This window comes from Leucopleurus acutus (genome assembly GCF_964270905.1).
Source record: "Leucopleurus acutus genome assembly, chromosome: 5".
In the NCBI taxonomy this organism is placed as follows: domain Eukaryota; kingdom Metazoa; phylum Chordata; class Mammalia; order Artiodactyla; family Delphinidae; genus Leucopleurus; species Leucopleurus acutus.
The window spans coordinates 57,619,688-57,691,776 of record NC_139147.1 but is presented as its reverse complement, the minus strand read 5'-3'; positions in this window follow the sequence as shown (position 1 = coordinate 57,691,776).

Genomic DNA, 72,089 nt, shown 5'->3' with positions numbered 1-72,089 from the left:
AATGTATCCCCATTTCCGAGGCTTAAGGAAACCTCGGGAGGAGCCATTGGGCCTCACCACCTGACACCCCTGGAAGTCCAGTGCCAGGCTCCATCACAGGATAAGGCTTCAGTTCTTGCCTGTTTGAAACTCATTCCCCAGGCACTTAAATACCAACAATGGAGGCCTTTAGGTCTCACTTCCATCCTTCCTCCATCAGTGTTTCTGAAGAACCCAGGACCCAGCACGAGAATGCATCAGTGACTAATTGGAACGTCTCTCACTTGTAATCCTTCCATTCTGCTATTTATCTTGTTCTTTTTCCTTATTTCTTATTTCAACATTCAATATTTTTTAAGTGTCTCTGTCGGCTAGGCTCTGGCTGTACAGTGATGATCCCAACCAACATGGCCTGTTTTCTTAAGGAGATTGCAATTACTACCTGTAAGTAATTCATTTTCAGTGTATGCTCCAGCTCTAGTTATCAAAGCTGACTTTGCTGTTAATTTTTTTTTGCCAGAATTATCCTTTATAAAAATATGTGACAAGTAAGGGGTCCCATACTTTTCTTCTTCCTATAATACAAATATGATTTTCCCTTGACATATTCACAAAGAAATGGTTCTGTTGTTAGGAAGAATCTTCCTTGCAGGTAACAACCTGTGCGCCAGCAAAGCAAATAATGGTTATTAAAAAAAATAGTTTTGAAAACTTACCAACAGAATAATTAGACATAGTAAAAAGTTAAACATTGTTTAGTTTAATGAACTTAAGTCCACATGGTTAATGGCTAATGCATCTCAAGGGAAGTGCTGTTAGAACTCTTGGTATGTCTTTATTCTTCATTCACCAGGGCTGTCTTGCATCACAGGGTGCTTAGTAATCCTGGCTCTGCCCAATAAAAACATGTAGTGCTTTCTAGTCATTGTGAAAACAAAAACTTCCTCTCATGATTCCAAATATCCTAAGGAATAAAGAACCATGCTTGATTGAGAATCACTCAATTAATCTATTAAATATTATAAATAAAAAATTTTAATTAGAGATGCTGGCCATCCAGTAGAAGAAGTTTGGCAAAGAGGTGAATACAGCTCTGTTACATTGAGCTAGATATTATAATAATATTTTTTAAGCAATTTTGTTGTAACTATGATGTGAATCATGGCCACTAGACATGTATGTAGTTCAATGTGCACAGTCTTTTTAAAGTTAAATTTAATTAATTTATTTATTTGGTTGTACCAGGTCTTAGTTGCAGCACGTGTGCTCCTTAGTTGCGGCTGGTGGTCTCATTAGTTGCAGCTCACAGACTCCTTAGTTGAAGCTTGCTGGCTCCTTAGTTGTGGCATGTGAACTCTTAAGTGCAGCATGAATGTGAGATCTAGTTCTCTGACCAGGGATCGAACCCATGCCCCCTGAATTGGGAGCTCGGAGTCTTAACCACTGCACCACCAGGGAAATCCCTGATAGTATTATTCAAAAGAGAGGTTACACACCATGTTCATAGCAGCATTATTCACAACAGCCAAGAAATAGAAGCAAGTCAAATATCCATTGATGGATGAAAGATTAGAAAAAATGTGGTAAGTACATACAATAGAATACTACTCAGTCTAAAATGGAAAGAAATTCTGATATGTGCTACAACATGAATAACATGGTGAATCTTTAGTACATTATACTAAGTAAGCCAGTCACAAAAAGACAAATACTGTTTAATTCACATATATGAGGTGTCTAAAATGCTCCAATTCATAGAAACAAAAAGTAGAATGATGATTACCAAGAGTTGGGGGTGGGGTGGAACAGGGAGTTGTTTAATGGGTATGGAATTTCAGATTTGCAAGATGAAAAAGTTCTAGTGATATATTTCACAGCATTGTGGATATACTTAACATTATTGAACTGTACACTTAAAAATGGTTGATATTATTTAGAAAAACAAAAACAAAACTGAAACAAAGCAAAAAAAAAAAGGCAAGAAAGGAGATTATTAGGCAAAGCTGTATACAGTCTCATGATCTTTCTCTAAATAAATCTGAGTGTGTGTGTCTGTTATGTATGGCCAATACATGTAAATACTGTTTTTATATTTCATTTTATTCTGATTATAATACATGTATTGCTATTGTATAATATACCAAGGCAGGTTGCATTTTAAAGTAGAATCTTGCTTCCTTGTGTGTATTTCCTTTTTCCTCTTCTCTCCCACTTGTACCTTAAGGCCATATTCTCTGCTCCAACCATCATGAAAGTAGAAGCAAAGATTCAAAGGAACTATAGACTCAAGTGCTTATAAATATGCCTGCAGGGATTTTTACAGATTTTATATAAGGTCAGTTGTAGATATTATACGAGGCCTGGGCCTAGAGTAGTAGGGTATGGTTAATACTGATTGGCATGGGAAGCAAGAACTGTTTGACCAAGTAGGGTTTTATCTCAAAAATACAAGTTGGAGTCAACATTTGAAAATCACTGTAATCCACCTAATTATCTAAATAAAAAAGAAAAACTATATGATCTTTCAATAGATGCAGAAAAACCCTTTAAAAAAATTCACCACCCACTCATGATGAAGAGAATCTCAACAACCTAGGTATAAAAAAGAAATTTCTCAACCTGATAAAGGGTATCCTGAAAAACTTACAGCTAACATTATATTTAATGATGAAAGACTGAATGCTTTTCCCCTAGATTAGAAATAAGAATAGTTTTTGGCCTTTTGCATTAAAGCCAAACCTTGCAGCTGTCCCCTTGGCCTGGGGTCCCCAGCAGTGGCTGCCCCCCGCCTGTCGGCCCTGGACTTGTCAGGAGTGTGATGGGCTCCACTTTGGGGCTACACGGGGCTGTCTTCGATGCACTTTGAGGGGTGTTGGGGAGGGGCCGCCCCTGCACACACTTAACCTGACTGTTTGAGGGCCTGGGTGGACATTTGTACCATGTTTGCCAAGCTCAGGTGTCTCACGTCTGGGCTGAACCAGGCGAGGAGTAAAATGAAAGGTTTGGGATTTTTCCAAAAAAAAAAAAAAAAAAAAAAAGGAATAAGAATAGTTTGTCCACTCTTATTTCCTCTATTTACATTTTACTATATGTCATAGCCATTTCAATCAGTCAGGAAGAAGAATTAAAAAATACAGAGATTGTAAAGAAAGAAGAAAAGCCATCTTTATCCACAGAACATATTATCATCTATGTAGAAAATCCTAAGAAACCTACAAGTAAAGTACTTTAATAGATAATTTTAGCAATGTTGCAGGATATATTATCTATATACATTAGCAAAGAAAAATCAGAAAATGCAATTACATTAACATAAAATATGGAATTCTAAGTTATAAATTTGATAAAGCAGCTTTCCATGACCTATACACTGAAAGCTACAAAATATTGCTGAGAGAAATAAATTAAGATCTAATAAATGGACAGAACACTGTGCTCAGAGATTGGAAGATTCAACATTAAGATGACAGTTCTCCCCAGTTGACAGTCTTCATCTGTCCATCAAAATTCTAACAGGCTTTTTTTTTTTTTTGTAAGAACTGACAAGCTATTTTTCAAATTTATATGGAAATGTGAAAGATACAGTATAGACAAAACAATTTTAAAGAAGAACAATGTTGGAGGACTTACACCATGTGATTTCAAGATTTATTATTGGTCTTCAGCAAACACAATGTGGTATTAACAGAAAGATAGATGTATAAATCAACAGACTAGAATAGAGTCCAGAAATACATATAAGTGCACTGATTTTTGACAAAGGGCTTGAAGCAACTCAGTGGGAAAGAATCATCTTTCAACGTATAGTGCTGAAATAACTGGATATCCACATGCAAAAAAGTGGACTTAACTCTTACACCATAAACAAAAATTAGCTCCAGAGGGATAAAAGATGCAAATCTAAGAGTTAAAACTTTAAAACTTTTAGAAAAAAATGATAAAAAGAAAATCTTAGTGCCCTTAGACAAAGTTTCTTATATAGTACTCCAAAAGACATGATGTATAAAAGAGAAAAGAAGATGAATTAGACTTCATCAAAACTAAAAACGTTTGTTCTTTATTGTGAATCACTGTATTGTACACCTATACAATCCAAAAATGGGCAGAAGACCTAAACAGCCATTTCTCCAAGGAAGCTATACAGATTGCCAACAAACACATGAAAGGATGCTCAACATCACTAATCATTAAAGAAATGCAAATCAAAACTACAATGAGGGATCACCTCACACCAGTCAGAATGGCCATCATCAAAAAATCTACAAACAATAAATGCTGGAGAAGGTGTGGAGAAAAGGGAATCCTCTTGCACTGTTGATGGGAGTGTAAATTGATATAGCCACTATGGAGAACAGTATGGAGGTTCCTTTAAAAACTAAAAATAGAACTACCATATGACCCAGCAATCCCACTACTGGGCATATACTCTGAGAAAACCATAATTCAAAAAGAATCATGTACCACAATGTTCATTGCAGTACTATTTACGATAGCCAGGACATGGAAGCAACCTAAGTGTCCGTTGACTGATGAATGGATAAAGAAGATGTGGCACATATATACAATGGAATATTACTCAGCCATAAAAAGAAACGAAATTGAGTTATTTGTAGTGAGGTGGATGGACCTAGAGTCTGTCATACAGAGTGAAGTAAGTCAGAAAGAGAAAAACAAATACCGTATGCTAACACATATATAGAGAATGTAAAAAAAAAAAAAGATTCTGATGAACCTAGGGGCAGGTCAGGAATAAAGACACAGACGTAGAGAATGGACTTGTGGACACGGGGAGGGGAAGGGTAAGCTGTGACAAAATAAGAGAGTAACATTGACATATATACACTACCAAATGTAAAATAGATAGCTAGTGGGAAGCAGCTGCATGGCACAGGGAAGTCAGCTCGGTGCTTTGCAACCACTTAGAGGGGTGGGATAAGGAGGGCACGAGGGATACACAAGAGGGAGGGGATATGGGGATATACGTATGCATGTAGCTGATTCACTTTGTTATACAGCAGAAACTAACACAATACTGTAAAGCAATTATACTCCAATAAAGACGTTTAAAAAAAAGTTAACTATACAAACAGCATAGAGTCCAGTCATTATATTCTTATGTAGGTTCCCAAGAGAATGAAGCACATTTACAAAGTCTTGTACGTAGGTGTTCATGCCAACGTTATTCATAATAGCCAAAAAGTGGAAACTACCCCAATGTCCATAAACTGATGAATAGATAAATAAGATGTGGTATAATCATAGAATGAAATATTCTTCGTCAATAAACCGGAATGAAGTACTAATACATGCTACAGCATGAAAGAAACTTGAAAATTTTATGCTAAGTGAAGGAAGCCAGTTACAAAAAACCCCACATCTTGTGTAATTCCATTTGTATAAAATGTCCAGAAAAGGCAAATCTATAGAGATGAAAAAGTACATTAGTGGTTTTCTAGGGCTGGGGATGATGAGATGGGGGAATGGAGAATGAGAAGTGATTTAATGGGCATGTTTTTAAAAAGCGTGATGAAAATGTTAAAAAAAATTACACTAGGGTCATTGACTTGTGAGTAAACTAAAAACTTTGAGTATACTAAAAAAATTGAATAGTACATTTAAAATAGGTGAATTGTATATAAATTATATATCAATAAAGCTCTTTTAAAAAGTTAAATATACATTGATCCCCATGACCCATTCTATCCTATATATTTACCCAAGAGAATGAAAACGTATTTCGAAACACAGACTTGTATATGAATGATCATAGCAGCATTATTCATGGTAGCCCAAACCTGGAAATAACCCAAATGTCCAACAAAAGGTGAATGGATAAACAAGGCATGGTATATTCATACAATATACTACTTCTCAGAAACAGTAAGAAGCTGTTACTAACAACAATAATAGCTGTTATTACAACAGCTGTTACCTACAACAATACAGGTGAAAATCAAAATAACAACAATAGCAACTGTTACCTACAACAATACAGATGAAAATCAAAATAATTTTTATGAGCATAAAAAGCTAGTCAAATAGAAGATATACTGAATGATTCCATTTATATAAAATTATAGAAAATGCAATCTAGCCAATAGTGACAGAAAACATAGCAGTTATTACTGGGTACATATGTGAGAGGGAGGATGGATTACAAAAGGACATGAGGAAACTTTTGGAGGTGATGGAAACCTTCATTATCTAGATTATCGTGATAGTTTTACAGTGTGTACATATGTCAAAACTCATCAAATGTCTATTTTAAGTATGTGTATGCTAAGTATAAATTCTACTTCATAAAGGTAAATGTATATATGTGTATATATATATACATTTAAATATAAAGGTAAAAAACAATATCCTGTTGATTTGTTGATTAGTTCAATAAATAATTAGAAGTTATTTGACAAAATCTGATATCCATTCCTGATTTTTAAAAAATAAGAATAAATAGAAAAATTCCCCATTATAATAATTATTGCAGCAGGCACTGTTTATGTTTATCAGATTGTTTTGTTTTCATCTTAGGCCCAAAGGAGGACTACATCTCCCATCCTTTTGCTGGGTGGAGCTATATGATTAGTCTTAACCAGTGGAATGTGCACAGAAGTGATGTGTGCTATTTTTAGGCCTGGAACCAACTGTTTGCCCATGAGTTCCTATCTTCCCTCAACTCTTGGACAAATGCCGAAGATTCATTTGATGAATCCAAGGCAGAGCCACAAGATGTATGGAACCTAGGTCTCTGAATCCCTTTATGGAAAGCTGATCTCCATCCTGGAATGTACTGTAATATGAAAAAAAAATAAGCTTTCATCCTGATAACTCACTGAGAATTTGGAATTTCTTGTTACAGAAGTTAGCCTTCCCTGATTGATACAGATATCAGAAAGTCAAAATGTATAGTAATAAGCTTAGCATAAAATATATATTAGTAGTAGTATATTATTATTTAGCATTAATTTTAGAACAGTTTACAATGTTATGAGGAATGTAAGGGAAGTCTAAAGTAAATGAAAATGTACACAATATTCTTTGATAGCACAACCCAAATTACAAGGTGTAAATTTTCATAAATTAATCTATAAATTTTTATTAAAAGCTAAGTTCATTTGGAAAAGTAAGTCTGTCCCAATATCCATGAAATTTTTAAAAAGAAAAGTGGGTAGAGGTTGACAGGACTCAGTTCTATCAAATATTGAAACTTCTATGAAGCTATGTGGAAAATATGATATAAGAGAAGAAATATATATCCAGAAAATTAGTGAACATAAATTCAAAAAATTCATATTGAAACTTAACAAGTTACAATAATAGAAATAATCTAATACTAGGAAGAAAATTATATCCAGACAAATCAATAGATATAAAGTCCATGAAAAGGATTTGCTTTTAATGATACATGATGGTTGGTGAAGTCAGTGATGGGAAAAGGGGATCAATAGAGTTAAAAAGCTTCATAATTATTTGAAAAAATATATGGAATTTCTATTTTACTCTTTGCAACAAAATAGTTTAAATTAGCAACAATTTAAAAATTAAACTGTGAGGTTTTACGAGAGGTGAAAAAAGTGTATGTTTGAGAAGGACTTGCAAAGAAGACTGCAAAACCCTAAAACTATAAATGGAAAATATTAAAAAATTTGAAAATATTGCATAAATATTTAAAACTTCTGTATGTCATAAATAACTCAGAGTTAAAAGACAAAACTGTGAAAAATGTTGCAAAAATATGACATAAATGTTTTACACACAATTAACTCATACATATTAAAAAAGAAAATGGTCAAATATATGAGTGGTTAATTGAGAGAAAATAAAAATAAATGGCTGATAAAACACAAAATATGTGAAGTCTTGCTCATAATCAAATAAGTGAAAACCAAAACAAAAGATACTTTTTCTCTCAGATTGGTAAAGGTTAATTTTCTTATGCTGAGGAGAGTGTAGTAAAACTTAGGCTTTCCTACACTACCGGGAGTAGTGTTAATTTTGCAAAGTTTTAGAGGGGAATTTGCAAATCTTTATTTTAGAATATTCATACCCTATAGTCCAGAAAACCTATTCTAGGAAGTTGGTCGAAAAAGAAAATATCACAAAATTATTCTGTGTTGTAAGCATAAGAATGCTTATTGCAACACTATTTTTAATAGCAAAATGCTACCTACAACCTGAATGTTATTTAATATAGTCTTCATTAATCAATTCATTACATTTATCCAATGGAATATTGTACACCTACTATAAAAGGATTAGTTTAAATATAATATTATGAAAAATTAAGAAAGAAAACATGGACTTCCACTTTGAGCCATAATGAAGTGATAGGGAACATATGGTCCTTCCATTCCTTCAACAGTTGGAAAACTGGACAAAGTATATGAAACAATGGTTTTCAGACCACAGTTGGACCGTAGATCATACATAATTTTGATTCCTGAGAGAAGAGAAATAAATGAGGTAGATGAACCCTGAGTTCTTGTTTTCTGTTGGAGGTAATTTTCAGCTTGCAACACTTGGAGATTTTGAGTTCAGGAGGCAGATAAGGTCAAGGTGGTTAGAATTTATTGTCAGGGTCCCCATTAAGTTTGGTTGAGTACAAACCTGTACATGAACAGGAAGAAGATTACCCAAGGCTGGGGAAAGAACATCTGGAAGGCAATAGGCTTAACAATTCTTGGAGTTCACATGGGGCTGAGTAGAGTTTGTGATTTCAGCAGCAAAGTGGAAAGATCTCTTAACATGCAGGGGATTTGGTAGATCCTCAGGAGGCATTGCTTTATACTTGGGCTGAAATATCCTAGACTATGAGCTACTCTGGACCTGACCTAACCTTAGAAACAAGCCTCAAAGTGGGTACAAATGACTCTAAATAAGTTAACAATATGCAACAATAAAATCAAACACTATAGAAATACAACAACATCCAGGAAAATGTAACATTAACTTTCAAAATGTATATTGTCCAATGAAAAATTACCAGACATGCAAAGAAGCAGGAAAATATGACTTATAATGAGAAAAATCAAGCAACAGATACAGATTCAGAAATAACACAGAAGATGGAATTAGGAGACAAGGGCATCAAAACAGGGATTATAAGTACCCTCCACATGTTCAAGAATGTAGAAGAAAGTTGTAACATGATGAGGGGAGAAATGGAAAATTTTAAAAAAGACCACAATAGAACTTCTACAGATAATAAATACAATATTTGAAATGAAAAAAATAGTTTAGATGGTGTACTAGTTTGTTAGGGCTGCCATAACAAAGTGGCTTAAACGAGAAATTTATTTAGAAGAGGTAAGAAGTCCAAGATCAGGTATTGGTAAGGTTGGTTTCATTTTGAGGCCTCTCTCTCTTTGCCTTACAGATAGCAAACTTCTTCTGGTATCTTCACGTAGTCTTTCCTCTGTGTCCTAATTTATCTTAAAAGGAACACCAGTCGTATTGGTTTAGGGCCTACCTCAATGACCACATTTAACTTTTATTTCCTCTTTAAAGACCCTTTCTCCTAATACAGTTGCATTCTGAGGTACTAGGGGTTAGGACTTCAATATATAATTTTCATGGAGCACAAGTCAGTCCATTACAGATGGGATTAACAAGATATCAGACACTGTGGAAGAAAAGATCAATGAATTTGAAGACATACCAATAGAAACTATTTAAAATGAAACACAAAGAGGAACATGATCGAACAAAATGAACACAGAATAGGTGAGCAGTAGGATGAGATAAAGCAGTTTAACTTATGTGCAGTTGGGTGGGGACATAGAAAAATATCTGAAGAAATAATGGTTAAAAATGTTTGAAATTTGGTGAAAACCAAAAACCCACAGATTAAAAATACTCAATGAATCCGAGTAGGAGAAAAACCACACCAAACATTATAATCAAATTGCTGAAAACAAATAACATAGAGAAAATTTTGAAAGCGACAGAGGAAAGGATTCAATACATTCAGATGAACAAACTACAAATGATTTCTTGTCAGAAATTTGTAAGACAGAAGACAAGGTAGTGATATAATTAAAATTCTGAGTGAAAAAAAATCTGTTAACACGGAATTCTGTACCTGACAAAAATATCTTTCAAAAATGAAGGAGGAGGAAATACTTTTTTAGACAAATAAAAGCTGAGAGAATTAATTATCAGCAAACTTGCACCACCATTAACTTCAGGTTAAATAAAATTATACCAGATGGAAACTTGGGTTGATGTATTAGAATGAAGAATACTGAATATATATGGGCACATATAAAAGACATTTTTCTCATTTCTTTAACAGATAGTTAATTATTTAAAATGAAAATAATAAAACTCTATAACATAAGAAGAAATGTATGACAAGAGTAAAAAGGACAGGATGAGAGAAATATACTTGATGTGGCCTAATAATATTTGGTGTAGACTATGAAAAATTAAAGCTATATACTAGAACCACTAGAAACATAAAACAAAGAAGTATATTAATAAGCCAAATGGTAGAGACAAAAAAACTAAAGTGTATATTTCTTTTGAAGAAATACTATTTTGAGAGTTTCTGAAGATATTAACTGTGATTATATTTTGAGCAATAAACTCTGGGTGGAGAAAGAAATATTTTTTGCACTTCATTATATACTTTTTTTGGTAGTATTTGAATATTCTTCAATAGTGAATGTATTAGTTTTAAATTTATTTATTTATTTATTTATTTATTTATGGTAGTCATTAGCTAGACTTATGAGCCATTTTGTTTTCTTTATGCTTTTCTGACTTAAAAACTAATAATTGTCATTGTTAAAGAAATACACATTAAAATAATTATCCGCATCCTACATTTTGACTTAATAGTATAATGAAGGCATAATTATAATCCTACTTCAAATGTTAAAATTCTATTCAATTATGAATAAATTTACTTGAATAAATCTTCACTCTATATGCATATGTTGATCTTCTACACATTTCTTTTTTTTAATTAAATATCCAAAGGAAAATAAGGTAAAAGATCACATGTGTAATTTAACTGGATAACAAAATATTATTTGTTGATAAAACACAATAAAATTAAGTTTGAATTAAACAAAGTCTACTGAATTACATATGAAATATTCACTTATAATTTTGAAGCCACTGCTTCCCGGGAAAGCACATGTTTTGAGATGACCACCATGAAGTTTTCCAAGAAATGTGTAATAAATAAGAACCTCTTTTATTCCAGCTTTCATTAGGTAAGGGAAATGCCACAGTGGGGATTCTAGAATCTAAGTGCCACTCTAATGGAAAGAATATTGTTTTGGACATATTTCCTGCCTTGATATCGCATCTAATTTTGATAAATGCTTATTGTACAAGACCTAAATATATAATACAAAGAGACAGTACCTGATTTGATATAATACCTTACAATAACCAAGTTTTTATAATGATCTTATCAGATCATATGGTTGCAAATGGACATAAGTATGTGAAATGCTATTTTAATAGACCAAAGAAAGTATAGGAACTTCCCTGGTGGCGCAGTGGTTGAGAGTCTGCCTGCCAGTGCGGGGGACACGAGTTTGAGCCCTGGTCCGGGAAGATCCTACATGCTGCGGAGTAACTAAGCCCGTGTGCCACAACTACTGAGCCTGCACTCTAGAGCCAGCGAGCCACAACTACTGAGTCCCTGTGCCACAACTACTGAAGCCCACGTACCCTAGAGCCCGTGCTCTAGGGCTCTAGAGCACAAAGAGAAGCCACAACAATGAGAAGCCCGTGCACTGCAACGAAGAGTAGCCCCCTCTCACCACAACTAGAGAGAAAGCCCATGCGCAGCAATGAAGACCCAACGCAGCCAAAAATAAATAAATAAATTTATATAAAAAAATAGACCAAAGTATAAATGCTACATCATTATAAGTAGAATTATAAAGAACATAGCGACCTTAATTTTTACCTTTGCACAGAAAATAAAGAAACATTTTTGTCATTCTTTAGTTTACCCCTTCTTCATGAGAGTGCTTGGAGACGTATGAATGTTACAATGGACAATTGATGTGTAGGTCTGTTTCTGGATCTCCTTCCCCAATAAAGTCCTGAGGGGAGAAAGTTGAAAAGAACAGAGTGTAGAGTAAGTACTGAGCTGACTGATTTTCCTGAGTACAGAACCTCTTCTAACAGGAATTTCTTATTGTGATCTTAAATGCTTCCTCCTGAAACATAAGAGAAGCTTGTAAGTTGAGGGGGTGGGGAGAATAGGGCTGAAGGGACCAGAACAAATCTTTTTATGTCTTCTGCAAATATATCTTCCAAGTGTAATATGTTCTATTTGCCCATTCATTTATTAATTTAATTATAAGACATTAATGAAATATTTAAAGTAATGAAGGACTTCGTACATTAGGAAGTCTGAACTTCATTTCACAGGCAATAGGTAGCCACCAGTGTGTTTTAAGAAGAAGAGCTACATGGTCAAATTTGTTTTCTGGAAAGATTCCTCTGATAGCAGAGTGGAGGTTTGATTGTGAAAAGGTCACTTTAACGAAGAGAAATGTAATAGGAGAATGTTGCAGTGTTCTAGTGAAAAATATTTAGCCCTAGGCAGTACCAGTAGAGGTGGAAATAAGTGAATTCAGGGATACTTTGGAGGTTAAAGCAACAGGAAATTTGGAAGGTGGGTAGAGTAGGGAGGGTGGATGTAAAACAGGGAGGGCCAATGGTCAATTTTAGTCTGGGGAAATGGGAGAGTGGATGGATGATGAACCTTTCCTGAGATAGTAAAGATGACTAAGAGAGAAGATTTGGGGACAGAGAGGATTAATTTACTTTTATACATGTATACATATACATATTTGAGAAATCTATAGGATATATGGAAAATCTAATTTACGGTTATGAGCCAAGATCATTCATTTTAAATAGCATTGGCTATTTTTCTCTGACTTTAAAAGCAGTATATGTTCTTTGTAGGTAGTTTGGGGAAAGATAAGGAGAAAGGAGAAAATAACATTCATCCATAAATTGTCCATCCTGACATGATACCTCCGGTGGCTAATGTTATAAAGTATTTTTCTTCTGTTGATTTTCTTTCTTCACACAATTGGGAAATACTTTTGTTTCTTGATTTTTAATGACAACTTCCCATGTAATTAAACATTCTTCCAAACACGTTATTTTAAAATATTTTATTAATTACATACAGTAGAAGTCATTCATTCTGATATATAGTTCTGTGCATAGTTCTATGCACTTTGATAAGTGCATAGAGTTGTACAACCACCACCATAATCAAGCTACAGAGCAGTTCCCTCACAACCCCCAGCAAATTCCCTTATACCTCCCCTTTGTGGTTAATCCTTCCAACAGCCCCCAAACTGGCAATCACTAATTTATCACTAACCAGTAATTATCATTTTGTCCTTTTCCATAATATCATACAATGGCATCACCTAAGAGTTACCCATGTTGTTGCCTCTTTATCACTGATTAGCATTTTATTAAACGAATGCACCAGAGATGGCTCATCCATATATGGGCTGAAGGACATCTGAGTTGCTTCCGGTTTTCAGCAATTACGAACAAAGATGCTAAAACATTCATACAGGTTTTTGTGTGAACATAATTTTCATTTACCTTGGATAAATACCTAAGTGTGGGATGGCTGGATCATTAATATTTAGATATATAACAAACTGGCAAGCTGTTTTCCAAAGTGGACATACTCTTTTTCATTCTCACAAGCAAGGTATGAGTGTTCAGGTTGCTGTCCATCCTCATCAGCACTTGACGATAACAGTATTTTAAAACCATTTTAATAGATGTGTAATGTATCATTGTGGTTTTAATATGTATATCCTTGATGAGTAATGATGTTGAGCATTTTGTCATGTGCTTATTTGGATCCATATTCTTTGGTGAAGTGTCTATTCAAGACTCTATCCCATTTTTTAAATGGGGTTGTCTGTTTTCTTATTATCAAGTTTTCAGAATTCTTTAGATATTCTGGGTCAAGTCCTTCGTCAAATATGTGATTGGCAAATATTTTCTCCCAGTATGTGGCTTGTTTTTCATTCTCTTAACAGGGTAAAGTTTATATTTTGATAAGGTCAATTTATAACTTTTTTCTTTTATGGGTTGTGCTTTTGGTGTATCTAAAATTCCTTTGTCTAACCCACAGGGCAAAGTGTTTCTCTTGCACTTTCTTCTATGTTTTATAGTTTTAGCTTTCATATATAGGTCTATGTGTTTGAGTTAATTTTTATATAAGATGTGAGGAATGTATTGGGTTCATTATTTTGCATATGTGTATTTAATTGTTCTACCACCATATGTACAATAGGCTATCATTTCTCCATCAAATCAGCTTTGCACTTCTGTCAAAGTCAATTGCCCGTAGGCATATGGGCCTATTTCTGCACTCTCTGTTCATTCCATTGACCTATGTGTGTATACGTTCACCAATACTACACTGTCTTTATTACTGTGGCTTTTATAGTAAGTCTTGAAATCAAACCATATGCAACTTTCATGTTTTTCTTTTCAAAAAGTTTGTTCTTCTAGTTCCTTTGCTTATTCATATAAATTTTATAATCAGCTTGTCAGTTATCTGCAAAATAATCCTGCTGGGAATTTGACTGAGTTTGTATTGATCAGTTTGGAGAGAATTGACATCCTAATGGTATTTTCTCCAATTCATGAACAACATGATATATCTCTCCATTATGCAATCTTTGATTCTTTCTTTAGTGTCTTTAGTTTTGAGGATGATGATCCTAGGCATTTTTGACCTCGTATTTTGTGACTGTTATACTTGTTAGTGATAAGTGCTTTTTGGTCAGTTTCTTGATATTTTTTATGTAGGAAATGATATCTGAAAATGAAGTTTTATTTCTTCCATTCCAATCGGTACTCCCTTTAATTCTTTGTATTGCTTTATTGCACTGCCCAGGACTTCCAGTATGACCTTAAATAGCAGTGGTGAGAGTGGACATCCTTGCCTTGTTCCTGATCTTAGGGGGAAGACATTCACCCTTCACCACTGAGTATTATGTCAGCTATGGTTTTATGTATGTATGTATGAATGTATGTATGTATTTTGGTAGATGACTGTATTAGTCAAGGTTCTCCAAGGAAACAGAATCAATAAGATATATATATACATACACATATTTATTTATTTGTTTATTTAGAGGAATTGGCTCACACAATTATGAGGGAAGGAGGCTGAGAAGTCCCATGATCTTCTGTTTGCAAGTTGGAGACCCAGGAAAGCTAGTGGTGTAATTTCAGTCCCAGTCTGAAGGCCTAAGAACCAAGGGAGCCAGTAGTGTAAATTCCAGTCTGAGGGCCGGAGGAGACTGATGTCCCAGCTCAAGAAAACAGGCAGGAAACAAAAAGGGTAAATTCTTCCTTCCTCCACCTTTTTGTCCTATTCAGGCCCTCAATGGATTGAGTGCCCACTACATTGGGAGGGGAGCAATCTATTTCACTGAGTCCACTGATTCAAATGCTAATATTATCTGGAAACACACTCATGTACACACCCAGAAATGATGTTTAATCTGGACATTCCTCGGCCCAGTCACTGTGAAACACAAAATTAACCATCACAATGTCCTTTATCAAATTAAGGAATTTCTTTTGTATTCCTTACTGAGATCATGAATGCATGTTGAAATTTTTCAAAGACTTTTCTACATTTATGGAGATGATCATATGTTTCTTAATCTTTAGAATGTTGGTATGGTAAATTACACTGATAGATTTTCAGATGTTTGCCCAGCCTTGCATTTCAAGACAAACACCACTTGGTTATGATGTATTATCTTCTTCATATATTGCTGGATTCCATTTGATATTATTTTGTTTAGAATTTCTGTATCTATGTTTGTGAGGGATTTTGGTCTGTAATTTTCTTTTAGTGTTGTTGCCTGGTTTTGGCATAAGGGTAATTCTGGCCTCATAAGATGATTTGGGAAGAGTTTCCTTTTCTTCTATTTTCTGGAAGAGATTGTATAGGATTGGCTTTACTTCTCTTAAATATGAAGAAATTCCTTTAGTATATCATTTGGAGCAGATCTGTTGTCAACAAATGCTTTTAGTTTTCTTTCATCTGGTAATATCTTTATTTCACCTTCATGTCTAATGGATATTTTCATTGACAATAAAATTTGGGGTTGACAGTTATTTTCTTTCAATATCTAAAATATTTGTTTTACTATTTTCTGGTGAGAAAACTGCAGTCCTTTGAATTGTTGTTCCCTAAATATAATTTATCATTTTCCTCTCACTACTTTGAAGATTTTTCCTTTATCTTTGGTATTTGTGTTTGGTCATGATATGTCTGGACATAATTTCCTTTGAGTTTATCTTGTTTAGAGTTTACTAATCTTCTCGAATCTCTCAATCTATGTCTTTCACTAATGTGGGGATAATTTAGCTAGTATTTCTTCAAGTATTGTTTTCTACACTATTGTTTTTCTCTCTCTCCTTATAGGACTTGAGGGACAAAGTGTTAGAACTTTTGATATTGTTCCACAGGTATCTAAAGCTTTATTATGCTTTTCTTTTTAATATAGTCTCCTCCATTCCTTAGATGCGATAATTTCAGTTGGTATATCTCTGTAAGTTCCCAGATTCTATTCTGTTTCCATCCTATTGAACTCATAAGTGAATTTAAAAAAATTTACATATTGTATTTTTTAGTTGTAAAGTTTTCATTTTTATTAGTTTTTAATTCTCTACTGAAAACTTCTATTTTTCCATTCATTTCTAGTGTGTTTACTTTTAACTAATAGAGGAATAATCATTCTGTGCAATTCCAATTTTTGAGTTGCTTTGTGCTTGGCAACCGTTGATTGTTTTTTCTTTTCCTAATTCATCATATTTTCTGGAATTTTTGTATATCGAGTACTTTTGGATATTTACTGCACCCTTTGAACATTATGTTTTGAGAGTCTGGGTTCTGTTAAAATTCAGTTGACAATGTTCTTAATTTTGTTGTTGTTTGAGCAGGCATTTAACTTGTTTAGGGTCAGATCATAATTTTTTTTCTCACCTTATTTAGTAGTGGTTTCAATATCAGCTTAGCTTCCAAACCTTTGCCACGTTGCTTTGGGTCTGTGCCACTTATGTGCCACGCAGGGATAAGTCAGGAACTCGGATGGTGCTTTTTTTTTTTTTTTTTAACATCTTTATTGGAGTATAATTGCTTTACAATGGTATGTTAGTTTCAGCTTCACAACAAAATGAATCAGTTATATATATACATATATTCCCATATCTCTTCCCGCTTGCGTCTCCCTCCCTCCCACCCTCCCCATCCCACCCCTCCAGGCGGTCACAAAGCACCGAGCTGATCTCCCTGTGCTATGCGGCTGCTTCCCACTAGCTAACTACCTTACTTTTGGTAGTGTATATATGTCCATGCCTCTTTATCGCTTTGTCACCGTTTACCCTTCCTCCTCCCCATAGCCTCAAGTCCATTCTCTAGTAAGTCTGTGTCTTTATTCCTGTTTCACCCCTAGGTTTTTCATGACATTTTTTTTTTAAAATTCCATATATATGTGTTAGCATACGGTATTTGTCTCTCTCTCTCTGACTTACTTCACTCTGTATGACAGACTCTAGGTCTATCCACCTCATTACAAAGAGCTCAATTTCATTTCTTTTTATGGCTGAGTAATATTCCATTGTATATATGTGCCACATCTTCTTTATCCATTCATCCGATGATGGACACTTAGGTTGTTTCCATCTCTGGGCTATTGTAAATAGAGCTGCAATGAACATTTTGGTACATGACTCTTTTTGAATTATGGTTTTCTCAGGGTATATGCCCAGTAGTGGGATTGCTGGGTCATATGGTAGTTCTATTTGTAGCTTTTTAAGGAACCTCTATACTGTTCTCCACAGTGGCTGTATCAATTTACATTCCCACCAACAGTGTAAGAGGGTTCCCTTTTCTCCACACCCTCTCCAGCATTTATTGTTTCTAGATTTTTTGATGATGGCCATTCTGACTGGTGTGAGATGATATCTCATTGTAGTTTTGATTTGCATTTCTCTCATGATTAGTGATGTTGAGCATTCTTTCATGTGTTTGTTGGCACTCTGTATATCTTCTTTGGAGAAATGTCTATTTAGGTCTTCTGCCCATTTTTGGATTGGGTTGTTTGTTTTTTTGTTATTAAGCTGCATGAGCTGCTTATAAATTTTGGAGATTAATCCTTTGTCCGTTGCTTCCTTTGCAAATATTTTCTCCCATTCTGAGGGTTGTCTTTTGGTCTTCTTTATGGTTTCCTTTGCTGCGCAAAAGCTTTTAAGTTTCATTAGGTCCCATTTGTTTACTTTTGTTTTTATTTCCATTTCTCTAGGAGGTGGGTCAAAAAGGACCTTGCTGTGATTTATGTCATAGAGTGTTCTGCCTATGTTTTCCTCTAAGAGTTTGATAGTTTCTGGCCTTACATTTAGGTCTTTAATCCATTTTGAGCTTATTTTTGTGTATGGTGTTAGGGAGTGATCTAATCTCATACTTCTACATGTAGCTGTCCAGTTTTCCCAGCACCACTTATTGAATAGGCTGTCCTTTCTCCACTGTACATTTCTGCCTCCTTTGTCAAAGATAAGGTGACCATATGTGCGTGGGTTTATCTCTGGGCTTTCTATCCTGTTCCATTGATCTGTCTTTCTGTTTTTGTGCCAGTACCATACCGTCTTGATAACTGTAGCTTTGTAGTATAGTCTGAAGTCTGGGAGCCTGATTCCTCCAGTTCCTTCTTTCGTTCTCAAGATTGCTTTGGCTATTCGGGGTCTTTTGTGTTTCCATACAAATTGCAAAATTTTTTGTTCTAGTTCTGTGAAAAATGCCAGTGGTAGTTTGATAGGGATTGCATTGAATCTATAGATTGCTTTGGGTAGTAGAGTCATTTTCACAATGTTGATTCTTCCAATCCAAGAACATGGTAGATCTCTCCATCTATTTGTATCATCTTTAATTTCTTTCATCAGTGTCTTATAATTTTCTGCATACAGATCTTTTGTCTCCTTAGGTAGGTTTATTCCTAGATATTTTATTCTTTTTGTTGCAGTGGTAAATGGGAGTGTTTTCTTGATTTCACTTTCAGATTTTTCATCATTAGTATATAGGAATGTCAGAGATTTCTGTGCATTAATTTTGTATCCTGTCACTTTACCAAATTCATTGATTAGCTCTAGTAGTTTTCTGGTAGCATCTTTAGGGTTCTCTATGTATAGGATCATGTCATCTGCAAACAGTGACAGCTTTACTTCTTCTTTTCCGATTTGGATTCCTTTTATTTCCTTTTCTTCTCTGATTGCTGTGGCTAAAACTTCCAAAACTATGTTGAATAAGAGTGGTGAGAGTGGGCAACCTTGTCTTGTTCCTGATCTTAGTGGAAATGCTTTCAGTTTTTCACCATTGAGGATGATGTTTGCTGTGGGCTTGTCATATATGGCCTTTATTATGTTGAGGAAAGTTCCCTCTATGCCTACTTTCTGCAGGGTTTTTATCATAAATGGGTGTTGAATTTTGTCAAAAGCTTTCTCTGCATCTATTGAGATGATCATATGGTTTTTCTCCTTCAGTTTGTTAATATGGTTTATCACATTGATAGATTTGCGTATATTGAAGAATCCTTGCATTCCTGGAATAAACCCCACTTGATCATGGTGTATGATCCTTTTAATGTGCTGTTGGATTCTGTTTGCTAGTATTTTGTTGAGGATTTTTGCATCTATGTTCATCACTGATATTGGCCTGTAGTTTTCTTTCTTTGTGACATCCTTGTCTGGTTTTGGTACCAAGGTGATGGTGGCCTCGTAGAAGGAGTTTGGGAGTGTTCCTCCCTCTGCTATATTTTGGAAGAGTTTGAGAAGGATAGGTGTTAGCTCTTCTCTAAATGTTTGATAGAATTCGCCTGTGAAGCCATCTGGTCCTGGGCTTTTCTTTGTTGGAAGATTTTTAATCACAGTTTCAATTTCAGTGCTTGTGATTGGTCTGTTCATATTTTCTATTTCTTCCTGATTCAGTCTTGGCAGGTTGTGCATTTCTAAGAATTTGTCCATTTCTTCCAGATTGTCCATTTTATTGGCATAGAGTTGCTTGTAGTAATCTCTCATGATCTCTTTTATTTCTGCAGTGTCAGTTGTTACCTCTCCTTTTTCATTTCTAATTCTATTGATTTGAGTCTTCTCCCTTTTTTTCTTGATGAGTCTGGCTAGTGTTTTATCTATTTTGTTTATCTTCTCAAAGAACCAGCTTTTAGTTTTATTGATCTTTGCTATTGTTTCCTTCATTTCTTTTTCGTTTATTTCTGATCTGATTTTTATGATTTCTTTCCTTCTGCTAGCTTTGGGGTTTTTTTGTTCTTCTTTCTCTAATTGCTTGAGGTGCAAGGTTAGGTTGTTTATTCAAGATGTTTCCTGCTTCTTAAGGTGGGCTTGTATTGCTATAAACTTCCCCCTTAGAACTGCTTTTGCTGCATCCCACAGGTTTTGGGTCGTTGTGTCTCCATTGTCATTTGTTTCTAAGTATTTTTTGATTTCCTCTTTGATTTCTTCAGTGATCACTTCATTATTAAGTAGTGTATTGTTTAGCCTCCACGTGTTTGTATTTTTTACAGATCTTTTCCTGTAATTGATATCTAGTCTCATGGCGTTGTGGTCAGAAAAGATACTTGATACAATTTCAATTTTCTTAAATTTACCAAGGCTTGATTTGTGACCCAAGATATGATCTATCCTGGAGAATGTTCCATGAGCACTTGAGAAAAATGTGTATTCTGTTGTTTTTGGATGGAATGTCCTATAAATATCAATTAACTCCATCTCGTTTAATGTATCATTTAAAGCTTGTGTTTCCTTATTTATTTTCATTTTGGATGATCTGTCCATTGGTGAAAGTGGGGTGTTAAAGTCCCCTACTATGAATGTGTTACTGTCGATTTCCCCTTTTATGGTTGTCAGTATTTGCCTTATGTATTGAGGTGCACCTATGTTGGGTGCATAAATATTTACAATTGTTATATCTTCCTCTTGGATCGATCCCTTGATCATTATGTAGTGTCCTTCTTTGTCTCTTCTAATAGTCTTTGTTTTGAAGTCTATTTTGTCTGATATGAGAAGTGCTACTCCAGCTTTCTTTTGGTTTCCATTTGCATGAAATACCTTTTTCCATCCCCTTACTTTCAGTCTGTATGTGTCTCTAGGTCTGAAGTGGGTCTCTTGTAGACAGCAAATATATGGGTCTTGTTTTTGTATCCATTCAGCCAATCTGTGTCTTTTGGTGGGAGCATTTAGTCCATTTACATTTAAGGTAATTATCGATATGTGTGTTCCTATTCCCATTTTCTTAATTTTTTTGGGTTCGTTATTGTAGGTCCTTTACTTCTTTTGTGTTTCTTGCCTAGAGAAGTTCCTTTAGCAGTTGTTGTAGAGCTGGTTTGGTGGTGCTGAACTCTCTCAGCTTTTGCTTGTCTGTAAAGGTTTTAATTTCTCCATCAAATCTGAATGAGATCCTTGCTGGGTAGAGTAATCTTGGTTGCAGGTTTTTCTCCTTCAACACTTTCAATATGTCCTGCCACTCCCTTCTGGCTTGCAGAGTTTCTGCTGAAAGATCAGCTGTTAACCTTATGGGGATTCCCTTGTGTGTTATTTGTTGTTTTTCCCTTGCTGCTTTTAATATGTTTTCTTTGTATTTAATTTTTGACAGTTTGATTAATATGTGTCTTGGCGTATTTCTCCTTGGATTTATCCTGTATGGGACTCTCTGTGCTTCCTGGACTTGATTAACTATTTCCTTTCCCATATTAGGGAAGTTTTCAACTATAATCTCTTCAAATATTTTCTCAGTCCCTTTCTTTTTCTCTTCTTCTTCTGGAACCCCTATAATTCGAATGTTGGTGCGTTTAATGTTGTCCCAGAGGTCTCTGAGACTGTCCTCAGTTCTTTTCATTCTTTTTTCTTTATTCTGCTCTGCAGTAGTTATTTCCACTATTTTATCTTCCAGGTCACTTATCCGTTCTTCTGCCTCAGTTATTCTGCTATTGATCCCATCTAGAGTACTTTTAATTTCATTTATTGTGTTGTTCATCGTTGCTTGTTTCATCTTTAGTTCTTCTAGGTCCTTGTTAACTGATTCTTGCAATTTGTCCATTCTATTGTCCATTCTATCTCCAAGATTTCGGATCAACCTTACTATCATTATTCTGAATTCTTTTTCAGGTAGACTGCCTATTTCTTCTTCATTTGTTAGGTCTGGTGGGTTTTTATCTTGCTCCTTCATCTGCTGTGTGTTTTTCTGTCTTTTCATTTTGCTTATCTTACTGTGTTTGGGGTCTCCTTTTTTGCAGGCTGAAGGTTTGTAGTTCCTGTTGTTTTTTGTGTCTGTCCCCAGTGGCTAAGGTTGGTTCAGTGGGTTGTGTATGCTTCCTGGTGGAGGGTACTAGTGCCTGTGTTCTGGTGGATGAGGCTGGATCTTGTCTTTCTGGTGGGCAGGTCCACGTCTGGTGGTGTGTTTTGGGGTGTCTGTAGACTTATTATGATTTTGGGCAGCCTCTCTGCTAATGGATGGGGTTGTGTTCCTGTCTTGGTAGTTGTTTGGCATAGGATGTCCAGCACTGTAGCTTGCTGGTCGTTGAGTGAAGCTGGGTGCTGGCGTTGAGATGGAGATCTCTCGGAGATTGTTGCTGTTTGATATTATGTGCAGCTGGGAGGCCTCTTGTGGACCAGTGTCCTGAAGTTGGCTCTCCCACCTCAGAGGCACAGCACTGACTCCTGGCTGCAGCACCAAGAGCCTTTCATCCACAGGGCTCCTTAATTTGGGATGATTCGTTGTCTATTCAGGTATTCCACAGATGCAGGGTATATCAAGTTGATTGTGGAGCTTTAATCCGCTGTTTCTGAGGCTGCTGGGAGAGATTTCCCTTTCTCTTCTTTGTTCTCACAGTTCCCAGGGGCTCAGCTTTGGATTTGGCCCCGCCTGTGCGTGTAGGTTGCCGGAGGGCGTCTGTTCTTTGCTCAGACAGGACGGGGTTAAAGGAGCCGCTGATTCGTAGGCTCTGGCTCACCCAGGCCGGGGGGTAGGGAGGGTCACGGAGTGCGGGGCGGGCCTGCAGCGGCAGAGGCCGGTGTGGTGCCGCAGCCTGAGGCGCGCCGAGCGCTCTCCGGGGGAGCCGTCCCTGGATCCCGGGACCCTGGCAGTGGCGGGCTGCACAGGCTCCCCGGAAGGGTGTGTGGCTAGTGACCTGTGTTCGCACACAGGCCTCCTGGCTGCGGCAGCAGCGGCCCTAGCGTCCCATGTCCGCCCCTGGGCTCCGCACTCTTAGCCGCGGCTCGCGCCCGTCCCTGGAGCTCTCTCAAGCAGCGTTCTTAATCCCCTCTCCTCGTGCACCAGGAAACAAAGAGGGACGTAAAAGTCTCTTGCCTCTTCGGCAGGTCCAGACCCCTCCCCAGACTCTCTCCCGGCCACCCGCGGCGCACCAATGCCCTGCAGGCTGTGTTCACGCCGCCAACCTCAGTCCTCTCCCGGCGCTCCGACAAAAGCCGGAGCCTCAGCTCCCAGTCCCGCCCGCCCCAGCGGGCGAGCAGACAAGCCTCTCGGCTGGTGAGTGCCGGTCGGCCCGATCCTCTGCGCTGGAATCTCTCCGCTTTGCCCTCCGCACCCCTGTTGCTGTGCTCTCCTCCGCGGTTTCCAAGCTCCCCCACTCCGCCTCCCGAAGTCTCCACCCGCGAAGGGGCTTCCCAGCGTGTGGACACTTTTCCTCCTTCACAGCTCTCTCCCGCTGGTGCAGGACCCGTCCCTATCCTTTTGTCTCTGTTTAGCTTTTTCTTTTGCCCTAACCAGGTACGTGGGGGGTTCTTTGCCTTTTGGGAGGTCTGAGGTCTTCTGCCAGTGTTCAGTAGGTGCTCCGTAGGAGTTGTTCCACGCGTAGATGTATTTCTGGTGTATCTGTGGAGAGGAAGGTGACCTCCGCGTCTTACTCCTCCGCCATCTTCCCGGAAGTCTCTGCGGTGCTTTATATTATAGTTCAAGTCTCAAAGCTTTTTCTATATTACTGTGGGTCTTCCCTATGCACTCACAACTCAGACATGAGCTCAGGACTTTTGCTGATTTATACATAGAATTAAGGAATTCCCTTCCTCAGCTCTCTTTTCTATTGGGTTCTTGTACACTTTCTGTCTTGCAGAGGACCTTTAGCCCTGGTCACTGGTCCAAAAGGTTAGGTTTCTTTTGGCGTCTTAGGTGTCACCACTACATTTCTATGATTGGGATACACTCACAAATTTATATCATGAGGGAAAAGAGGAGAAAAATCCTGGGAAATTCACACTCATATGGATTCCTTCCTCTAGCTTTGACTGTCCCTCCCTAATCTGCTTTTGTACACTATTCAGCATCCTCAGTTAATTACTTTCTGTATTTTTGTCCAGAGATTTTAGCTGTAATCAGTTGGGGAGTTAGGTTATAGTAGGTTTATAAATTTTGGCTAGCAATAGAAATTTTTATAAACATAATTTTTAATAGTTACATTATAATCCACCTTATAAATATTCTAAAATTTAGAACAGTTTTTCTGTTTGGGAACATTCAGGTTTATTTCATTTTGGGGGAGTTTTGTCTAAAAACACTACAGAGAACATTATTATTGAAAATAAACATTTCTCCATATATCTGATTATTTAAGAATAAGTTCCTCTAATTTCATTCAGCAAGTCAAAGCATATAAGCATTTTTACTGCTAAGCCATTTTGACTTTATCTGGTAAATGATGGGACACATGTGCTGTAGTGACTTTATCAGTTCTGTGCTTTAGACAGAAAACTTCGGTGGCCCTGTGGAGAATGGGCTGAATGTGAAAGAGCTGGAAGTGGAGGGATCATTCAAGGGTCAATTACAACGTTTTGAGTTAGAAACTTTAAGTGCATGAACTAGGCAGTGCTTATAGAGACAAAGAGGAGGAGATGGCCTCTGAAGTTATTTTTGAAACACAATTTTGGAGACAGAGAAGACAGGACTCCAAGATAACTCAAGAATGACCTGGGCTTCGGATGACTCAGTGAGCCGTGGAACAGGAAGCAAGAAGGAGAATAAAAAGTGCTCACTTGGAAAATTGTTGAGGGAAGTGGTGCTGCTACAGGAAATCCAGGTTTCAGTAGAGATGAGGAGATAAATGGAATATTCCATGGAAAAATTTAAGGGAACTAGAACATTTCTTTGGAATACCAGGGCATGGTGGTAAGGAATGAGATAAACATCATTAAGGAGAAAGCAAAAGGCAAAGGGGAGATTTAGACTGAATGGAAATGAGGCTGTGAGGGGAGGTGAATGACTAGAGTATGAAGTTTAGAGATAGAAATAAAATAACAAAATTAAGGCTGAAAAATCTCCGCTACCCAGTGGATCTGTGATCAGAAGTATTTCCTGGTGGATGCCACTTTGTTCCTCAGATGACTGTGAAGGAATTAATCCCTCAGCAAGAAGTCTGCCTCAGCTTTGTGGTTAGGTCACTGGCAGTTTATCTGTCTCTTTAAAGATACTATCTGGTAACCAGCTAATAACTACTTCTGGTTCCCAAACTCCTCTCCCAAATCCTGTTACCTCCATCCCCACCCATATGCTGAAACTTCTGTCACTGGTGAGCTCTTTGTTGGCACTTAGAGAATTTAAACATTGCATCTGGCATGCTGTGTGACTTCAATAAATTGTTCAGCCTCTCCCAGGTGAAGTTTCCTCAGCTGTAAAGTGAAGAGGCTGGGCTAGATGATCTCAAAGATTCTTTGTGACTCATTCTTTAATTATATCCTTAGCATAATCATGTTTGTAAATCTGTTTTATAAACATTTGGAGAATATAAATAACACAAGCTGTTTGGTCAATTACTCATCCAGTCCTTGATCATGAAACCATTTCGAATGCATTATTACCAGACTAAGCAAAAGCTTGCAGACTGAACTATGCTATTAGACAGATATCACTAATGAGCAAATTGTGGGTGAGGAGTTGTGGATGGGGAGGTAGAAGCTGTGCTAAATCTTTCCAACCAAAGTTATATCCACCAAACTGATGATTTAAGCATTGGCAACTAATGGTACTTGTTTTGCAGTTGTCTAGTAAAACTCTGTAGTAGAGGCAGGGAGCATGAAATTCTGAACCTTTAATACCTAATATTGGGGCAAATCAAACACAGACAGCATTTAGGGAGTGATTGTGATGAATGAGTAGGAAATAAAAATCAACACACTAATGTGGAAGTAACTCAGTTATTTGGGTTTTAACAAACATTCTAGGGATTCTCATGAAATATTTCTTATATCTATACCAGGAATGATAGTTAGGTGTAGCTCTACTGGATTTAGAATATTGAGATGCTTTCAGGTCTCCTGAGTATCCTCCTAATATCCTGGTTGCCTGGGCTCCTTTCTTGGGATTTTTCTGAACCTCCTTACGACTCAGCAGCTAAATGTGTAATGCCTGGAGTACCCTGCTCCTATGCAGTGGCTTTCACTGATGTCTGTGTGTCTGGATTATGCAGGTGATTACATATTTTGATTTTAACTCCTGTCCATACTTAGAAGTTTTGTTTTAAAACTTTTAAAACGAGTTGACTATATTAAAACATTAGGATATTTCAGATAAAGTCAGGATTTTCTATTTTTCTTGATAAATCAGAAGCTCTGTTAAGACTAGGTCTAAATTCCAGCATGGCAATAATTATCAGGAGCTGCATAGTTACTGCAATCTCCAGATCGATAGAACATTCCCAAACCCCACCACCAGACAAAACAGACATGCTTGTGCTTTATTTACTTATGTTATCAGCCTTCCTCCTAAGAGAAGGTGACCACATGTCCTGGCTTGCCTGCAGCAGTCTTAGTTTACCCCTGTTGATCTTTAATTCATCAGTATTATCCCCTTTGCTGTCAAAAATGTCCTGGTGTGGATCAACAATTATATGGTCATGCTATTCAGAGGGATCTGAATCTGTGTTCTCTGATATAAGAAAGTGATAGAGTTAACTATCAAGAATTTGTATGCTTAAATAATGTTACTTTTTATTTTGGATATGATCCTTTACATACAAATTTTATTAAGTGCCTACTAATTGTAAGGCACTGTGCTAGAAGCTGGGGATAGAGTAAGATCAGGAAGAGACGTGCTTTCTTTTCTTAAAAAATATGAACTCTATTGGAAAAGCTAAAGAATTACATAAGAATTAAAATAAAGTCTGATGAGTAGTAACTTAGAAGAAATAAAGGGCTTATGGGACCATATAGAAGAGTACCTAAACTTGTCTACACACCAAGGGGAGGCTTCTAGAAAGAAGCAGAGACCTGAAGGATGTTAAGAATTTCTTAGGTTGGAGGGGAGAATGGGAGAAGGTTGTTCTAAAGAGTGGGAACTACAAAAATGAAGGTCTCACCATGAGAATGTGGCAGGTCAAAGAATGAGAAAAAAATCTCTGTGTCACCCTAGAATAGACTTGTCTAGGAGGTAGAAATAAGCAATGAAACTGGAGATATAGGTGGGGACTTGCAAGCCATGTTTAAAGAATCGATCGTTTGTTATATAGGCAATGGGTAAGGATTTTGGCAGCGGAGTGAAAGGAAAGATCATTCTAAAGCAAGTTGTAAAGTAGATAGGAGGGTAAGGAGGCAGTTCCAGTAATTCAGGAAAATAGTGGTAATATGGCCTTAGAATAGAGATAGTGAGATGGAGGAAAATGGGTATCCCAAGCAGTATTTAGGGGATAAATTGGCAATATTTAGTGGTTAACTACTAAGTGTGGGGAGAAATAAAGGATACCTAGATTTCTGAATTGGAAAATGGAGTAGATGGAGCTGTCTTTCATTGAGATAGGGAAGACTTGAGAAAAAAAGGAAATTTGGGGTGGGGGATGATGATGAGTCAGTTTTGGACAAGCTGAGTGCGGAGTGCTATGAGATGCCTAATAAAGATGTCCAATAGGTAGTTAGAGATATCTTGGGTTAGATTGCAGGACAAAAGGATAGATTGGGACTATGGACTTACAAACCATGTATGAATGAAAGCAATCTTGATATATCATATAGATGGAAACAATCATGATGTAATGTGATAAAGGTTATAATAGAAGAATGCATCAAGTACTAGCAGAACATTATTTCATAAGAGAAATACATATTTTTTACTCTGTATAAAACACAAAGAAAATGTTTTCAAGAAAAAGTTGGCTATGAAAGGTTAGATTGGACAATCAGTAAAGGAGGTTGTGGGATTGAGAGGGCTTTATTTGCTTATTTGTTTTAGACAAATGACACATTGATCATGTTTAAACATTGATGGAAAGAAACCAGTAGAAAAAGAAGCTGAAGGTCCTGGTGAGAAAGCAGAGAGAAGAACAGGATAAAAAGAGGCTGAGTATAGTTGAAAAATAGAATCAACAGCTCTACATGTTGAGTTAAAATTCTTTTCTTGATCCAGAGGGACTATCTCCTGTTAATTATAAATTACATGATTAACTTTTTAAGTAATATTATAACAAATACATACAAATCTAGTGCACTTAAAATCCACTTACAAACAACCCATTCCCTGTCAAAAACACATTTTTTTCCTCTGAGTTTGTCTTCTGGGTCACCACATTGATGAAATCTTCAATGTTTTATAAAATTAAATATGTTCACATGGAATATTGCTGGCTCCATTAACAGCTATTTCCCCAGTTCCCCCTCGTTACCTCCTGGATTCTTGAAAGGTAGCTCTCAAATTTTGTCAGGACAATCTCTCTAATGCTCACATCACCTGCTCTTACCACTAGTTTGTGAATTCTTATTAAGTTAATCTGACAATGCATACACATTAAACTTATGGAAATGAAATCAAAGCACCTTTCTTTTTTCCTGGAAGCCAGGAGGTAGAACTTAAACCATTAACTGACCTCTGTTTTTATTTAGGCATTGAAGGGTGGCTTCATTTTTCTGGAGATCAGCAGAATCAACAAGTCACAGTCATCTTAGGCAAGACATCAAGTAAAAGGAGAAAAAAGAGAATAAGATAACTTTTATACTTATCCCTTTTTTGCAAGGAACTGAAGGGGCGTCACATGCATACACTCATTAATATCTCAGAATTTTCTCAGGCTATGAAAAGCATTTTGTAGTTAGAGCAAGGAGCTATTTGCGTAGAACAAGAATTCTTAACTCCTTTGGTGGCTTAACAATGGTTACATTGATTGAGAAAGCTCCCATGCTAGAAGATAAAGATCAGTGCAAAAAATAATATTCAATGTAATAGCCAGTACTTTGACTAAAACATCACTGAGTCATTGAAGAATAAACTACATTTCTGTAGTTTGTTCAGAGTCTTCTGGTACGAGCATACAAATAGTTCCTGTTTTCTGGAATAATCTCTTCTTATCAGATCCCTCTTCTCCTATCCAGAAGGGAATGGAGACAGGTCCTGGAATCATACAGATAGGGATTCTATTCCCAGGTTGGTCGCTATGGGATCTTGAATGTTTTATTTAATCCTTGTTCTTTCATTTGTAAAATGGGGAAAAATACTCTCTCACACAGTTGCCATGAACATTAAGTAAGATTATAATAGGGCCTGACATGTGGTGGAAACTTCACAATGATCTGTGTTCCTCCTTCTTCCAAATGGAAATTGAATGTCCAGGCTAATGCAGTTTCTCCCTTCCCTGCATCCTTCCATCCTATTGTGCCCCACATAATCACTATTCTTTACATATTCCCAAATCCATATTCCCTACTCCACCTCTGATTCTTTCATCTTTCATAAAAGCATCTGAATAAAGAAAAGTAGGAAATATTACTTTTAGGTAGCCAGAGCCCAATTTATAGAAACTGATTACCTATTATCTTTGTAAAGGCATTTTCAGCAATAGGGGGTCAAGTCTCTACTAAGTTACACCAGGTCAACAAATTAAAGAGAAAATTTTGGTTCAGAATTTGAAATTTTTAACAAAGATTATACAATATTGTATTTGTTATATTGATTTGGCAATGATTTTAAAATCTGGCTATTACAATACATACATAATACTTCAAAGATAAACTTGTAAATTGTTCATTTTTCTCTAGTTTTTTTCCCCTATTGGATGGTGGAAAATTAATACCAAAATATCCCTTTCTGGGTGACTTCAAATTTCTAGAATGATTGCTTTTGTAAAAAATTTTTTTCTAACTTATATTGAGAGGTCTTAATTTTACTTTTGAAATATGATTGCTAAAGATAGAAAACCAGGTCACCAGAAGAGGAAAAGAGGGTGCTCTTTCTAATTAATATAAAAATCTTTTTCATATCAGCCATTTGAGGGATGCGGATGGAATGGAAGGCAGAATTAGCCTAACAGTGATTGCTTTTTGAACTCCTATCAGGCAAGTTGATCCTGATCCACATCGTTGCTGTTACCTATGTAGGTGGATTGTTTTTAACATCCGTAGGTCATAAAATTGTACACCAAGAAGAATATTTAAATATCTAGGTGTTACTTTAAGCTTTTGTAATCATTTTTTCCTGTACTGGTAAATCTTATAGAAAATACCAGATAATGTAATTTTTTTTCTATGTTCAAACACTGCTTAGATTTTATTTTTTAACATCTTTATTAGAGTATATTGCTTTACAATGGTGTGTTAGTTTCTGCTTTATAACAAAGTGAATCAGCTATACATATACATATATCCCCATATCTCCTCCCTCCTGTGGCTCCCTACCATCCTACCTATCCCATCTGTCCAGGTGGTCACAAGGCACTGAGCTGATCTCCCTGTGCTATGTGGCTGTATCCGACTAGCTATCTATTTTATATTTGGTAGTGTATATATGTCCATGCCACTCACTTAGTCCCAGCTTACCCTTCCCCCTGCCCGTGTCCTCAAGTCCATTCTCTATATCTGGTCTTTATTCCTGTCCTGCCCCTAGGTTCTTCAGAACAATTTTTTTTTTTTTTTTAAGATTCCATATATATGTGTTAGCATATGGTATTTGTTTTTCTCTTTCTGACTTCACTCTGTATGACAGAATCTAGGTCCATCCACCTCATTACAAATAATTCAATTTCATTTCTTTTTATGGCTGAGTAATATTCCATTGTATATATGTGCCACATCTTCTTTAACCATTCATCTCTCGATGGACGCTTACGTCGCTTCCATGTCCTGGCTATTGTAAATAGAGCTGCAATGAACATTGTAGTACATGACTCTTTTTTGAATTATGGTTTTCTCTGGGTATATGCCCAGTAGGGAAATTGCTGGATTGTATGGTAGTTCTATTTTTAGATTTTAAGGAACCTCCATACTGTTTTCCATAGTGGCTGTATCAATTTACTGTCCCACCAACAGTGCAAGAGGGTTCCCTTTTCTCTACACCCACTACAGCATTTATTGTTTGTAGATTTTTTGATGATGGCCATTCTGACTGGTGTGAGGCGATACCTCATTGTGGGTTTGATTTGCATTTCTCTAATGATTAGTGATATTGAGCATCCTTTCATGTGTTTGTTGGCAATCTGTATAGCTTCTTTGGAGAAATGTCTATTTAGGTCTTCTGCCCATTTTTGGATTGGGTCGTTTGTTTTTTTGATATTGAGCTGCATGTATATTTTGGAGATGAATCCTTTGTCAGTTGTTTCATTTGCAAATATTTCTCCCATTCTGAGGGTTGCCTTTTCGTCTTTTTTATGGCTTCCTTTGCTGTGCAAAAGCTTTTAAGTTTCATTAAGTCCCATTTGTTTATTTTTTGTTTTTATTGCCATTTCTCTAGGAGGTGGGTCCAAATATGATTTATGTCATAGAGTGTTCTACCTACGTTTTCCTCTAAGAGTTTGATAGTGTCTGGCCTTACATTTAGGTCTTTAATCCATTTTGAGTTTATTTTATTTTATTTTATTTTTTGCGGTACGCGGGCCTCTCACTGTTGTGGCCTCTCCCGTTGCGGAGCACAGGCTCCGGACGCACAGGCTCAGCAGCCATGGTGCACGGGCCTAGCTGCTCCGCGGCACGTGGGATCCTCCTGGACCGGGGCACGAACCCATGTCCCCTGCATCGGCAGGCGGACTCTCAACCACTGCACCACCAGGGAAGTCCTTGAGTTTATTTTTGTGTATGGTCTTAGAAAGTGTTATAATTTCATTCTTTTTTATGTACTTGTCCAGTTTTCCCAGCACCACTTATTGAAGAGGCTGTCTTTTCTCCACTGTATGCTTTTGCTTCCTTTATCAAAGATAAGGTGACCATATGTGCGTGGGTTTATCTCTGCACTTTCTATCCTGTTCCATTGATCTATATTTCTGTTTTTGTGCCAGTACCATACTGTCTTGATTCTGTACCTTTGTAGTACAGTCTGAAGCCAGGGAGCCTGATTCTTCCAGCTCCATTTTTCTTTCTCAAGATTGCTTTGGCTATTCAGGGTCTTTTGTGTTTCCATACAAATTGTGAAATTTTCTGTTTTAGTTCTGTGAAAAATGCCATTGGTAGTTTGATAGGGATTGCATTGGACCTGTAGATTGCTTTGGGTAGTATGGTTATTTTCACAATGTTGATTTTTCCAATCCAAGAACATGGTGTATCTCTCCATCTGTTTGTATCATCTTTAATTTCTTTCATCAGTGTCTTATAGTTTTCTTCATACAGGTGTTTTGTCTCCTTAGGTAGGTTTATTCCTAGGTATTTTATTCTTTGTGTTGCAGTGGTAAATGGGAGTGGTTCCTTAATTTCTCTTTCTTATTTTTCATCATTAGTGTATAGGAATGCAAGAGATTTCTGTGCATTAATTTTGTATCCTTCTAGTCTACCAAATTCATTGATTAGCTCCAGTAGTTTTGTGGTAGCATCTTTAGGATTCTCTATGTATAGTATCAAGGCATCTGCAAACAGTGACAGCTTTACTTCTTCTTTTCCAATTTCGATTACTTTTATTTTTTTTCTTCTCTGACTGCTGTGGCTAAAACTTCCAAAACTATGTTGAATAAGAGTGAGAGTGGACAACCTTGTCTTGTTCCTGATCTTAGTGGAAATGGTTTCAGTTTTTCACCATTAAGAATGATGTTGGCTGTGGGTTTGTCATATATGGCCTTTATTCTGCTGAGGTAAGTTCCCTCTATTCCTACTTTTTGGAGGGTTTTTATCATAAATGTGTGTTGAATTTTGTCAAAAGCTTTTTCTGCATCTATTGATATGATCATATGGTTTTTCTCCTTCAATTTGTTAATATGGTTTATCACATTGATTGATTTGCATATATTAAAGAATCTTTGCATTCCTGGGATAAACACCACTTGATCATGGTATATGATCCTTTTAACGTGCTGTTGGATTCTGTTTGCTAGTATTTTGTTGCGGGTTTTGCATCTATGTTCATCAGTGATATTGGCCTGTAGTTTTCTTTCTTTGTGGCATCTCTGTCTGGGTTTGGTATCAGGGTGAGGATGGCCTCAGAGAATGAGTTTGGGAGTGTTCCTCCCTTGGCTATATTTTGGAAGAGTTTGAGAAGGATAGGTTTTAGCTCTTCTCTAAATGTTTGATAGAATTTGCCTGTGAAGCCATCAGGTCATGGTGCTTTTGTGTGTTGGAAGATTTTTAGTCACAGTTTCAATTTCAGTGCTTGGTCTGTTTATATTTTTTATTTCTTCCTGGTTCAGTCTCGGAAGGTTGTGTTTTTGTAAGAATTTGTCCATTTCTTCCAGGTTGTCCATTTTATTGGCATATAGTTGCTTGTAGTAATCTCTCATGATCCTTTGTATTTCTGCAGTTTCAGTTGTGACCTCTCTTTTTTTACTTCTAATTCTATTGATTTGAGTCTTCTCCCTTCTTTTCTTGATGAGTCTGGCTAATGATTTATCAATTTTGTTTATCTTCTCAAAAAAACAGCTTTTAGTTTTATTGCTCTTTGCTATTGTTTCCTTCATTTCTTTTTCATTTATTTCTAATCTGTTCTATATGATTTCTTTCCTTCTGCTAACTTTGAGGGGTTTTTTGTTTTTCTTTCTCTAATCACTTTAGGTATAAGGTTAGGTTTTTTATTTGAGGTGGTTCTTGTTCCTTGAGGTAGGATTGTATTGCTATAAACTTCCCTCTTAGAACTGCTTTTACTGCATTCCATAGGTTTTGGGTCATCGTGTTTTCATTGTCATTTTTTGATTTCCTCTTTGCTTTCTTTAGTGATCTCTTGGTTATTTAGTAGCATATTGTTTAGCCTCCATGTGTTTGTATTTTTTACAGATTTTTTTCCTGTAATTGATATCTAGTCTCATAGCGTGTGGTCAGAAAAGATACCTGATACGATTTCAATTTTCTTATATTTACCAAGGCTTGATTTGTGACCCCAGGTATGATCTATCCTGGAGAATGTTCCATGGGCACTTGAGAAGAAAGTGTAATCTGCTGTTTTTTGATGTAACATCCTATAAATATCAATTAAGTCCATCTTGTTTAATGTATCATTTAAAGCTTTTGTTTCCTTATTTATTTTCATTTTGGATGATCTGTCCATTGGTGAAAGTGGGTTGTTAAAGTCCCCTACTATGATTGTGTTACTGTTGATTTACCCTTTTATGGCTGTTAGCATTTGCCTTATGTATTGAGGTGCTCCTTTGTTGGGTGTATAAATATTTACCATTGTTATATCTTCTTCTTGGACTGATCCCTTGATCATTATGTAGTGTCCTTCTTTTTCTCTTGTAATAGTCTTTATTTTAAAGTCTGTTTTGCCTGATATGAGAATTGCTACTTCAGCTTTCTTTTGATTTCCATTTGCATGGAATATCTTCTTCCATCCCCTCACTTTCAGTCTGTATGTGTCCCTAGGTTTGGAGTGGGTCTCTTATAGACAGCATACACATGGGTCTTGTTTTTGTATCCATTCAGCCAATCTGTGTCTTTTGGTGGGAGCATTTAGTCCATTTACATTTAAGGTAATTATCAATATGTATGTTCCTATTCCCATTTTCTTAATTGTTTTGCATTTGTTATTGTAGGTCTTTTCCTTCTCTTTTGTTTCCTGCCTAGAGGAGTTCCTTAGCATTTGTTGTAGAGCTGGTTTGGAGGTGTTGTATTCTCTTAACTTTTGCTTGTCTGTAAAGGTTTTAATTTCTCTGTTGAACATGAATGAGATCCTTGATGGGTAGAATAATCTTGGTTGTAGTTTTTCCCTTTCATCACTTTAAATTTGTCCTGCCAGTCCCTTCAGGCTTGCAGAGTTTCTGCTGAAAGGTCAGCTGTTAACCTTATGGGGATTCCCTTGTTATTTATTGCTTTTCCCTTGCTGCTTTTAATATTTTTTCTCTGTATTTAATTTTTGATAGTTTGATTAATATGTCTCAGCATGTTTCTCTTTGGGTGTATCTGTATGGTATTCTCTCTGCTTCCTGGACTTGATTGGCTATTTCCTTTCCCATGTTAGGGAAGTTTTCAACTATAATCTCATCAAATATTTTCTCAGACCCTTTCTGTTTCTCTTCTTCTGGACCCCTATAGTTCAAATGTTGGTGCGTTTCATGTTTTCCCAGAGGTCTCTGAGACTGTCCTCAGTTCTTTTCATTCTTTTTTCTTTCTTCTGCTCCCTGGAAGTTATTTCCATCATTTTATCTTCCAGCTCACTTATCTGTTCTTCTGCCTCAGTTATTCTGTTATTGATTCCTTCTATAGTATTTTTAAATTCAGTAATTGTGTGTTCATCACTGTTTGTTTGCTCTTTAGTTCTTCTAGATCCTTGTTAAATGTTTCTTGTATTTTCTCCATTCTGTTTCCGAAATTTGGGATCATCTTTACTATCATGACTCTGAACTCTTTTTCAGGTAGTTTGCCTATTTCATCTTCATTTATTTGGTCTTGTAGGTTTGTACCTTGCTCCTTCTTCTCTAAGAAATTTTTTTGTTATTTCATTTTTTTTTTTTTTTTGATGTGTGGGGTTGCATTCCTGTCTTACTGGTTGTTTGCCCTGATATGTCCAGCTCTGGAACTTACAGACAGTTGGATAGAGCTGGGTCTTGGTGCTGAGATGAGGACCTCCAGGAGGCCTCACTCTGCTTGATATTCCCTGGAGTCTGAGGTTCTCTGTTATTCTAGCTGTTTGGACTCGGAGCTCCTACCACAGGAACTCGGGCCTGAACTCTGACCTGGGAACCAAGATCCCACAGGCTTCATATCACGGTAAAAAAAAAAAAGGAAGAAAGAAATAGAAAAAAGGAGCAGTACAGTATCAAAGAATAAAAAATGAAATAAAATGAGAAAGATAAATAATACATTAGGAAAAATAAAACTTTATTTGAAACAACTGCAACAACGTAAAATATAACCACAACAGAAAAAAGAAGAAAAAAGGGGGGTAACAAGCTAAAAGGAACAGAAGAATAACAAAGTATAAAGAATAAAATAAAATTAGAAAAATAAAAGATTTATTAGGAAAAATAAATATAGAAAGGGATCAACAACAGTGAATCAACAAGGTAGACCAGGACCCCAATCTAAAAGAGGAAAAAAGAGCAGAAAAAAAAAGGCCTTGGGGGCTTCCCTGGTGGCACAGTGGTTGAGAGTCCGCCTGCCGATGCAGGGGACACAGGTTTGTGCCCCGGTCCGGGAGGATCCCACATGCCGCGGAGCGGCTGGGCCCGTGAGCCATGGCCGCTGAGCCTGCACGTCTTGAGCCTGTGCTCCGCAGCAGGAGAGGACACAACAGTGAGAGGCCCGCATACCGAGAAAAAAAAAAAAAGGCCTCGAATATGGCGGTGGAGTTTAGGTAGGGAGTGGAACTTAGGCAGGGGTGGGGTTTTGTGTGAGGTGGGACCTAGGTGGGTGGGGGCTGATGTTTGAGCATGGGGCGGGGCCTCTGCTTAGGACCTGCGCAAAAGGGGAGAGGCAGCATGTCGAATGGGGGGCTTCTGGTGTGTGGAGTTCTGGCCCTGGGTGAGGGTGTGTGGGTGGGGTTTAGGCCCAGCTCGTTGGAGGGAGGGTCTCCAAGTGTAGAGGTGGGGCCCTGGGTGGGGGTGTAGGGGCTGGGCTTGGGCTCTGCACGGCAGGAGGGAGGCTTGCAGGGTAGAGGATTAGGCCCAGGAACCGAGCAGGCTTCCTGGTGCCTAAGTTGACAGGGAAAGCACTGGCTGAATTCCCTTCCATTCCTTTGTGCCCCTGTCCCCCACCATCTCCCCCAGGGTCTCCTCCATCACCGCTGGACCCCTAACCATGGGTGGGTGCCATTGGGTGTAGGAACTCCTTCCCTCCCCCAGACACCTCTCAGGGGTGCCGGTCCTGGAGGTCCGGCCTTTACTTTTGATCCTCCTTCCCTTCCTCCCACTCCCTCAGGACCCATGTGGCTGGAGGGGGCCTAGGTGGGTAGAGGATCAGGCCCAGGATATCAACAGGTTCCTTAGGGTCCAAGTGAGCAGGGGAAACCTGGCCATGCTCCCTTTTGATCCTCTGCCCTCCCAATGGTCTCCCAATTTCCCCCTTCAGGCATGGGATCCTTTCCCCGCTCCCAGCTGCCCTTCAGGGGCGCCAGTCCCATCCCTCCTCCACTTCTCCTCCCGCTTCACTCCCCCTCACACTTCACATCCTACCCAGTCGCTGGGGTTTCCTCCTGTCCCCTTAGGTGTCTGTGGTCCCCCACTGGTGCCTGGTAGGTTCCCTAGTTGTGAGGAGATGTGAATTCCACGTCCTCTTAGTATGCCATCTTGACTCTGACTCTGTATAGTTAACTTTTAAAGAAACTTCCAAACTGTTTTCCAAAGCACTTGTAACATTTTACACTTCCACCAGTAGTTTGAGAGTTCCACCAAGTAGTTTGCTTGCACACAGGCTTCTTGGTGGCGGCAGCAGCAGCCTTAGGGTCTCATGACCATCTCTGGGGTCCACGCTGATAGCCACGGCTCGCGCCCGTCTCTGGAGCTCCTTTAAGCAGCGCTCTTATTCCCCTCTCCTCACGCACCAGGAAACGAAGAGGCAAGAAAAAGTCTCTTGCCTCTTCAGCATCTCCAGACCTTTTCCTGACAGACTCCCAGCTAGCTGTGGGGCACTAGCCCCCTTCAGGCTGTGTTCAGGCAGCCAACCCCAGTCCTCTCCCTGGGATCTGACCTTGGAAGCCGGAGCCTCAGCTCCCAGCCCTGCCCGCCCCTGCGGGTGAGCAGACAAGCCTTTCAGGCTGGTGACTGCCGGTCGGCACCGATCCTCTGTGCGGGAATCTCTCTGCTTTGCCCTCCGCACCCCTGTTGCTGCGCTCTCCTCCGTGGCTCAGAAGCTCCCCCACCACCACCCCCTGTCTCCGCCATTGGAGGGTCTTCCTAGTGTGTGGAAACTTTTCCTCCTTCACAGCTCCTTCCCTGAGGTGCAGGTTCCGTCCCTATTCTTTTATCTCTCTTTTTCTTTTTTCCTTTGCCCTACCCAGGTGCGTGGGGGGTTTCTTGCCTTTTGGGAAGTCTGAGGTCTTCTGCCAGCGTTCAGTAGGTGTTCTGTAGGAGTTGTTCCACCATGTAGATGTATTTCTGACGTATTTGTGGGGAGGAAGGTGATCTCCACATCTTATTCCTCCGCCATCTTGAAGGTCTCTCCCAGATTATTTAATTTTTAAATATAAATAATTAAATATCAATTTAATTCTTCAGTGATTGGATAGTATTCCTCCCTTATGTGCCTACTAGAGTGTGAGTTGATTGAGATAAAAAACTGAACATCTTTTTGGGCTCAATAATTTTGCACTTGTAAGAGTTGTTCAATAAGTATTTGGTGACTGAATGCATAGACAGATGAATAAGTGAATGAAAACAATGGCATTAATACTGAATATTTACCCACCAACTTTAAGAATTTTTGGTTGTCAGATGACTGTTTTTCCAGTCACACCAACCTATTTGATATTTTGTTCTGAGGAAGGGAAAGAGGGAGAGAATAGACAAGACAATTATAATAAAAACAGAACCAACAAAATCTTAGAATATGTTTACATTTCAAGGAGCCACCAGCTCTTGCTGTTGGCCTTTTCCAGAACAGAAAGTGTTTAAAACTAGCTGTAATCACTACAGCTGTTGTGACAGGTTAGGAAAAGAGGCATATTTCTACCTGAAACACCTGTGCATCCGTGTATTTGTTGGACTTATTCCTAAAATAATGCTTTTGAATAATTTGTAATCATTGCTTTATCTTCAAAGCATATGCAAGCATTTAATTACAGTGTATAGTGATTTGGGGGTTTTGTTTCAGTAAATAACTTGCCAATCAGGGGATGAAAACCTGAAAATTTAAGTCTCAAATTGTTTGATAGTGTGGAAAAATGACTAATTTATTAGAAATGTTTACACAATTACACAAACACTTGACTTTGTAATTAGTTTCAGACAATCATCTGCTTTAAGGGAACATAGATTTGTCTAATTTTTCACCAGATTAACAAGACTATATATTCAATGAATCAAAAATATGGGCTATAAATTGTATTAAGAATAGTTACTGCTTCCTTTTCTCAAGCAGATTGTTCTAATGTCTATCCAAGTGCTTCTTTAAAAGGAACATCTTTTCTTAAAATTGCATTAAAGGATTATGGAATTGAAAAAAGAAATGTGCACAGAGTTGACTGTTTAACAACACAGGGGTTAATCCAAATATAGTTTATATTTGACCCTCTGTATCCACAGATTCATCTGTATAGTACTGTAGTATTTACTATTTAAAAAGATCCGTATATAAGTAGACCCCTGCATTTCAAATCCATGTTGTTGAAGGGTCAAATGTAATTTTTAGACTTTTATGTAATATCTATATATAATCTGTATCTATGTGTTTATATAGACATATAATTAATATACAAGTATGTGCAGATATTTGTGTGTATGTGTGTGTGTGTCTGTGTGTATCAGCTTTCCAGGTCAGTGATCTACTTTTTTGAAGAAGTGACTCATTTCTTTGGTTGAGTGATGTCTTTGTTTTAAATAACAGTTTGTGTTTTTGTAATGGGATTCTTGTCCCAGAAATTGATAGAATGTATTTAAAGCTATTGTAGCACTTAGGTAGTTCTGGAGGCCTTGGAGCACATTTACACATACATTTCTATATTTGTGATTGTAGACATTTCCTTTGATATGTGTACTGCTATAGTAAGGCATACTATGGTGAGTTCTTTTAAATATTTATAAGAGAATTACTTATTTTAACTCATAAGGAAACAATGCTTAGCATAGCACTTTGAAAGTTTTTCTGGGCAGATGAGGTGAACAAAAAACAAAATCTTTCGGCTTCCCTGGTGGCGCAGTGGTTGAGAGTCCGCTTGCCGATGCAGGGGACACGGGTTCGTGCCCCGGTCTGGGAAGATCCCACATTCCGCGGAGTGGCTGGGCCCGTGAGCCATGGCCGCTATGGAGCCATGCGCGTCCGGAGCCTGTGCTCTGCAATGGGAGAGGCCACAACAGTGAGAGGACTGCATACCGCAAAAAAATATATATATATATATATTTAGTGTAAATGGAACTCTTTGTTGAAAGTAATATAAAACTGCACCTTACCTGTGTAGCACTGCTGGGAAAATACAGGGGCCCAGCTCTTTGTTATGTCTTCACAACCTAGACCAGTTCCCGGTTCTTCCCGTTCCTTGCTTCCCAGCTGCCTTAGAGATACAACATCCTCCCCCTTTCTTATTAAAATTTTCACCATATAATCTATATCTTCAGGGTTGTCTCTACCCATGATTGCTTGTGAATGTTGGCCTTGTACCCTAACTTGTTCAATTCTATCAAAAACAAACATCCAGACCCTTTCCTCTTTAAGATTTTGGCCAGAGAATAGCTTTGGTAAAGCACAACCCTAGAATGGTTGCCTTGGGGGTATTTTCTCTCCACCTCTTTACAGTATAGGCAATACTTAACTATACTTTATCTTATTTGATCATCGCAATGCGGAGGTGATAATTTCCCCCCACTTTACAGAGGAGGAAGAGGGAGCAAGGGTAGGTAATTGATTTGCCCATTAATCTCTTATATATTAGAACTTGAACCCAGCTATCTGACTCATAATTATGAAACTCATTGATATAGATGTATATATGCTTTTTTGGTGTAATTTGGAATCTACTTCTTTGAAGTGTAATCTGTGGTTCTGAGTAGTACATAGTGTTTTACAGGATTCAGGAGAATGTGAGAAGCATAATCACTTCTGGAAGCTTGAGACTAGTCATGTGGTTTCTTATTTGCAGAAACATCCCTAAAATTCTGGGTGAGTAAAATGTTAGATTTAGGGAAAATTTTGGATTAGATCTAGTCAGAAAAAGAGAGAGAGCACAGGGCTTCCCTGGTGGCACAGTGGTTTAGAGTCCGCCTGCCGACGCAGGGGATGCGGGTTCGTGCCCCGGTCCGGGAAGATCCCACATGGCGTGGAGCGGCTGGGCCCGTGAGCCATGGCTGCTGAGTCTATGCGTCCGGAGCCTGTGCTCCGCAATGGGAGAGGCCACAACAGTGAGAAGCGCACGTACCGCAAAAAAAAAAAAAAAAAAAAAAAAGAGAGAGAGCGAGAGCACATAGAAATACAGCTGATGTCAGTGGACATAAATTCTCTTCCGGGACATAGGAAAAGTGCATGTGATAGGGAGCACTGGCTGGCAATTAGCTTCTGCCATTTGGTCCCTTGGTGAGTCTGCTCTGAGTTCCTAAAATAGAAAATTGTGAACAGTAATGTGGATTGTGGGGCTTGAAGACAGGTACTTAATCAAAGTGCAGTGCCCACACAGACCGCAGAACAAGGCCTTCTCTTCCTCAAGCTCATGGAGCTTTAACCTCCTTTTGCATTCACGCTTCCTGGCTCCACCTGAGCAGCGACCATGGGGACAGCAGCATTGTCAACAAGACTTCTCTGACAGCAGGGAGGAGGGCTGGGGTTAGGGGCTGGGGTTCGGGTAGGGCTGGGCCAGATTCTCCGTGATTGTCGCTTTCCAGACTCAAAACCATTCTTCTTTTCATTGCCCAGAGAATGATCTCAGAATGTCTCAGTTAATGCAGTTCAACCCTCAAGCATTTACACCAAATGTTTACTGTTCATGGCAATTATTATGCAGCACAGTAACCAACAATTCCATATATCCTAAAAAATGGACCATACAATTTGCATATTTGCGTATCCTGTTCAAACATTGCAATGATGCTGTATATGATGAATTTGTAAAATAATTGTTACTTATACTGCGATTTTCACTATTTTTTAAAGCAATCTATATCCACCGAGTAATTCCTAAAAGCCTCTTTGTTCATGAGAAGTTATTTTTTTCTTCTGAAATATTAGAATATAGCAAAATAAAAACACGTGCAAATTATGATAAAGGTAAAAATTTTAAATAAAAAATTTTTTTAAGTTAAAAATGGAAAAAAACCCACCATTCAACAGCTCAGTGGTCATCTAGTTGGTATATTAACCATGCCTTTTCTTTATTCTGATGCTTTGACATCTGGGGCCTTGGAGGAACAGCCCCTCCTAGGGTTAGCCAATAGCTAGAAATAGTAAAGAATTCACCTGTGAGTGCACTTTTCCAATACACACTAACCAATCCTGAGTCTACAATCTAACCACCTCCTTTACCGAGTTCTCACAATCTGGACTACTATCCACCTGCCCAGCTACCAGATAGCTAGGGGCAATCCCTATGCCTCAGAGCCCATTGGAATTATTCAAAATACCCAATCCTAAGCCTGCTTACCCTGTGTTACCTCTTTTATTCCTATGGAAATCACAATAAAGGCTCTTACCTACAGTTCCCCCTTCTCCCTCTGCCTCCTGACCAACCCTGCTCTTTCCTCATGTGGTCTTGCATGGTGTGTCCCTTCCTCTTGGGAACTGTGAGCAATAGACTAGTTTTCTTCAATGGCAATCATTTCCTGATCTGTTGGCCCTGATATAACTCAATTTTGTATTAATACCCTATATTTTAAAAGAGTTGGCAATGCAAAGAACTGGCATGATGCTTCCAGTCCTTAGTTTGTATCCTATACAGAGTAATTAAGCCCTGGGCTCCTTCTCCTCAGTCTGGTGTCTGAGTCTATTATTATGTTTCTTTCTGGGACCAAATTTCTTCAATGGTGGGGATTTCTCTCACTCTATCCATGCAGGAGAAGAGGACAGAAAGAATGTGCACGGTGTCTCCTTCATAGTATAATCAACAGAAGCCTCCTAAGGAATTTCAGGAACCTTTGTTTGTACCTCTAATGATTGAAAATGAATAAATGTTAACCATCACCAACAAAAACTGATACTAAATACTGATATTTAGAAGGAATTTCATGCCAGTAAGGAACATACTGGAATGAAGAAATCAAGTCAGAGGTCTAATTACTCAACACATGATTCAAATGGGGGATTGGGTTACAAAGAATAAGAAAAAAATGAGCTTGGTGCCTACAACCAGGATAAAAGCTCAAAGAAGAAAAGCAGTAAGTCAACTTCGAAGAGGAGATACTTAACCACAGATGAAGCTGTTTTTATATTGGCCCTTTGTAGAGATCACCTTTGTTCTAAATTACTAAGTGGGACTATACTTACAGGAGTGAGCAAGTAACATCAGTAGAAAGATGAAGAAAAATTAAAGATTTATGAAGACGTAGTGAGACTGATCAATATAATTAATGGAAGACTAAACACTTATTCCAAAGACATTGCCAGTGGGCTCAAGTATTGTCCCCCAAATTACTGGCAATGTGAACAAGACATATTGGATAGACTCTTCAAGCCTCAGTTGTATGATCTGGAAAAAAGATATAATAATGCCTTAAATACACAGTTTTGGTCAAAGTTACCAAAAATTAAGAGAAATTAAAAGATAACCAGATGACGTATTGTTGCATATGCAGTAGGCACTCAATAAATATTTCTTTTCACCTGATTATAACACTAACTCTCTGTGTGGCCAAGAGTAAATTCCTTGATCTCTGTGCCTCACTTTCTTCAGGGTAATAGTAGAACCCACTTCATAGCTTGTTGTGAGGATTAAATGAGGTAATACATGTAAATTTGCTTTAAAAATTACTTGTTATAAGTATTAAATCATGTCCACTATATATTTATCTTCTTTTTGAATTGCCTCAGGCAATTGTGGTATATTCTATTTAAAAATGTGAATAGTTATCCTTAGAAGTGGATCTGGATATTTCTGGGTAGACAAATGTTACTATAAAATAATGTCTTAAATATTTGTACAGCTTATAACAATTCTTTTTTTTGTAGCTAATGGGCTAGCATCTGATATATAGAGCAAATATATATATAGAGCAAATCATTACAACAGATGATTCTGAGTTTAGAGTTGTAGGTTTAAATCCATTTGGGACTTTATTTCTATTTCATTTTTTATTTTTAAAAACGTTATTGGGGGCTTCCCTGGTGGCGCAGTGGTTGGGAGTCCACCTGCCGATGCAGGGGACGCAGGTTCGTGCCCCGGTCCGGGAAGATCCCACATGCCGCAGAGCGGCTGGGCCCGTGAACCATGGCCGCTGAGCCCGCGTGTCCGGAGCCTGTGCTCCGCAACAGGAGAGGCCACAGCAGTGAGAGGCCCGCGTAACGCAAAAAAAAAAAAAGAATTATTAAAAAAAAAAAAAAAAGGCTGAGACTAAGAAAGAGACAACTGTAGACACAGGTCTAATGGGATAATAGATCTTAATAGATTCTTATACCACAGAAATATGTAATTTGGAAGATGCAAAAGTCAGATGTTTAAAGAAGAGAGTTTGGGTTAATGGCCAAGTTTTTTAATGATAAAACATTGAGAGAGAAGGACTGATGTGCTGATCAAGGCTCAGGATTTGGAGGCCAGAGGAATTCCTAAGACTCTCTTCCCAGTGTGCATGATGAGGAGGGGAGGAAAGATAAGGACACCCAAGTAGTGAGTGGAAGATGAAGGTCTCCTGTGTTTCCCCTCGTATAGTTTGCCAAGACTGCCATAATAAAGTACCAATAACCAGGTGACTTAAACAACCTGAAATTTACTGTTTCACAGTTCTGGACGCCAGAAGTCCAAAGTCTAGGTGTCAACAGGGTTGGTTACTTCTGAGGGTTGTGAAAGAGAGTGTGTTTCATGTTTCTTGCCTAGCTTCTGATGGTTTGCTGGCAATTTCTGGTGTTCCTTGGTTTGTAAAGAGCATTTCTGTGCTTCATCTTCAGCCTCTGCCTTCATCCTCACATGTGTTCTCCCATGTGTGTGTGTGTCTGTGGCAAATTTCCCCTTTTATTAAGGAATCTGGTAATATTGGATTAAGGCCCACCCTAATAACCTCATCATAACTAATTATATCTGCAGTGACTGTGTTTCCAAACAAGGTCACATTCTGAGGTACTGAGGGTTAGGACTTCAAAATTTGATTTTGGGATGTGGGAGGGGACACAATTCAACCCGTAACACCCCTGTTTAGGGAAAGTTAGTTGGTGGTGGTACTGGGGGTCACTGGAATCTTGAAATTAGGCAGGAGATAAGGGTAAGACTCTCTAACAAGGACCAAGTGAAGGTCAGTGTTTACAGAAGACATGCATACATTCTTACCTCCCTGGCTTCTCACTTGGAAAACACTTACTGTTTTCTCCTTTATCTAAGCTCTGCCCTTTAAAGCTGAGATCAATTTCCAGCTTCTTCATGAAACCTTGTTTGAGCACACAAGCTCTTTGGTTATTTCTACCACCTTTAAATTCCTACAGCCTGTTGTTAGGAGAACTGACTTTTTATTTTATGCATGCAAACCTGGTTGAACCATATGAAATTGATGATATTAAACCATTTTGACCAAAAAAACCCCTGCAATTTCATGTTTCACCCCTAATACTTGCATTATAGTAGTGAAGATCCTGAGACTCTGAACTTAAGAGTCCATGCCAAATAATAGATCTGCAACCCAGATCCTGGGCAAGGCAACTATGCCTCCAGTTTCTTATTTGTAAAATGGAAGTGATAATATTACCCATCTCATGGGTTGCTGGAAAGATTAATGAGTTAATACATATATATATATATATATATATATTTATGACAGTGCCATAACAGTGCTATGACACTCCATAATTGTTAGCTATTATTGTTGTTGTTATTGTTATTTACTTAAGATTCATGTTTCTTTTAGCATAGGGTTTTTCGTGTTATACACATTTAATAAATATTTGTGGAAAGAATGACAGTGAATATATATCTTCTCAATTACATATACTCTAACACAAAGAACTATACAATGTAGATAATCAATGCTTGCTGAAAATTATTAATCGTTAGTACTAATTATGTTAATAATTAGAAAGGTAAACCCAAAATGAAGCTCTGTATAAATTATAACCCCCACATTTTAATTCTGATTTGTTTCTTCATTTTAAAATTTCTCGAAGTTTCACTCACTGTAAATAAAATGTATGCTCTGGATTGCAATCTAAATTAACCTGTCCATCAGGTGTAGGCTCTTGGCACTCCCTCTTTCTGAGATTTCTCATGGTTGGTTTTCAATCATCAACAAATAAGAACAAAGAAAAGTCTTTAGCCAGTCATTGTGGCACTTTGTAATGGAAGTGCCCTGTGAGTTTACAACGTTCTCTGAAGTTTAACTGGAGTCTTGTCAAATGACTGTCCATCAGTCCAAAACTAACTCAAGATTGGTCTCCTGACGCTTTACACTAGTATAAATCTATCCAAGAAGCTATGCCCCTGATTTGAGGAAATTTGAACTTAAATTATAATATTTTAAGTGCATGTTTCTCTGCATTTTAGAGTTGATAGGAATCAGGCTTTGGCGTCTGAAGCCCAGGTATCGCTTACTTGATCTCACTTCTTAAAAAAAGCGTATCCAAGATCCATGCTGCTAGGAAATGGATTGCGACAGCGGGAGTAGTCTAGTTTCCTGTATCTATACAGAGCTAAGCATCTTAAGCTCAGAAAACAAGATGGAATCCATCAGACAGCTTTTAGAAATCATCTGATCCAGTGTTTTCAATTTACACCTGAGAACACTGAGGTTACTGATCTGCCAAGTCAATGCAGTGAATGTGAGAGGTGAACTAGAATTTGGGACTCCAGTGGTTGTAGTTACTCTGTAACACTTTTAGGGTATATCTGTTTCTCAGATGGTTAAAATAAGAGATTCAGATTTGCGGTGCTGAAAACTCCAACAGAAAGTATATCTCTGAACTGTAATTACTGGAAGATCTTTAGATTATTAAGATGAATGAGGCAATGTGAAGGACAGCACTGTGACGATCTATAATCTAGAAAATATACAAGAGAAGACGTTTAAAAGAACCCCAGGGAGTGCTGTAAAATCAAGCACCATAAAAATACTTATTCATATTTTAATGAGATTTATATAAATATTTTGATGGGTAGAATATAATTAAATTAAAGAGAGATAACTTCATTTTTGTGTGTTCTTCTTTAAAATAAAACTTGAATCCAGGAAAAGTAAAACACAAACAATTTTTGTTATTAAAGCCCTTCATTGGACTAGTTCAAACTGCCAGAGAGAAACTTAATTACAGAAAAAGAAATTGATAACACAATACTGTGGCCCTTCAAACTGTATTTCTAAGTCATAAACATTGAAAGTATTCATTTAAAGGAATTTTTATTGGCAGCCAAGAGCTATAGGACAATTTCTCAGTGTTTATGGAAGATTTTTAATTAGATGTGAACAGAAATTACTGCTCCCTTTGTCTCTTTTAATAGCTGTAGTACTCTCATATCTGAGGGGATGGAGGGAGGCAATACTGTGGTGGTATCAGATGGCAGAATGGTAGGGGCATAAGCTGAAGGTTGGGTGAGGTAGGTGATGGGAGCCAGAATGAACGGCCATTGTCATGCATTTGGAAAAGAGTCTGACTTTGTGTTAGCTGGGAGAATCCAGAGGTTTACAAGAGAGCCTGAAATAAAGTGTGGACAGAAGTAGACTGTGTTTCTATATATGTTTAGGGGCAAGGTTTTCTTTTTAAGCGTTCTGAAAGCCTGTAGAGGTGACTTTTAAGCAATATCTGCTTTGGAAAGCATTATTTTAATGATAAAAGTTCATGCTCATCATATGAAATTAGAAAATTCAGAAAAACTTAGAAAAAGAAAATCCAAAATTACTTATAATCCAATCACTTAATATTATCTCCATTTACATTTTAGCATGTTTTCTTTGCAAATACAAATTAACGTAACTGAAGACAAAATCCACATACAGTTTTTGGAATCATTCTTTATAAGATTTAGCAAATATTTATCAATAATTTTATTTTAAAAGCATGCCTCATTTTAGCATGTGGATGTGTCTACATTTATTTAGCTACTTAGGTTGCATTCAGTTTTTTGCTATTGTGATTAGAACTGCAGTAAGTCTTTTGACTGCATCTCTGGTGTTTTCCTTAAGATAGATTGCTAGGATGGGAAAGACTGGCTGAAAGGGTATAAATATTTTTAAGGGTCTTGATAGATATTGCCCAGTTGCCCCTCCTAATAGGTAATATCAGTTAATTCTCTACAGCAGCATATGAAAAAGTCAGCCAATATAGGGAATTGTAAAAGAAGAAGTAATCTACACAGATTTGAGCCAGGTGTGGACAGAGCAGTGCAGAGGCCTCAAGAAAGACAGAGGCTTGAAACAGAAGCATAGGGGTGGGCATCAGGATTGTGCTCAGCCAGAGCCGTGTTTGTGTTTCCAAACCCTGGCTGCTCAGGGTAAGGTTCTTTTTTCTTTTTTTTTTAACTTTTAATTTTGAAATAATTATAGATTCACAGGAAGTTGCAAAGAAGTAGAGAGAAGACCAGTGTACACTTCAACCAGTTCCCCCTCAATGGTTACATCTTACATAATTATAGTACAATATCCAAGCCAGGAAACTGACATTGATATAATCCTTGGGTATAGCTCTATGTCATTTATCACGTGTCGATTCCTGTAACCACCACCACAATCAAGATAGGGAACTATCCCTTCACCACAAAGATCTCCTTTGTGTTCTCTTTATAGTCACTCTCACCCCTCCAACAATACCTAACTCCTGACAACACTAATTTGTCTTCCATCTCTGTAATTTAATCATCTCAAAAGTGTTGTATAAATGGAATCATACAGTATGTAACTTTTTGAGATCTGTTTTTTTAAACTTGGCATAATGCCCTTGAGAGGTATCCAAGTTGTTGCCTGTAGCAGTAGTTCATTCCTTTCAATTGCTGCGTAGTATTACTGGGTGGAGATATACCATTCACTTTTTGAAGGACATTTTGGTTGTTTCCATTTTGGGGCTATTACATATGAAACTGCCATGAACTATCATGTAGAGGTTTCTGTGTGAACATGTGTTCATTTCTCTGGAATAAATGCCCGGGAGTACAATGACTGGATTGTATGGTAAGTGTATGTTTAGTTCTTAAAGAAACTATCAAACCATTTTCCCTCATGGCTGCACCATTTACAACCCCATCAGCAAAATATGAGAGATCCAGTTTCTCTGTATCATGGTCAGCATTTTGTATTGCCACAATTTAAAATTTTACCTGTTCTCACAGATGTAGAAAGTTTTAAAAAAATGATGCTTGGGCCCTACCCTAGTCTGACATTTGAATCAAAATCTCTGGAGAAATTGGATATCTCCATTTAACAGAATCTCTTCAGAGGACTCATATAGGTAGTCAGTATTGAGCATCACTGAACTAGAGCAGTGGTTCTTAAAGAGCGGTCTCTGGACCTACAGCATCAGCATCACCTGGGAACTTGTTAGAAATGCAAATTCTCAAGCCCCACCCTAGACCAACAGAATCAGAAACCCTGGGGGTGGGGTCCAGAAATCTATTTTAACAAGCCCTCATGGTGATTCTGAGACAAGCTAGTGTATGAGAACCACTCACCTACAAGGTGAAAACAAGACTGAGCTGTTTTAGCAGAAAACCTCCTCAGATTTAAAAAAGGATGCAGTCAAGAGGTAAACATGGACTTGTTGATGGTAGATAATAGCTGTCTGGAATGGGGAGACTGGGGGCTGAAGAAAACATGGAGGAATGACCAGCCCTTTAGCTCTTTAAAGAAAACCAAGGGCCAAGGGTCTGGGTTTAGGCAGTGGTTCTGGGAACAAATGACAAATACTTAGAACTCTGAGGGGCAGCTGCTTAGACTGGCCATGAAGCGAATACTTCAAGTGCTATTTAACTGCAAATAACCTCAGAAATCCTAACAATCTTTATTTTATGTTTTAAGTTGGTATGAATAATTCATGTAGATTTGTGTAAATACACTAAAATGTGCTCAGAACAATTATGGACAAAGGTGAAGAAATTGGGGGATAATCAGAAGAAAGGAGTAAAGGGCTACAGGGACATGACCTGAAGTGAGAATGCACACTAGGTGACTTGGGAAAAATTCTGGCCCAACATGTGGTAGCTGAATGAACTTATGTAAGTATATCCTCTCTGTGTCTTCGTCTGTAAAATGGGAATGCCTGAGTCTGGCTGTGGTGAGATGGTCATGAAGTCACCCACTGGCCTTTTAACAGCAAGTTTTGTTTATATGCTACTAAAGCTGCCTGATACTTATGTTGTCCTTTGGACAATTTGTTTACATTTACACTGCATAGCTTGTTTATCACGGAACTGAACATGGTATCTTTGCTAAAACATGTTCTGAGTGATTCACATAGAAACGTTATTTGGATATAAAATCCTTCTTATGTGGATGTGAAGCTTTCCTTAGTGTTTCTATGTAAACTCCAGAAATACTGTGGTTTTGTTTGGCTACATTTAGCTGCAGAGAAGGTCAGTCTCATTTAACAATGTATCTCTAACACCTATAACAAATTACTGGCACGTAGTAATATGTACTTAATATATATTTGCTAATCATTGAATGAACAAAAGGCATGCCAGCCAATGTTCCTTACCTCTGATTTGGTACAAATTTGAAGTTAAATATTATTTTAATTGGAGCAGTCAATTGCAGCTAGACCCACTGGTCACTGTCCTCCCCTATAACATGGCACTATAGCTGGACTTTCATGTACCTCCTATCAGTTATTATTAATAAGGAGGCTTTGGAAACTTCTGTTTTCCTAATCTATAAAAAAGATGAAGTTGATAGAGCTGTGGTTTGCTTTGCACTAATGCTGTCACATGGCCGATGTTCTGGAACCAAGGTGAGCTGTTGTGTTGCCTGTGGGGATACCCAGCTGCAGTTTGCTTCATTGCCTCTTAGATGTTGAAGTAAACATTATTCTCTAGTTAGACGAAGGAGGTAGCAAAAAGCTAAATATCTTCCTAAGTGAGAAGGTGAAGCCAGCGACCCATGCTAACCCCAATCCTGGAGCCAGAATTGAACTTTGAGAGTAGCTGGAATTTGAACCTTGGGTGAAGTTTCCCTATGATAGGTGTGCCCTTGTTATGATGCACTGAAGAGATTCATAGACTTTACCCATCATCAGGAAAGATCTAATGTTATTTATGACTGACTAGGATTCAAAGCAGAGTGCAATCCTTTCTTACTCTTTATTGAGAAACAAGTATTTGTTCCTCATAAGTATTTGTTTCTCAATATTGCACAAACTTCTCACAGGTACTAGAAGTCCCCTATCCTTTTTCTTTCCCTTTTTCTACTCCTTTCTCTACTTAATCCTGTTGCAATGCCCTGTGCTCCATCAAGCCCTATTTTATGGTGATCCTTGTATTTCTCAAAACAGAGAACATACCAGATAAAGAAACACTTTGTCTTGCTATTAACCATCTGCTTTCATAGAAAAACTTCTTTGAATTATTGAGTTTAAATACCCCTCCCCACCAGGGGTGAGGCTAGGGTGGGGACAAAAGGCTGAAGCAGGAAGAGGCAGGTTGATTGAGATTTTCTTCATGCTCTAATAGTACTTTGTCATTGCCATTTGGTGTCACTTCTGATCCCATCAAATCTTAGTGACCACTCTAGTTTCATGCTGTGTGGAAATGAAAGATAATTTCATTTCTGTCTTTTTAAATATGACTCTCATAGAGGTAGTTATTCTTTAAATCTCACTTTAGCACTAATTTTACCCACCAGGACATTAATTACCTATGACCATCATAACAGGGATTTGTTAATAACGGTAAACAGCTACTCGTCAGGACAAGAATGGGACACTGAATGGATTGATACTTGTGGGTGTTCTCATGAGCATGCAGGGAGAGGAGGGCTGTGGCAGACTTCTGGGAGCCGCGAACATCACTATGTCACAATTTGTCTTTCCTTGGGAAGCAGATGAGATTAACTGCCTGAGAGCATTGTCATTATTCTTAAATGAGTTATTGCACAGATATATGTAGTAGGCTGTTTGCAGGAAAGAAGCAGGATACCAGAGTAAATGTTTAAGAAATGAGGTTTCCAGAAACTGAGCTCTTAGGACTTTACTGGCTTTCTCAGAAGAGGAAACTTATTCAAATATGGGCTGTTTATTCATATATTTGATTTAAGTTAAGCTTTCTTTAGTGTTACTGTGTAAACTCCAAAAATATTATGTATCTTTTGTCTTTAAAAATGTAGACAATGTGTACATGTTTGAAGGACACTGTTGGTTTCTACCTAGCTTTCATTCTTTCTTCTTCCTGAGTGAATCCTTTAAAAAAAAATCATTTCCAGATACTTACCTCTTCCTCAACCAGCCATGTGCCTCTGGAAAAGCTGATCATCATTCCAGCTTTGGTAGTGGACTCATTGCATTAAGGATAGTCCTAGTGATTCTTTGAAGAGTGGGTTTGTGAACCAACTTTGGCCAGTCAATTATTAGGGCAGTTCTTCTAGGAGGATCTGGGAAGAGTTTTCCTCACTTCTAAGAAAATTCCGTAGAAGAAAAACTATCGCTGAATGTTGTCATGTCTGGATATTTTCCTGAAACTGTGGTCACCATACTATTCTATGTCTAAGGGTAGAACCAACTATCCTGTTGGATAGTTGAGGGTGACTGGACTGAGAAGAGGAAAGAACCCAGGCTCCAAACAGCTGAATTAACCAGTCCTAAAATCAAATCCAACTCTTGTAAGATACTTTAAGATCCAAACATCTGGACATTTATTGAGTTCTTTATTTGCTTGGCTATTTATGCAAGAAAAATGCTTTGCTTCTATAACATTCTTTGTGCTTTCTTTTCTTACTTTTTAAAATAACTATGCTTTGCAAAATAAATACTTATTCCTTGTATACTGATGAAGATCTGGGAAAAGACATCAGGGATATCTTGTATTCTGAATTTGATTGAAATTGACACAAGGAACACATTGTCTGTAACTTCTTATCTTAAACCAGAGAGTAGTTTTATATTTAATTCTCCTGCTAATAAGCTTCAGAACATTTAAGGCCTGGGTTACTCTCTTCCCTGACCCACACATGTCATGCTTCTCTGACTCTTTTACTTTGTTCAAGTAGCACCTTCCTCTTTTTACTCTTCCATTCGGTTTTCTATAAAATCCTTCTTCTTTCAGCTATTTTCAAGTAGGTCAGCTCCCCTATTTCATCTTTGAAGTCATTTTGGAAATTGCTATTATTTTAAATAGCAGTTGATTCTCTATGTTTGCATATGATTATAAAATATTCAAAATGTTATTACAAAAGAATTCTTCAGGAAAATTTTCTAATGTAATTAAAAATTTTAAAGATATTATAAAGATTCAGTTTCATCTCATTTTATAGAAAATATAAGATGCTCCAGATTTTGAGATTAACATTTTCAAAGAATAGTAAACATCTGTGGCCAGATTATAGTTAAGTATAGTTTTAATTTCTATTCCCTAGCAATTGATGGAAAATAATTATAAGAATTTTGATATGTTTTAAATGATTGCTTTTAATAGGGATGCTAGTAGACGTGTAAGGGTGGCAAAATACCAGATTTTTTCAAGTTCTCATTTATTCATGTTTTATGATACATTTTTTCCATTTTGTGCATTTTTCTTCTAAAGAATTTAATTTAAAATATGTTACTGTAAATCCTCTAATATTTTAACTTCCACACAAAATTCTACTTTAAAAAAAAAACATTTTTCTACCTGCAGAATGCTTAAGGTAATTGAAAAGGAAGCTGGAACAACATAGTACCTTAAAAAAATCATATTTTTGCCAAACTCAAATGTACTTTGGCTTTGAAGAATTTTGTAGTTTCATTTTCAACTCTCACACACACACACATACACACACACACACACAAAACAGCCCACGTTGTTTGAACAGGTTCAAAATGAGTTGCCTCATCTTTAGTGTTTTCATGTTTTTCTCCTCCCCTTCTCTTTAAAAAATGCTTAAATTATACTTCCTGGAAAGTTACCCTACGCCCAATTAAAAGTGAGTTTTATAGTCCATCATATTGGGAAAATGTCACATACTATTCCCCCTTCATATTAATAATGAACATCATCATATGAAGGAGTTTGGGAATCCCAGTAGTAAAGACATTTGTTTCCTCCAGCCTTTAATCGCAGGACCATTTCTTCCTGTCACAGCTGTGAACATCCTTTGGAACTAAGGTTTCATTTAACACACTTTGGGAGGTATCATCCTGTATAAGTCTTCCCATCAATCCAAAGAGTAACTGGAGCTTCTCTGGTTGAGAAAACATAATTTGTGTAGCACTTGAATGGCTTTAAATTTTTAAAACGTTTTAATTGGGAATTGCTGTTTCACGTTGTCAAGGGAATCCTTGTTGACAAAGCAGTACCTCAGTACTGAACTTGATTGGTTATGGAGTTCTTTTAACACAGTTTGCTAGTTTACTAATTGCGTTCCCTGTTGCTGACTTCATATGGTAGGGAAGGGTGAGGTTTGCATTTTCTTTTCACCTATAGCAATCTTTTGCTGGATGTTTTATGTGCGGGGGTATAGAATTGGTCAAATGATTAGTGTAAATTGAATGGTAATGATTATTTCAACAAAGCCAAGGGAATTTTCTCCTTATGCCAGAGGTCATTTTAAAGTGTTTTTTTTCTCTCATTGTTACACACAAAACATTCTAAGCTTGACTGGAGATATGAAACAAAGAACACAGTGCCACATGCTGACCTTCCTGCAGCCTTGAGATTCTGAAGATGTGCTGTGTGTTCACACGGGTTGTCACTGCATGATCTATTGCTTGATAAAGAAAGAGTCTCTATTCTCTGACCCCAATTCCTTCAAGCCTAGAAAAATTCTTCACATTAGAAATTTTAAATTGACTTATCAAGTTACCATTAACTTCCCATGTATATTTGGGAAATATTTCTCAATGTATTTTAAAGAAAATACTTAGGTGTTCATGTTTCATTTTCCCATTAAAAACATGTAATTCATTTTGTTACTTCATGCATTTCATAATTCTCTGATGTTGTCTATCCCTTGAGAAAATTTCTCTTTTTAAGATTCAGCTTCAGTAAGGGATACTATTAATGATTTTTTAAAAAAAATAAAGTCATAGTATGGCTGAAATCAGAGAAATTTTATAGAAATACATAGATAACTAAAGGAGCATTTTCTATTAGGATTCTAGGTGTCTGATTTTTAGGGGTAAATTTTGAAGTGAATCCTGTGAATACAGGATTCCCCAGAGATTTAGTTTTCTATTTTAACCTTTTCATGGCATTTTATCACTAAACTTAAAGACACAGAAAAAAAGAGAAGAAATTGAATTTAAAGAGAGAATTTAGCATCATCCTTCTATAATTTTGGACATATGATCATCATTTACTCATTCACTTATTCGTTGATTCACTGACTTATGAACATTTATGGAGCACCTGACTTTCTCAAACAAAACTTCCAATGTAATTGGATAGATATGTTACCTGTCTTGTGGCTTCCACCTGTCGTGGTCCTTGGAATGTGTCACTCATTTCCGCCCTTAAGTTTTTGTTCCTATTATTCTCTTCGGCTGTAAGTCCTTCCTTTTGACTCTCTGCCTATTTAAACTTTATGCATGATCCAAAGAGCAGTTCCAATCCCATCTCCTTAGGAATTCTGCTCTGTCTCACTTAAATACTTATTTAATAATCTTTCCTCTAAACTCCCACAGCACTTCCAGAATGAACCATATAATTTAGTAGTTAATTGTATATAGTCTCATATCATTTATCTATAAAAGATTTGTATTTCTTGTTGCATCTTTACGCTGTACAGTCATAAACACCAAAGATTCCTGTTTTTTAGTATCCTTCAGAGCACTGAGAACACAGTAGATGTCCAATAAATGCATGTTTATCGATTTACTGATTATTTTCATTTGTTTGGGGGGTACAAATCAGTTTAAGGGAAAGGACTTTTTTATCAGACTAACTAGACTGAAATCTCAGCCCTATCATTTACTGGCTGTACTTTGGGTAAATTGCTTAAATAAATTTCCTCATCTGTTAAGTGAGAGTAACAACAGACCCCCTGCACACATCATATAGGTTGATTGTGAGAATTAAGTGACATAGAACATGTAAAATATATATGTACTAGTGCCAGGAACCTGATAAAAAACTCAATGAATATCAGTTGTATTATTATTAATGCAGCTAAATCAATACTCTTCTTTTTCATCTGAAATGTTTTGCTGGAAAGAACATTACTATTCTTTTTCAGAGGTCTAATCCTCTCTTAACATCTGTTTCTCAGAGGACTCAAATTAACACAGCTACCTAATTGGTTGTTTTAAAAAATATTGTTTACTTCTATTCACATATCACATATGTCTAGGTTCTTGTGCCTCTGCTTACGTCTATGATTTTGATTTAGAACGTTCTGCTATTTATATTTTAATACCTTTGTCAGCCATTTTGTGATAAGAGACCTCAGTCAGATTCCCCTTTGTGGAACTGAAGAATCCATAATTAAAATTAATAAAAAAAAATTAAATTAATAGACTGAAGACCCATAAAAAAAGTAATACTTTTTTCTTTCTCATGGGAAATAAATGGATTAAGAAATATTAAAGCACACCAAGGTTTTTTGTCCCTTCCCTTGTCACTCAGCAAGAGAACAGGATGTGTGTTGCTTGCAAAACTCCCATGAGAAGATTCTCATTGTCCAGAAATTCTGCTTACTTATAGCTTAACATTTCTACCAGAGAATAGAGAGGAGCTGTCCTGCAGTGTCTTAACTGAGGTTAGGAAGTTGTGTTTGGATATCACATGGAACTCACGTCACATGAGGTGAGAGTTGTGGCTGGATATTACCCAAGGTTCATGACTTCCGTCATTGAGAGGTAAAAAAAGAGGGCAGGTGACCTCTTCTCTTTGAAGCACCTGCTCTTCATGCATAGGAGCTTGTCTGTGGGTGCACCATTTTGTCCGAACAAGCTTATCAACTTAGGGATCTTGGACCTACAATGTTTGAAGTAAAGCTCATCACCTTCAGTTGAGGGCTGGAAACAATGCAAGTGTTATTTAAATGGAATGTCTTGGGCAGGAAACCAATGAATAAAAAAAAATCCTTTGGTCTTTGTCCCTGGGTAGCTTAAAACTTTTATTTGGTGACATTAAAAAATCACAGCAAATGCCCAGCCCAGACAGGGGAGTTGCTGTTCACTTTAGCAATGTTCTATGACACTTTGATCTATTTCATTTTTTCAGCAGAATGAGGCTCTCAGCTCAGTCAGCAACCTTGTAACTACTGCTCTTGAATACAAACACAACCTGTTAGAAAATTAGGATTTGGAGGAAGAGTATGTGGTTGTATCTGCATAAATAATATCACTATGCTGCTTTAGAAATTGGAAGAGTAGGTAGAGTTCTCTCAAATGGTTTTGGTAAGTTTGTTTACTGTGTCCTTTTTGAAGCATCAGCTTTACTCATCCAGGAACCATCCACAGAAGAGGCAGGTTGAGATTGAATAATGTATCTGTTTTGACAATTCTATGAAAAATGTGTAATCCAAATTCTTTGATGATGTGACAATTGAGAAGTCTAGGTAGGGAATATGTTTGCTTTCTTAAAATTTTGGTTGCCAATAACTAATAATAATAATGTACCTTAAACCTTCCTTTAAGTGATGAGCTATGTACTTCTTAATGTGAAGCGTGAATGAGATGAAGTAATAAGAGTAAAATAAAACACTATTTGTACAATCGTTTTTTCTTTTTTGGCTGCTTTGGGTCTTCGTTGCTGTGTGCAGGCTTTCTCTAGTTGCTGCGAGCAGGGGCTACTCTTCATTGCGGTGCATGGGCTTCTCATTGCCGTGGCTTCTCTTGTTGATGAACTTGGGCTCTAGGTGCGCGGGCTTCAGTAGTTGTGGCTTGCAGGCTCTAGAGCGCAGGCTCAGTAGCTGTGGTGCATGGGCTTAGTTGCTCCATGGCACGTGGGATCTTCCTGGACCAGGGCTTGAACCCGTGTCCCCTGCCTTGGCAGCCAGATTCTTAACCACTGCGCCACGAGGGGAGTCCAATTCTCACAATCTTAATTGATTCTCTGTGCGTGTGTGTGTGCAAGGTGCAAAATGCCTATATTGTGGTCTGTGTTGCTTATCTCTTCCTCAAGGTTTCTTTGCGAATGACAGAATGATGCTTAAAGAACTGAATTCTCTAAATTTCAATAGGTTGTTCAAAAACAGCTGCAACACCAAGAAGAGAATGTATACACTTAACTTTGAGAGAATTGCAGATTTACTTTTCCATACAATGTTCTCCATGAAGGTGCTCAATAAATATTTGTCAACTGCTCAATTTGCCCAACATTAAAAAAACAAATTGTGAAGGCATGAAACAACTCTTAACCGTTCCTGTGCTCACATCTATCTTTTCATTTTACAATTCTTTCATTTTGCAATACTAAAATCTCTGACATTTGCACATGTTTTCCTGTGAATTTTTGCAGATAGCACAGCGATGTTACTGTAGAATATTAGAGAAGGAAGGGAGATCTTAGAGTATCTAGTTTTCACGTATGGCTTCTATCTGCCGGCATTAATATCACCCAGGAAACTTGCTGGAGATGCAAGTTCACAGGCCTTACCCCAGACCCACAAAATCAGAGACTTTCAAAGGTGAACGCAACAACTGATGTTTTAACAAGTCCTCTGGATGATTCTGAGGCACACTGAAGTTTGAGAACCACTGATCATATCCAATCCTTTCATTTTACAAAAACAAAATGGTGACTGAGACTACCTCAGCCCTTTTATTCTGTGCTCTCTCCAGGCTTTCATATCACATACAGCTTCAAGTACTATCTATATGCTGCTGACTTCCAAACTGGAATGTCTAGACTTTTTTCCTAAGACACATATCCAACCGGTTGCTTGACACCTGTACTTGAGTGTCACAGGTACCTCAAATTTACAGGCACAAGCATTTTATCTTCTCCAGTGTTACATATCAGCAAATGTGCATGCTTTTGCCCAGCTGTTCAAACTAGAGACCTGGGAATCTTCTTTCATACCTTTCCCTCACCCTCCTTTATTCAATTCATCAAAATGTCAGTTCTACTTCTGAAATAGCTCAAAATAATTCTTTCTCCATCTCTACGGCTACAAGCCCAGTGCAAGCCATCATCATGATCTCTTATCTCCTTCATCCCTTGTTCCTCTTTTGACCATTCCGGTGATTTCTAACAAGAGGAGAAAAAGCAATCTTTAAAAATTGGTCATGTCAGTTCTGTTTAATAGCTTTACATTGTACTTAGGATAAAATCCCAAATCCTTCAGCTCGCTTGCAGAGAGACCCAGATCCAATGTCTCTGCCTAATGCATCTCCCAGTGCATTCCTTTTAATTCCTAAACATGGCAGGCTCTTTCCAGTGCTTTGACAAATATCATTCTTTCTGCCTTGAAAACTTTCCCGTGTACTCTCTCCTCAGCCTCTTCCTACCATCTGACATCAGCTGAAATGTGTGGTCTCAATGCTGGCTGCAAATTACATTCACTTGGGTGAGTTTTTTTTTTTTTTTGCACTACGCGGCCTCTCACCGTTGTGGCCTCTCCCACTCCGGACGCGCAGGCTCAGCGGCCATGACTCACGGGCCCAGCCGCTCCGCGGCATGTGGGATATTCCCGGACCGGGGCACGAGCCCGCGTCCCCCGCATCGGCAGGCGGACTCCCAGCCACTGCGCCACCAGGGAAGCCCACTTGGGTGAGATTTTAATAAATAATACTACCTGGACCTCAATCTCAGATTCAGTTCCTTTGATCTGGTATGGGGTCAAGCACTCATTGATTTTAAAGCTCCTCCAGGTGATTTTAATGTGCAAACTTTAGAACTACTGGCTTAAATGTCACTTTCTCAGAGAAGCCTTCTCTCACTTCCTGTTAGAATTCCTAATTGACTATACTTTTTGTTTATAGTATTTATTGCACATTGTATGATTGTATTTAATATTTGTCAGCCATGCTCAGTTGTAAGCTTCAGGAGAGCAGAGGCCCTGTCTCTTTCCTTCGCCTGTATTTCCAGCACTAAAGAGTGTCTAGCTTAAGGTTGGTGGTCTGTAAATTACTGGTGAATAAGTTACTAAATTAATTTATAAGGTTTTAAAACTAGTTTATGGTAGAACCCCATCTAAAACCAAGCTTCTATGACATTTCTGCTTGTATAATCTTAGAATGCAGAGGATCCAATGGTTTTTTAAATCTTACATGCCCAAACTGGGACAGTTCTAATTTAGCAGCAGCCTCCTCTGGTGGAAGATGACGTGGGCTGTTAGTTCCACTCCTTTTAAGAGCAACCCCACACCACATGGCTACATTCTGCTTCATTTCTGAACCCTAATTTCCATATTGGTCCTAATGTCTCCTGAGCATATCCTGGACTCTCCTAATAAAAGATGTACTATTGGATTTTTCTGAGACTTAGATATACTTTGACACAAATTTCAGTTCAAATTTTGTGATACAGAGAGCTATCAGGAAATAGTAGCTCTTTGGTAAAGAGGTGGTATTAGAAGATTTAGCTAGTTCATGTTCACACATGTACTATTTTCCTCTTTAATGTGCCACCTTATATTCTATTGTATTTCATTGATACATAGCTACAAGCAAAGAGAAAAAGAACATTCAACCGGTCAAACAATACTCCTTTGGAAAGGTCAAATTCATACTTTTGAATAATAACCCGCTTTCCCCCAAAATAACATACCCAGTAGGCAATAGTGGTTTGGCAAAAAGCACTAATTATGGATACTGATTACTGTTCAAGGACTCATGGTGCTTCTTCTTTTCATTGTTTCTTTTTTTTTAAACATCATTATTGGAGTATAATTGCTTTATAATGTGGTGTTAGTTTCTGGTATATAACAAAGTGAATCACCTATATGCATACGTATATCCCCATATCCCCTCCCTCTTGCGTCTCCCTCCCACTCTCCCTATCCCGCCCCTCTAGGTGGTCACAAAGCACCGAGCTGATCTCCTAGTGCTATGCAGCTGCTTCCCACTAGCTATCTATTTTACATTTGGTAGTGTATATATGTTAATGCTACTCTCTAACTTTGTCCCATGTTATCCTTCCCCCTCCCTTTGTCCTCACGTCCACTCTCTACGTCTGCCTCTTTATTCCTGTCCTGCCCATAGGTTCCTCAGAAGCTTTTTTTTTTTTTTTTTAGATTCCATATATATGTGTTAGCATACGGTATTTGTTTTACTCTTTCTGACTTAACTTCACTCTGTATGACAGACTCTTAGGTCCATCCATCTCACTACAAATGACTCAATTTTGGTTCTTTTTATGGCTGAGTAATATTCCATTGTATATATTGGCCACAACTTCTTTATCCATTCATCTGTCGATGGACACTTAGGTTGCTTCCATGTCCTGGCTATTGTAAATAGTGCTGCAATGAACATTGTGGTACATGACTCTTTTTGAATTATGGTTTTCTCAGGGTATATGCCCAGTAGTGGGATTGCTGGGTCATATGGTAGTTCTATTTTTAGTTTTTCAAGGAACCTCCATACTGTTCTCCATAGTGGCTGTATCAATTTACATTCCAACCAACAGTGCAAGAGTATTCCCTTTTCTCCACACCCTCTCCAGCGTTTTTTGTTTGTAGATTTTTTGATGATGGCCTTTCTGACTGCTGTGAGGTGATACCTCATTGTAGTTTTGATTTGCATTTCTCTAATGATTAGTGATGTTGAGCATCCTTTCATGTGTTTGTTGGAAATTGGTATGTCTTCTTTGCAGAAATGTCTATTTAGGTCTTCTGCCCATTTCTGGACTGGGTTTTTTGTTTTTTTGATATTGAGCTGCATGAGCTGCTTGTATATTTTGGAGATTAATCCTTTGTCAGTTGCTTTGTTTGCAAATATTTTCTCCCATTCTGAGGGTTGTCTCTTTGTCTTGTTTCTGGTTTCCTTTGCTGTGCAAAAGCCTTGAACTTTCATTAGGTCCCATTTGTTTACGTTTGTTTTTATTTCCATTTCTCTAGGAGGTGGGTCAAAAAGGATTGTGCTGTGATTTATGTCATAGAGTGTTCTGCCTATGTTTTCCTCTAAGATTTTTATAGTGTCTGACCTTACATTTAGGTCTTTAATCCATTTTGAGTTTTTTTTGTGTATGGTGTTAGGAAGTGTTCTAATTTCATTCTTTTACATGTAGCTGTCCAGTTTTCCAGGCACCACTTATTGAAGAGGCTGTCTTTTCTCCATTGTATACTCTTGCCTCCTTTATCAAAGATAAGGTGACCATATGTGCATGGGTTTATCTCTGGGCTTTCTATCCTGTTCCATTGATCTATATTTCTTTTTCTGTGCCAGTACCATACTGTCTTGATTACTGCAGCTTTGTAGTATAGTCTGAAGCCAGGGAGCCTGATTCCTCCAGCTCTGTTTTTCTTTCTCAAGATTGCTTTGGCTCTTCGGGGTGTTTTGTGTTTCCATACAAATTTTGAAATTTTTTGTTCTAGGTCTGTGAAAAATGCCATTGGTAGTTTGATAGGGATTGCATTGGACCTGTAGATTGCTTTGGATAGTAAGGTCATTTTCACAATGTTGATTCTTCCAATCCAAGAACATGGTATATCTCTCCATCTGTTTGTATCATCTTTAATTTCTTTCATCAGTGTCTTATAGCTTTCTTCACACACGTCTTTTGTCTCCTTAGGTAGGTTTATTCCTAGGTATTTTATTCTTTGTGTTGCAGTGGCAAATGGGAGTGGTTCCTTAATTACTCTTTCATATTTTTCATCATTAGTGTATAGGAATGCAAGAGATTTCTGTGCATTAATTTTGTATCCTTCTAGTTTACCAAATTCATTGATTAGCTCTAGTAGTTTTGTGGTAGCATCTTTAGGATTCTCTATGTATAGTATCATGTCATCTGCAAACAGTGACAGTTTTGCATCTTCTTTTCTGATTTGGACTCTTTTTATTTCTTTTACATCTCTTATCAATGTGACTAAAAATTCCAAAACTGTGTTGAATAATAGTGGTGAGAGTGGGTAACCTTGTCTTATTCCTGATCTTAGAGGAAATGGTTTCATTTTTTCACCATTGAGGACGATGTTGACTGTGGGTTTGTCATATATTGCCTTTATTATGTTGAGGTAGTTTCCTTCTATGCCTACTTTCTGGAGAGTTTTATCATAAATGGGTGTTGAATTTTGTTGAAAACTTTTTCTGTATCTATTGAGATGATCATATGATTTTCCTCCTTCAGTTTGTCAGTATGATGTATCACATTGATTGCTTTGCATATATTGAAGAATCCTTGCATTCCTGGAATAAACCCCACTTGATCATGGTGTATGATCCTTTTAATGTGCTGTTGGATTCTGTATGCTAGTATTTTGTGGAGGGTTTTTGCATCTATGTTCATCAGTGATATTGGCCTGTAGTTTTCTTTCTTTGTGACATCTTTGTCTGGGTTTGGTATCAGGGTGAGGATGGCCTCAGAGAATGAGTTTGGGAGTGTTCCTCCCTCGGCTGTATTTTGGAAGAGTTTGAGAAGAATAGGTGTTAGCTCTTCTCTAAATGTTTGATAGAATTTGCCTGTGAAGCCATTAGGTCATGGGCTTTTGTTTGTTGGAAGATTTTTAGTCACAGCTTCAATTTCAGTGCTTGTGATTGGTCTGTTTATATTTTTTATTTCTTCCTGTTTCAGTCTCGGAAGGTTGTGTTTTTGTAAGAATTTGTCCATTTCTTCCAGGTTATCCATTTTATTGGCATATAGTTGCTTGTAGTAATCTCTCATGATCCTTTGTATTTCTGCAGTGTCAGTTGTTACTTTACCTTTTTATTTCTAATTATGTTGATTTGAGTCTTCTCCCTTTTTTTCTTGATGAGTCCACCTAATGGTGTATCAATTTTGTTTTTCTTCTCAAAAATCCAGCTTTTAGTTTTACTGATCTTTGCTATTGTTTTCTTCATTTCTTTTTCATTTATTTCTGATCTGATCTTTATGATTTCTTTCCTTCTGCTAACTTTGGGGTTTTTTTTGTTCTTTTTCCCCTAATTTTTGTTCTTTTTTCTCTAATTGCTTTAAGTATAAGGTTAGGTTGTTTATTTGAGATTTTTCTGTTTCTTGAGGTAGGATTGTATTGCTATAAACTTCCCTCTTAGAACTGCTTTTGCTGCATCTCATAGGTTTTGGGTTGTTGTGTTTTCATTGTCATTTGTTTCTAGGTAGTTTTTATTTCGTCTTTGGTTTCTTCAGTGATCTCTTGTTTATTTAGTAGCATATTGTTTAGCCTCCATGTGTTTGTATTTTTTACAGTTTTGTTTCTGTAATTGATATCTAGTCTCATAGCGTTGTGGTCAGAAAAGATACTTGATACAATTTCAATTTTCTTAAATTTACCAAGGCTTGATTTGTGACCCAAGATATGGTCTATCCTGGAGAATGTTCCATGAGCACTTGAGAAGAAAGTGTATTCTGTTGTTTTTAGATGGAATGTCCTATAAATATCAATTAAGTCCATCTTGTTTAATGTGTCATTTAAAGCTTGTGTTTCCTTATTTATTTTCATTTTGGATGATCTGTCCACTGGTGAAAGTGGGGTGTTAGAGTCCCCTACTATGATTGTGTTACTGTTGATTTACCCTTTTATGGCTGTTAGCATTTGCCTTATGTATTGAGGTGCTCGTATGTTAGGTGCATAAATATTTACAATTGTTATATCTTCTTCTTGGATTGATCCCTAGATCATTATGTAGTGTCCCTCTTAGTCTCTTTTAATAGTCTTTATTTTAAAGTCTGTTTTGTCTGATATGAGAATTGCTACTTCAGCTTTCTTTTGATTTTCATTTGCATGGAATATCTTTTTCTATCCCCTCACTTTCAGTTGGTATGTGTCCCTAAGTCTGAAGTAGGTCCCTTGTAGACAGCATATATATGGGTCTTGTTTTTGTATCCATTCAGCCAGTCTATGTCCTTTGGTTGGAGTATTTAATCCATATACATTTAAGGTAGTTATCGATACGTATGTTCATGTCTCTGGGACTGTCCTCAATTCTTTTCAATATTTTTTGTTTATTCTGCTCTGCAGCAGTTATTTCTACTATTTTATCTTCCAGGTCACTTACCCGTTTGTCTGCTTCAGTTATTCTGTTATTGATTCCTTCTAGAGTATTTTTTTTTGCGGTACACGGCCTCTCAGTGCTGCGGCCTCCCCCACCGTGGAGCACAGGCTCCTGACGCGCAGAGTATTTTTAATTTCAGTTATCGTGTTGTTCGTCACTGTTTGTTTGCTCTTTAGTTCTTCTAGATCGTTGTTAAATGTTTCTTGTATTCTCTCCATTTTGTTTCCAAGATTTTGGATCATCTTTACTATCATTACTCTGAATTCTTTTCCAGGTAGGTTGCCTATTTCGTCTTCATTTATTTGGTCTTGTAGGTTTTTACCTTGCTCCTTCGTCTGTAACATATTTTTCTGTTGTTTCTTTCCTTTTTTTTTTTTTCTTTTTTGATTTGTGGGGCTGTATTCCTGTCTTACTGGTTGTTTGGCTTAGGTGTCCAGCACTGGAGTTTGCAGGCAGTTGGATAGAGCTGGGTCTGGGTCTTGGTGCTGAGATGAGGACCTCCAGGAGGCCTCACTCCAATTAATATTCCCTGGCGCCTGAGGTTCTGTGTTATTCCAGTGGTTTGGACTTGGAACTCCCACCACAGGAGCCCAGGCCTGACCTCCGGCCTGGGAACCAGGATCCCACAAGCCGGTCACTGGGGGGTTTTCCCATCCCCTTAGGTGTCTGTGGTCCCCCATCAGTGCCTGGTAGGTGCCCTAGTTTTGCAGAGATGTGAAATCTGTGTCCTCCTAGTCTGCCATCTTGACTCTGCCCCTCCATGGTACTTCTTTTTTACTGAGAAAGGAATCTAAAGTCAGTGACAAGCCCTGGAATATATTGTCAGCTTCTGTTGTGAAGACATTCCTACATAACATTATTTACTCATCTATCTGGGTTGTTCTTAAATCAGATTACAAAAATTTCTGGGACAGTCCTGATTTTAAACACTGTACCTTACTAGTGTCTTAAAACAGCAAAATGCCACAGGAATTCCCAAAATTTGGCAATAACAGTGGAATGACTCAAGTCAGAGGTTGAAGAGAAATGGAAAGTTCACAGAAACATATGCAGGAGATTTTATGTGCTTTACTAATCTTCCTCTCTTCGAAGACATCCCTAATGTTAATGCCAGGGCAATTGCTGTGTCTGCCTGAGCAAGGCAAAGCGGAGTCACTGATTCAAGATGATAAGGATGACAAATATTTCCAAGTGTAATTGAAGACAGTTACTTGCCTACATTGCTAGCATTCTTTGAAATGTGTTCAAAAGAAATTATATTTCATATTTATGTCAAAATGAATTTAAAAGTCAAGAAAATGTATACTTTTCCAGCAACTGGGTAAAAGGAATATCCAGTTAAAATAATAACCAGTAATCACAAGTGATATTGTGCACATTGTAGAAATGAGATATATACTGCTAGCATTGGGAATTTGATACGCCTTTATATACTCAGACAGACAAAGAAAAATTGATTTATTTTAGGCTCTATTAACTTACAAGTAGAAAAAGGGAGACTTTTATTTTGTAAATTCAAGGAGGGTTTTCTCACTGTTAAGGAAATAATCTTTTAAATAAACACGTTCTAAAATTATATTTTAGTGAGAGTTTGTGAGCAGAATAAGGTGAGTAGAAAGACTCTACAGAGCAGAGTTGGCTAAGAGGATATAAAGATGTTTGGCATAAGAATATTAGGATTTGAAGCACATGCAAAGAAATTACGTGGGTTCATTGTCTCATTGTTATGTACAGATGCTATGAAAGAAAGGTTGTTTTCCTTAAAAAATAACTTTTGGACATCAGAAACAAAAGAGCTGCCAATTTTTTTAGGAGAAAAAACAATATATAAATTTTTAAACACCAGACTAAAATTTTTACTAAATCTAATAAGATATTATCCATTTTACTAATAGTGAAATAACTAAAGTGGCAACCTAAATTTAAGTGATTATTTTATTGAGTTTTGTGTTGCATTTCATATAATTTTATTTTTTCAGGAAAAAGTATTTAGTCATGTGATTGATACAATTTTATCATATGATCTTCAATATTAATTTAGATGTGGAAAATATTTTTTAACAATGTGTCTCAAATTTTGTCATGAAACAAAACATATAGATAATAAGTAACATGTGATAACTTTCTATTTTTACTCTCATTCTGGATTTCAGTAACTGAATTTCTTCACTTTGGAAGTGAGTCTTCTAACTGAGAGAACTTGCTTATCAGCTCTAGAAAATGGCTGTAGGGTTGAGATGTTCAGGACTTGGTGTCTAGAGGTACTTCCTAAGGACAAAGTATTGTGTTAAGTGTTGAGGCCTCCAGAAGTGTCCAGAAAATTTTTCCTTCTGTGGAGAGGAATCTCATCTAATGATGAAGACAGTCATGAACACAATTAACCACATAATTAAGTCAAGTGATAGTTACTAATGTTGAGCAATAAATAAAGAACTTTGGAGACAAATACACAAATAAGACTAATTCTGACTGAGTCCCTGGTATCTGACTAAAAAAATAATCTTTCTATTCCCATGTTGTCTAGTACTATGTCTTGCACATAGCAGGTGTTCCGTTATTGGGCTAATGTTAAGTCAGTGCACGTACTTGAGCCATCTTGCTGTGGGGCTGTGGTGGAGAAGGCCACTGGACTGTTTTCGAGAAAGGGGCCTGCTAGTTTTAGTTTCACTCAGCTGACTGAATCTTAAAACAGCAAATTAAGCTTAAACATTCCCTTTAAGGTCAAATATTTTAAAAGAAGTTTTTACCTAATATTTTTCATCAACAGAGTAGGTGGATCTTGAAATGACATTATCTGGGAGGAACTGGGAAAACCATGTGCCTCAAAATATATTCCTCTTTTACTTACTTAAAATTCTTTGACTGAAGGTTAATTTCTTTGTTAAAATCTCAACTCCTTTTGAATACAAATGTCCCTGAAGAGGGTCACACATCATTCTGTTATAACATCTGAATGTGAGTTAATTGGCTCCTTTTCAGACCACAGTTTTGTTAGTATAAAGTCAGTAAGACATGTCCAGGGAAGCTGCAAACTTTCACGGAAGGTAAGGGCACCTGGGCCAGTGTGAGACATTGAGAGGCAGACTCAGAAGAGGGGAGCAGGGTTTTGGAAGAGGAAAGAGGAGGCAGGTTTGCCAAACTTCACTAGGACTTGTCCTAACTGTGAGGTTTTGCACATGTTATGATTGTTTGATAAACCTAATCACTGCATTCTACAAACCTAAATCCTTCCAATTACTTTAACTTAAATTGAATTTAACTTAATTGAAAGAGAAATTACTGAAATTGAAATCAATTGGACATTCTGCAGGTTTGGAGGAAGGTTAGGATCCTTTGTGAAGGTTGGACTCTGAAGCTGCTGGTTAATGACAAGTGCCGGGTCAAGCATTCATAGTCACACTGGGGGGGGGGTCACATTATATAGAATAAGGTGATGCCCCAAAAGAACAAAGGTATAAACTACTTAAAATAGCCCACTCTTCCTATTTTTATCCCTTCATTTTACGAACGGTAAGTCATACTATATTTGATACTGAGGATAAATAACAAAATTTATGTAACTAGTTAGCATTTATTAAACACCTACCTGTGTGAGGCTTGGTGGCAATACCTGTCATGCAGTGTCCTATTTGAACCTCACCAATGAGGCTCAAATCAAGTGACCTAGACTCACACAAAGGGTTAACATAAAACAGAAGCAGAATTTCAAAGCAGGACAAAGTCTGATTCAGACCTTTCAACCACTCTGCAATATCACCTTCAGAAAGGATTGGAAAGAAAGACAACTGTGACCCCGACTCTGCCTCAACCTCACTCCATCTTTGTGTTGGTCACTTACTCTCTGACAACCACGTGAATCCAGGAGGCTGTATTACGTCAGCCCAACTGCTCTTCAAGCTCAAGCATTCCATGCTTCTCTGTACCTTGGGGTCTGTTAGAGGTGGTAATGGGGTGGGCATTATCTCTGAGGGAACTTTATCTCTTACTTCATGATAAGCACATTTGGCAAATGAGAAGAATGAGCCATCTGCTCTCTTGCCCATGCAGAGCTCAATGTTCGTGACCTGCGGGCCTCCCAGAGCCTGCTTTCTCTGCAGAGCCCCTGGGCTGTGAGTCACAGGGCATGCCATTGCCGTATATGGATGGATCATTGCGCTGCACGAGTTAACTGGGATTACCAAGGACCATAATGTTGGTGTTTTGATCCTCAGCCACTCGGCTTTGAAGCTGAAGGGCAGGGCACAGGAATACTTGCGTGTCTTAATTTGGTAATAATAGCATGCTTTTCTGATGACAAGGAATGCTGTGAATATCCTAGTTTATACTAGGCATACTGTTGATATTTGATACGACATTAAGTTAAACTGTGGCTTGTCCATTTGTCTAAATTTTGTCACTTAAACTCCAAACACTTGTTATGAATAGACTTGGGGTGTGGTGGAAAAGTAATTAGGAATTGGACCTTTTACTTTTCTATCTCAAATCATACTTTTGTAGCCTTCTTAGATATTTTCAGGTGATTTTGCTTATCTTTGTTTACCCGTAGTTGTTAGATGAAAATAAATATTCATTTGACGTTGCTTTGTTTTGAAGTTACCATAGTCATAGGCTGATATCACTGCATGGATTTTTAGACCCATAGAATATTACTGCTCAAAGCAATCTCAGGGATCATTTAGCCTAATTCTTTTATCAGGACATTTCTCCCTATCCCTAGGGAAAAAGTGTATAGATTTTAGCATCAGAATTGCATTCAAATTCTTGCCTTGCCACTTAGTAGCAACCATGGGCAAGTCATTGGACCTCTCTTAGCCTAAGTATCCTCACCTGCAAAAACAGGGGTCAATTATACCTATCTTTACAGATCTGTGCAAAGTACAAACATCTTATGTAGCTTAGCTTCAGAATATTAGCTCAATAGTTGTGTTTTCTGCCTTCTATTTTAACTCTACAATAATATGCTTTATTTTAATTTAATTTTAAATTAAACTAATTATATCATGAGACAATTAAATAGTTTTATATATATAGTACTTTCTTCTTTCCTTTATTCTGAGGATGTAAGAGTAATCATAAGATCAGATATGGGGGTCTATCTAGATGGAAAAAGAAACTTGTGGGAGAATAAAAAAGGATATGCCTTATTTTAAATTTCCAGAGAGTAGAAATAGGGATAGTAAAGTAAAGGAGGGAGAATGAGTTTCTGAAAAATTCCTGGGGTGGAAATGGGTATGAATTTATATATAGACTGGAAGTATAATTTAAATAATACTATGAAGGGTAAAGATGTAAGATAAAATTCATGACAATAAAAAATGAAATCCTTTGATATGAATAGTATAAGCCTCCTAAAACTTTTTCATATTCTAAAAACCATGTAGGAAACAGAGGATGAAAGCCTGAACTGAACTTAAAACAGATTCATCAAACCCATTGTCTAGAATTAAGTGAAGAGGGTAAGTGGCAAATTTTTTCCCTTCCTGTGTCGTTTTCTGGAATAAAGACATAAATTGTCAGATTTAGAAACATGACTAAAACATGTTAAAGTATTAATTAATATTTCTACTTAAGGCACTATTAATCCATTATTCATTCATTCATGTATGCATGCATTATTGTATTCAACAAATATTTTTGAACATCTATTGGACAGTCTTCTGTGTGCTGGGAGATAGAAGTAAATAAAAACTGAAAATAACCCTGGTCCTTATGTTAACAACCTGGTAGGGAGAGAAAGGCAATCATTATACACATACACACACAGATATAAAATTATGAGGATGAATGATAAGTGCCACATAGAAAGGGAAACTTAAAGCAGGGGAGAGAGATAGGGAGCAACAGCAAAGTAGAGGGCTACAGTTGTAAGCTGTTAGGTCAGGGAAGTCCCGTGGTTGAGTGCACCTTGCATTCTTGAAGGCAAGCTTGGAGGCCGCTGTGGCTAGGGCAGAGCTGGTAGTGAGGGATTAAGTAGTCATGGGAGATGAGGTCAAATAGGCAATAGGAACCACATAATGCAGGCCTGGTAGGGCATTGTAAGGATTTTGGCTTTTACACAGAATATAGCAATCAATTTATAATATTTTTAAGAATGGCAGCAAAGAAAATTAATCCGCCTAGTTGTCCCAGAAAACCCTCAGACCTGTTAACTTCATCTTTTTCTCCTTGTCTGCTTGCCTGATCCAACCACCTACCAAGGGCTGAGCTTCCCTTCTCTATCAGCCCTGACACTATCTTAGTCCCGGCCCTCATCTTCTGTCATCTGGACTCCAGCATTAACCTCTTAACTCCTTTCTCTGCCTCTGTATCTCTGTTATCTTGAATCCATCTTTCTTACTGCCAACTGATGTCTTTCAGAAACACTGATCTGTTTGTATTGTGCTGCTGATATATCCTTTGAAGTTTGCACTTTTCTAAAGTCTGGCCCTTTACCAGACTCTCGACAATCTAGCTTAGATGCACATTTCTAGTCTCAACTCTGGTGCTCCTCAGTGTGTACCATGCTCCTGAAGTATGTTCTGAGCTTTCACACTTGGGGCTTGTACATGCACATTCCTCTTCCTAGAATGCTTTTATGTTTTAAGTCTATCATACTCTTATTCAACCTTGAGGCTCAATAACAATTCACCTTCTTTAGGAGCAGTTCCAAGCTTTTTCAGGTAGAACCAATGTATCTTTCTTCTGGTGCTCATTAAACTGTTCTTATGCTTTGTCATAGCATGTCTTACTCTTTAATTCCTTTTTACATATATTTCTTT